The following is a 72,089-nucleotide window of genomic DNA, read 5'->3' as shown; positions in this document are numbered from 1 at the left end:
TCTATTTTTTCCTGAGCAATTTCTGGTTGAGCTAAAACGGATTTTAAATTTGACGCAAACGTAGCAGCCGGTTGGTAAACATGTGGTATATGAAAACCTTGTGTAAAACCCCTAATGAGCATTTCTGCTTCCTGCCTCCTGGGGTACCTGTCTAACCAGGGGCGCATCCTTTGGACGTTCACCGGCGTCCTCTGGCTTACCTGCAGCAGCTGGTCTCGCGGGGTTCTTACCTCTCTTGAAGCAACGCAACGCCGAGTGGGATCCCCCGCATATGGAGCATTCATGCTTGAATTTACATGAAGCGAAAAACCGACAATGCCCTTCATTGAAGAGCCAACATGCCCCTGGTCTGCGACCAGCAACTGCCGCCTGAGGGGGGGCGGCGGAGGAGGCAAGAAAGGAATTCTGGGGCCTTTGCGTCATCATTAATTGTATCCATACATCCGTGGCCTTAGAGGACCACCCTATGTCTGTCCGAATAGCCAAACGGCGCCTGAATTCCTCGTCGTACCTCCACCATGCCGTTCCACCGTGCAACTTATGCGCAGAATAAATTGTATCCAGATACGTAAATAATTCAAAGGCTTTTTCTGGTTTACTTTGACTCGCTATGCTAGCCAACACTGCGAAAGCCTGCAACCAATTTCCAAACGTTTTGCCACTTTGGGCTTTTTATCATCACTTTTATCAAACTTTCTCTCTTTATCTACTGTCAGCTGCTCTGGCGACACTAAAGACCATATATCCACGTATTCACATTTTATAATTTTTTCTCTCACTTCATTGGTTATATGTGTCCCCAGAGGAGCAACTCCACAAAAATACGAGTCTCTGAGCAACATGCCCGTGTTATCCACCGCCTGCACAGGCTGCGGCTCCACCGCCCCAGGTACCTTAACCGGGACCTCTGTCCCGCCCATTTTTTCCAAAACATGTCTCAACATACCAAATAACTCGTCACCATTATTAGCATTTTTATTCCATGCTTGTACGCATGATAACTCACCACTCTGTTGAACCGCTGGCTGAAACTCTGCATTCTGCGTTGTGGGCGGCGGAGAAACAACCGTTGTCGCCTCAACCGGTGCATTCTTCCCATGTCTCCTTTGGTCGAACGATCTGCTTCTCCGCCCACTTTGTCTGCTCGCGCGTGACCTCCTACTGTGTCTATCCACGGACTCCTCAGAGGAAGCCAAGGACGTGCGATATGCTGACCTACTCCTTCGTGCGCCTTGGGATTGATGTCTAGATCCCCTACTGCGCGACCGTTGCCTATGCCTACTCCTTCTATCCCTATAAGTCGTGCGTCTGTGGGAGCCAAACCTTCTCCGTTTTAGCCTCCCCGACCTTTCAGATCCCGACTCGGAGCATGTGTCCGATCCACGGCCCCTTGTCCCACACCTATGGGATCTGCCGGCGGTAACACATCTCTGTAATTGCTCACTGGTCCTATCCTGCGGTGTACCCTGAATGCACTCGAAAAAATCTTCTTCACTATCGTCTGCAATCTGACTAAGCCCTGCATTGCTTGTGGGAACTCCACCCTCCCCCTTGTCCCCTCTCATATCCGCAGTGTCCTTAACAACGTTGGCGGATTTTCTGCCAAACCACCTAGCAAGCCTGCCAGGTGGTTTTGGAGCAGCCTGCTGCTGCACTGCCTCCTGCTCCTTGCCGCTGCTATGCCCCACCACGCCGTCTACGCGCGGGGGTGTGCGTTGCCTCACTACCCCTGCCTGTCTGCTATGATGCCTTGGGGGAAGGGAGGCCTGGCTGCCAGCCAGCACTCGTTCATCGCGAGCCGGCAGTGTCTCTCCTACACTACGTTGCTCGCTCACCTCGCCACGCTGCTGGGCCGGGTGACGAGAAGGCGCCCTCCCCCGCTTTTTAGCTCTAGTGGGGGAAGCACTCAGCCGAGTAGGCGGACGGCACCTCCTTGTGGGCCGCCTGCCGCTGGCTAACGGCTCAGACACCGCGCCATCCATTTGTTCAGACCCACCTCGTAGGAGCGGGGTAAGCCAGGCTGATCCTTCCTTTTCTATTTTCTCTTTCAATAGCGCTAGCAGCGCTTGCTCCGCCATGTTACAGTGTCGACTCCTCTGTTAAGCTTCACGTGCTATAGAGGTTCCTGAACTCTGTCTGGAAAGCGGGAAAGAGGCTAACTACAGGAAGTAACCTCTATTATATAAGCTTAAACCCTCCCCCCCATGTGATCCCCTCGACCACTCATATTAGGAACCCACTCAGTGTGCTTTATGGGATACTTAAAGGAGACCCGACATCCAGTCAGTGGCTCCCACGCTTAGACAGCCTGAGATCCCTAATAACAGTCATAGACTTGATCAAAATGCTTTGCACAGTAGTTTTATGCAGGCAACTTATTGTTAGGATCAGTCTAGTAGACACCAACATCATTATTGTGTTCCATCCACAACTTGTATCTGTCCATTTAGGTACCCTGAGAGCACAATTTGACTTAAAGAGGACCAGGTCCCCTTTAAATACAAGTTCTCCAACGTTATTTCACCCATTGGTCCTTTCTCTCTGATTTTTACCTTTACTATTTTCTGCCTTTTCTTATCGGGAAGGAGGGAGATGTTACTCCTGTTACGCTTTGCTGTTATTATTGGTTATAGTATATAAGAAATGCCAAGATTTGTACAGTTTTGGCATTGAAAGGGCAAATGAATGATCTGGCACAATCTATGGATTTTAATAGACACTAAGCAGAATGTTTATTTAAACTAAAAACTCTGCCCAACTATAGAGAGAACTGTGTGGCTGTTATATGGATCTGACGGCACTCTATCTCATGTCCTGAATTAATTTCTATGATCTCTATGGTCAGTACAGTACAAGAAGATAAGTGTGATCAGGCTAAAGACAGGCTGATCGTCTAACTTCCTATCACAGAATGGCTGCTATGGAACCTGGAGAGTTGAACAATCCACTATCTTTATATAAATATGTATATGGCTCCTTAGCAAAATGTTCTGATAGTTTACCCTATTTGTGAACTGCCTAGACACAGAGAATTACTCTAACATCTAAGGGAAGAGATTTAATCTCAAAATCTGAAAGCATTACATGAAGTAGTATATTACATAAAATTAGTCAACCACAGTGCAATCTGTTATCTCAATCTCCTCCTTTCTTTGATATATTGTGAATTATTATTCTGGTGTATCATAAATTACATTTGTTATAATGATCTAGGGAACCCACAATATAAGCTGGGGTTGTCCAAACCTGACAACCACTTTAACCCGTTAGTGACCGCCCATAGGTGTTTTCACGGCAGCCACTAATAGGCTTTATTCCAAAGCAGTAGACTTTTACGGCATTACATCAGAATAAATAAATAGAGCAGTGAGCCGTTAAATCTCCCTGCTCTCAGCTACCAGAGATAGCTGAGGGTAGGGAGTATCCCTCCTCTAACGGGTGCGATTGATATCAATATCGATCTCACCCATTTAACCCTTAAGATGCGGCGCTCAATAGCGAGCGCGGCATCTGAGTGGTTTTGGAGAGAGGGAGGGAGCTCCCTCTCATCACACCGGCACCCGGCGATAAGATCGCCGGGTGTCGGTGTCTTCTATGGCAGCCGGGGGCCTAATAAAGGCCCTCAGGTCTGCCCCTAGTTATGCCTGCTAGGCCATGCCAGAGGCATGGCCTAGCAGATGCCTGTCCATTTTAAATGGACAGACACTAATACACTGCAATACAAAAGTATTGCAGTGTATTATAAATGTGATCGGAGGATCGCATAGTGAAGTCCCCTAGTGGGACTGGTAAAAAAGTTTAAAAAAAAGTTTAATAAAGGTAAAAAAAAAATATTAAAAAAACACTTTTCCCTCTTACAAAATGCTTTATTATTAAAAAATAACTAAATAAATTAAAAAACATTACACATATTTGGTATCGCCGAGTCCGTAACAGCCCCAACTATAAAGCTGTTACATTATTCAACCCGCACGGTGAACGTCATAAAAAATAAAATTAAAAACAATGCAAAAATTGCTGTTTTCTTTGAATACTGCCTTAAAAAAAAATGTTATAAAAAGTGATCAAAAAGTCGCATCTACTCCAAAATGGTACCAATAAAAAATACAAGACGTCCCGCAAAGAAAAGCCCTCATACAACTGTATCGGTATAAAAATAAAAAAGTTATGGCTCTTCAAATATGGGGACACAAAAACAAATAATTTTGAAAAAAAAAAGCGTTTTTACTGTGTAAAAGTAGTAAAACATACAAAATATATATGATTTAAATCGATATAAGTTTGGTATCGTTGCAATCGCAACAACCCGCTGAATAAAGTTATTGTGTTATTTATACCACACAGTAAACGGCGTAAATTTAGGACCCAAAAAAGTGTGGCAAAATTGCTGTTTTTTTTCTATTCCCCCCAAAAAAAGTTGATTAAAGTTAATCAATAAATTCTATGTACCCAAAAATGGTGCTATTAAAAATTACAACTTGTCCCGGAAAAAACAAGATCTTATACAGCTATGCCGACGCAAAAATAAAAAAGTTATAGCTCTTTGAATGAGACAATGGAAAAACGTAAAAATATAGCTTGGTCATTAACCCCTTCCCGACATATGACATACAGTTACATCATAGCCGGGTAGGGGAAGTATGGAACGGGCTCACGGAGTGACCCTGCTTCATACGGTGCTGGTGTCGGCTGTATGTTACAGCTGACACTTCAGAGTAATGAGCGGCATCGCGCTCGAGCGCGATCCCGCTCGTTTAACTCGATAAATGCCGCGGTCAATGGCGACCGCAGCATTTAAATCGTTAGAAAGAGGGGGGCGATCCCCTCTAACAGCTCATCGCGCCCCCCGCATCGCAATCACGGGGGGGCGATTGTTGCTATGGCTGCCTGGGGGCCTAATGAAGACCCCCAGGTCCGCCATCTTTGTACACCTCCGGCAGGGCTTAATAGATACCTGTCAGAATCACGATATACGGCAATACATTAGTATTGCCGTATATCGTGCAAGCGATCTAACGATCGCTGTTTGAAGTCCGCTAGGGGGACTAATAAAGAAAGTAAAAATGAGTTCAATAAAAAATAAATTTTGTGTAAAAAAAAAATTAAAATATTAAAGGTTCAAAACACTTTTTCCCATTTTCCCCCTAGAGCAAAGTAAAAAATAAAATAAATAAACATAATTGGTATCGCCGCGTCCATAAAAGTCTGAACTATTACAATACGGTGAACGCCGTAAAAAAAAAAAATTGTAACCGCCAAAATGTCTATTTCTCGGTCACCTAATCTCCCACAAAAAATGAAATAAAAAGTGATCAAACCGTCGCATGTACACCAAAATGGTATTATTAAAAACTACAGCTTATCCGGCAAAAAATAAGCCCTCATACCACTTAATCGACGGAAAAATAAAAAACTTATGGCTCTCGGAATTTGGCGACACAAAATAAATTTTCTTTTTTACACTTAGGTTTTTACTTGTAAAAGTAGTAAAATATAGAAAAAACTATATATATATTTGGTATCGCCATAGTCGTATTGACCCACAGAATAAAGTTAACATGTTGTCTTAATTACACAGTGAATTCCGTAAAAACGGCGCGCAAAAAACCATTGGAGGAATCGCTGTTTTTTTTTTCATTTTCACCCCCACAAATATTTTTTTTCCCGTTTCCTAGTACATTATACGGCAAAATAAATGGTGCTACGAAAAACGACAACTCGTCCCGCAAAAATCAAGCCCTCATAGGACTATAATCGACGGAAAAATCAAGACGTTATGGCTTTTTTAAGGTGGGGAGGAAAAAACTAAAATTAAAATCTGACAGTTGTTTACGACGGGAAGGGGTTAAGGCCTAAAATAGGCCAGTCATTAAGGGGTTAAAAGGGTTTTCTTATTATTCCATCTTCAGAGCTGTCAGTCAGACCTGTCAGATAAGTTACATCTGCAGGGGACACAGCTCCCAAACATCAGACTAGTTGACCCCTGTGACGTTTAGTGTGCTTCTTCCAGTTATATTCATTCTTCAGAATAAGTAAAAAAAAAAAAACACATTCTGATTTTGTATTAGTTGCATCTAAGAATATCTGTATCATCTTTCAGATTGTAAAAAAATTGCACCAAAAAACCTTTATGCTATAATAGTTGGCTAGCGTATTTGTAATGTCACGATATATCCCGAATGACTGTTAAAATAATATATAATATATATAAAGGTAAACTTGTTAGAATTCATACTGATGCTGGAAATCATTCTACAGGCAGAACAATCAAAGGGGAAGTGAAAAGGACAAAGAGGGTATTGCTGAGCCAATCTGATCCCACATTGAATTCTCTTGGACACGCTGTTTTAACTCCATCATTGATCTTCACTGATCTCCCTATAGCAAATTAGATTTTTAGGAAATAAATACCTTTTTATTGAATTTTCACTTGCTGGATGAAAGGTTCACTTAAGAACCGATGACAGGAATGATGACAACTACAGATAACAATGTTTCACTGACGACTGATAATTTGTTATCTCCTCCTTGTGGCAAATTACTTTCCACTTTCACAACAAAACCATGTTCCAAAAACCCGTCCCGAGGCCACCAAAGTCTAGAGTCAATAATCCTAATCTAAGGGTTTCTCCAATCTAAACAGGAAGCGATTAACCACAATTAATGATCTCAAGTGATAATGTACAAACACTTTATGTATATAAATGGCCATTGATATAATTTCTGTAATATGCAAATATCACATTTTATTATGATGTCTGGGCCCTTTAATGTAGTGTGTATAAAATCAAATAAAAGAAGACAAGCCTGCAAGATCGAGGCTTAAATTGCCTTTGCAGAGTATCTATGACTTGGCACAATGTTAAGGGATGTCAGGTGCTCATGGAAGCCTGAAACATTGTGCCGGGTCATGCCAATACTCTGCAAATAAACAGGATGGAGCAGCCTCAGTCTCTTTCAAAGGCAAGTTGAACCTTGACGCTTGTGGGCTAGTAGGAAAGAAATATTTGTTGCCTCATATTTAGGATTAGTATACTGAAAAGATTTTAATGCTGCGGTAATTATTTTATCACGTAAACGGATTGCACAATTTCCTTTTTCACTGCAGATATTGCTTCTAAATTAACTGAATGTCTCATATGTAAAGTTACCATCTCTATAGTGCTTATTTTATATATATATATATATATATATATATATATATATATATATATATGCACACCTAATAATAGATATGGCATTTGTGCATTGTTGGTTCCCGACCGCTGGATGTGTTTTTACGACCAGCGGTCAGGGTCCTTAAAACTCGCGCCATAGACTATTTACGGCGCGGGTTGTAGCTTGCTGTCCGAGCGATCGGGCAGCTGAATGTCGGGTGTCTGGTAGTCAGTGACTGCCGGGGACCCTGAGGAGAAGATAGAAGCAGCTTTCGCTGCTTCTGTCTTCTCTGATCTCTTCTACACAGCGCTCCATGAACGCTGTGTATAGGAATAGAGGCAGCGGCATAGTAATAAAAAAATAAAAGTAAAGCAAAGTGCAAAAAATTTTTAGAATAATACACATAAAATACCCACCCCAAAAAAGCGTTCCCCCCGCCAATCATTGTCATAATGCTAGCCCTGACCCAATTACCCTAAAATAGACATGTAATATATTCATATTTATGGTAGACAATGACGATCACAAATAAAAGGTCTATTTTGGGGTAAAACTATGTTATTACCAGAAAAAAATAGCTAAAAAGTTAAAAAAAACTTTTTTACTATTATTTTCAAACTTTAAGTCTAAAAATTCTAAAATAGCAAAAAAGATGTGTATAAAATGATAAAAAAAGAAACCTGCATTGTCTACGGAAAAAGACATCGCAAAAATCACGTCACTAGCCCAACAAATAAAAAAGTTATAGCCATTTAACGAACGAGTGCTAAAAAGGGCTAAACGGTGTCTGGTCCTGAAGAATCAAAATAGCCCGGTCCTGAACTGGTTAAACAATTGTTGGTAATAAGTTTTAGCAAGCAACCTAGATTACCAGCCATTTTTGAGGCTCAATTGTGATTGCCTCTCCCTTGTTGCACATTTGGACCACATTCTCTTTAATAGGTCGCAATACCAGGAATCCCTCTGAGCTATAGGTCCTAATTAGGTGGTGAGGCTGTTTAGGTCCATGATGTATGGGACCTTGTGCGGCAGCACATAGACACGCTTGTATGGTGCCTCCATGAGGTACTGTGTTCTTCTTTAGAAGCAATGTTTCCAGGGAAGAACGCCTCTTTAATATGGCATGCTGTATGGCCTTTTGTTTCCTTCAGGTACAAGTATGGCCCCCATGTATTTCTAAGCTATGTACATCAGGAGCACAGATTTTTTTCTTTCACATGTCACTGTAGGAATTATTAGCTTGGAGTCTGGGCTGTTTACCTCACAGAGAATTGCTTAGACTGGATACATTGTAGCTAACAATTAGCTGTAAGATATAGTCTGTATTTTTTGAAGTCTCTAAATCTAAACAAGAATGTTTCTAGTCTCTAACAGCAAAAATTAGATCCTGAAAATGGCAACAAAAAGTCTTATGAATAAAAACCGTTCTATATTTCCCATAACAACCAATCTGGTTTCATTTTCCTATCATAGGTTTGCTCTAATTGGTAGGCAGGGTTGCTGTATGCAACACTGACGCCTCTTCTTTTTTTATGCATGGGGCCCAACCGTACAACCCCTTTAATTATACTTATTATAGGGGCCAACAGTACAACCCCTTTAATTATACTCATTATGGGGCCCAACCGTACAACCTCTTTAATTATACTCATTATGGGGCCTAACAGTACAGCCCTTTAATTATACTCATTATGGGGCACAACAGTACAACCCCTTTAATTATACTCATTATGGGGCCCAACCGTACAACCTCTTTAATTATACTCATTATGGGGCCTAACAGTACAGCCCTTTAATTATACTCATTATGGGGCACAACAGTACAACCCCTTTAATTATACTCACTATGGGCCCAACAGTTCAACCCCTTTAATTATACTCATTATGGGGCCCAACCGTACAACCTCTTTAATTATACTCATTATGGGGCCTAACAGTACAGCCCTTTAATTGTACTCATTATGGGGCCCAACAGTACAACCCCTTTAATTATACTCACTATGGGCCCAACAGTTCAACCCCTTTAATTATACTCATTATGGGGCCCAACCGTACAACCCCTTTAATTATACGCATTATGGGGCTTAACAGTACAACCCCTTTAATTATACTCATTATGGGGCCCAACAGTACAACCCCTTTAATTATACTCACTATGGGTCCCAACCGTACAAACCCTTTAATTACACTCATTATGTAATGTCGGGGTAGGGAAACAGACAAGTGAACCCTAATCTACCCGCCACTCAGTCCCTGCCTACTTGCAACGACCCGCCCTAGGCGACGGGATACAACTGGGCGACGGTCCCTACACTCAATAGGTGCACGACAGACAAACTGACAATGGTACAAAGAAGCCAGGGAAATGGGGAAGTTGCCCACGGGAACACCGTGAGCAACAAGCGAGGTGAACGAGCCGAGTCAAACCAGGAGATGAGCGAGGTACAAAAACGCAGAGCAGAAGAGTGGTCAGAAAAGCCAAGGTCAATCACAAGCAGAGGATCAGTAGTACAAGAAGCTGCAGCAGGGCCAGGAAACCAACAGAGAAGAATCACAAGCAAAGGAGGAACAGGAAAGGCAGGTATAAATAGACAGAGGGCGGGAGCTAGCTCCGTCTGGCCAGGCTGTGATAGGCTCTCCCACTCCTAAGCCTGCCATCCTGAGTGGTGGAAGATGGAGTCAGTCTCACAGACATAGAAGCAGGTGCAGACTGATTACCTATGGGCGTCGACACAGAAGTTGTGTCTGGCAGATCCTTTACATTATGTGGCCCAGAACTACAACCCCTTTAATTATACTCATTATTCCATGGTTATAATAGTTTTTTTGTTTTAGCTGTTTCACTTTGCAAGGTATGTAATATTTTGGTACATTTGTATTTCAGTTATATATTGTTTTCGGTGGGTGAAATGTGTTTTTGTTGCTTGATAACAATCCTTTTTTTACTCCTTACATAAGTCAGAAGGATTAGGTTTCCCACAACTTAAATCTTATATTTGGATCTACATTTTGACAAGTCAATTATATGATTTAAATAAACAATATGTAGTATGGAGAGTCCTAGATAAATCACAAGTGGCATCAGGGGCAGGCATAGACAAAGGATGCCCCTGCAAAAGCCTAGTGTGAGGATCCTCCAACAGCTAATTTGCCAAGAGCAACTGCTTAACATGAAGAAGACCATCCTTCATGGTTCTGTAGCAAATGCGCACTGCTGTGCCAATTTCTCAGGAGGATTGAAATCATTAAAGGGGTTGTAGAATTTGATAAATCCCAGCAATGAGCAATTGCCGGTGGGAAGCTGCGGGCAGACATAGTTCTCTACTAGTACGGGCTGGTCCACAAAATGAGAGCTACTCCTTGCTAGTGGCTCTCCACTCGAGGGGGTGACCCCCCTCAATGGCATCCATATGAAAAAGCGTTGTCGTGATGAGACAACCCTCATTAATAGTGAGCTACATTAACATCTCACAATCGATCTAGGTGAAGGTAGGAAGTACTGTTATTTTCATTTTAGGATGGGAGTGCTCCCACCCATCTTTCCTACAGGGACCAAAAAAGTGGCATACAGGCAGCAGGTTCAAATGACTGGCAAGTTAGTTCAAATTTTTATTCTATAAGTGGATTTAAAATGGGAAAATCCTAGGTTTAGGACACAAATCACTTCCAAGAGACCTTTTAGATGCTTTCACAGGTAAATAGAGGCAGAAGAGGCAACACGTGCTCACCTGGCTTAAAGCTGACCCCCTGCCCTCAGTCAGCACTTCAGCCCCGAAGCACAAACCTTTCTACAAGCCCTTGTTTATCTTTTAACACTATGATAAAAAGGATTTAGGTATCAGGTAATGAGGACCCGCAGGCGGAGGAGGCAGCCAGCCATTCTTTGCTTGTTTAGTCTTAAAGGAAGATCTTTTTTTTTTTCACTGGCTGAACTCTGTCACTCAACACAGCTCCACTAAGCCTGGGTAGGATTACACCCACCAGCTAACTAAGCCGACTGAAGGGTCTCCCAAACATTATGGCCTTTTAGCTATTCCCGTGCAAGTCCGCTGGCAGCTACTGAAGTAACAGGGAAAAGTATTCGCTTTCACAGCCACACCAGAAATCATTTATTTCTGCTTACTGCTGTAAAATAATCACAGCTATGGTAAGCTTTGTAGACTGGGTTTTAAATTTAAGGCATGTACTGAAATATTCCACTATCATAACACTAAATTGATAGCTTTAATCCATTGACTAGTGTGGTGTTTTATTTTTCCCTAATTGGCTCCAAAATGTAAATCTATGCAACCAAGACGGCATGTAATGCATTTATAGGTCAAGTGAAGACATGTTTGGTCATCATCTAGAATTTGCAGTATACGGTTGAACAAATTCCAACAAAAATCAATAAAAAGAAGATTTAGACTTTTGCTGAATGTCTTTGAAATCTAATGCTAATGGGTCAGAGAGGGCAAGTATAGGCATGGCATGAGTGCAACTTGTTGAAATGAGATCAGGTTTACTCAGCATTTTAGTATACTTCTATATCATGGTATAATTGGTAATTAAGCTTTTCACTAATTAAAAAATAGTATTAAAAAAACTATTTTAAAAAATATGTTTCATACAAATACCCTTCATAGGTTTACTAGAAAGATTAGCTCAATTTTCTAGCGTTCACAGCCAAATTTTTTGTTGCTTCAATTAATTTAAATTAAAAAATGAAGCAATTCTTCACATAGTCTAGATTAAAAATATTCTATTGTTTTGTTTCTACAGCTCCTATGCAGATCTCGGTGTCTCTGCTATAATCAGACTACACTATATTAGTTTGTAGTCTGTTACCATGTAGAAGCATATGTCTTCTAGGAGCTGTAGACATAAAAGGGTAGAACATTTTTAATGAAGACTATTTGCTTAGTTGCTTAATTTTTTATTTTAGATTCATTAGGGCAATGAAAAAATTGGTTTGTAGAATATCACATGCAAATATAAAGATGAAACATGCACGTCATTCAAGCACAATGTACGTTCCTTCCCTTAAAGTACTAGTTATTGGTACTCTTGCTCCAGGACAAAAATTTAGGAATTTCCCAAAATGTCATGGTTGTTGGGAATGAGCTTTGGTCACTAAAAGAGTTGAACTTGATAATGTCTGCAAGGGGCACTGTGTGGCACAATCTATAGGCCGCAGTGTATGGCACTTTCTACAGGGGCACAGTGTGGCAATATCAGCAGGAGGCACTGTGTGAAAAACTATCTACAGGGGGTATTGTGTGTGATACTATCTACAGGGGGTACTATGTGGCACTATCTACAGGAGGCACTGTGTGGCACTATCTACAGTGGGTTCCTGTGTGTGACACTATCTACAGGGGGTACTGTGTCAACAAACGGGAGTGTGTGGCAATATCTACAGGGTGTATTGTTTGATACTATCTACAGGGGGCACTGTATGGCACACTCTACAGTGGGCACTGTGGGACACCATCTACAGGGGGCACTCTGTGGCACTTTCTACAGGGGTCACTGTGTCGCACTCTCTACAGAGGGCACTGTGTGTTACTCTCTCTATATAATATAGAATCTAAAAATTAAAAACAATGGTAAAATTGTAATAAAATAATGTGTATTTAAAGGGGTTTTCCCACAATAAACATTTATGGCATATGATTTTGATATGCCATAAATGTCCGATTGGGAGAATGGCCGTGTTGACTAGGCTGTTTCTGTATTTTCAATAGAGTACAATAGAGTAAGTGAGCACATGTAGTCAACTCTGATGGGAGTGGGGCACCTACTTCATGGATCAGTGGTCGGACCCCCACAGATTAGACACCGTATCAAATGCCATAAATGTATACTGTGAGAAAACTCCTTCAGTTTATGCACAGTGATCCTTAATGTGGCAATGATAACAGTTGCATTCCATTCCACTACCGTTCTGTAGAAATGTAAAAGGGATTTTCCCCAAAATATTTCTTTTAGCACACTTTAATAGGGGCTGCTTTAGTGGATCGTCCATTAGATCTCTTTTTTTTTACCACATAAAAGCAATGTCAAAAATGCTAGTCTGAACAGTGTCTGTGGCAGCACAGGGCAGGGAACAAGCTGACGATTCTAGTAGGCATGTAGCCTTGGGAAAAATACTCTGCTTTTTATTACTATGTTAACCAGTCCTACCTTGATGGTTTCTATTTTAAAATAATGTAATAAAGATCTGCAGCAGCAAAAAACGTAGTCAACCTAGTATTAATTCATTTTTAGTGTGAGACCGGGTGGGTTGTTCTATGAAAATGATATTTTTTTTTTATTTGCTCTTGATAATACTAAAAAGAATCAGCTTTGGCATTGGCAATGATTGATTATGTGTATATATGTTATATTTATAGGAATACGCCAAGTCAGTTTTGTCCCGTTATGGTTGAAAGGAGCAGGTCATTGCAGTATTGGCTTCTAGATCATGTCACTAGTGTGTTCCATTGTTAGAGCAAAGGTAAATACTAATCATTATTTTTATAGAAGAATGCCAAGGCCAGCCCTGTAAATTAGGGGCATCTCAGACCTATGCTTGATTAGCCAAGAATGAACCGCACTTAAGACTTGGAAAAGCTGCCACTAGGCCTAATTACCAGGGCTTCAACCACACAATGATTTTCCACTCTTTTACCCTTAACAGATAAGCACTCAGCTGTTTCAGAGATTTTCTATTCATACATGGTTCAAGGAGCCTGAAACAAAAAGTTTTAGGAAGGATAGTCTGGAAATGAACAACTCTAAAAACACGTATATAGCATTTTCTCAAATATGTACTAGGTAAGAATACCCAATACAAAAGACTACACTTAACTTCCACCTTCTTGTAATAACATTACCCCAATAACAAGGACACAGCAGCCAACTTTATTAATAAACTTTATTCATTTATTTATTAATAAACTTGTCACAAAACACATATATACTTTACACTTATAATAATATATTACATGTCAAAATATCTTCCATGCAATTCAATATGAATAATAACTAGTGAAACTTGTAGCCTTAAAATAGGTAGGAATTAAAGGAATAAACATATTCTCTCCACACTTCATAGTAGTCTCTAATGCTATCTCACATTATCCTTTGCCGTCCACACTGAAATTGCCAAAATTGAGTATTTAGAATAATCGACACTCTCGGGGTTCCGGCCCGCCCAGAGCCCAACTCTAACTGTACCTTCTCAGCTCCAAGTGGTAAAACTGTATCATTTCCACTTTAATGCATTTTAAGCTATTTTGATATTTCCAATATTTACTGCCAAAGACCCTTTACTTGTCAACCCAAAACCCTGACACAAAAAATTAACAAAATACAGGAGAGTGGGTGGAATTTTCTTTCCTCCTGGGTGCCTCGCTGAATGAGGCATTTCTCTTGCTGACACCCACCTTTTAAAATACTTTAAACATTTAACCGAAAGATGACTTACTTACACTACATCTGCACCCCGCTATGTGGCTCTCATTTATTATTAACGTAAGACTCCATTTTAAACCACTTTAAATATTTATTGGAAGGAGTTGTATTATCGATAATTATTTCTGATATCTTAACAGAATTACTCCTTTTATGAGTGGCAGAAATTTGGGCAACAGAGTTAAGGCCCTTTTACACCGGCCGACACTCGGCCAGTGCAGTGAGCACCGATCAACAAGATATCGTTGATCGGCGCTCGTTTGCTCCTGTCACACGAAGCTATGGATGGGGACGTGTTGTCGTTATTCCGATCGCTCGTCCCCATCCATTATTATCATGTCGGCAGCGGGTCTCTCTGTTTACACAGGGAGATGTGCTGCCGACAACGATAATATTTCACTTTTTTTAAAACGATACGACCAGCAGATGATCAAGCGTTTGCTCGTTCATCTGCTGATCGTTCCCCTGTTTATACAGCGCAATTATCAGCAACTAGCGTTATATGAACGCTTGTCTGCCCGATAATCGCCCAGTGTAAAACCCTCTTAAGTCAGGAGCCGGAACTCTGAATTCCCGTCCTTTGATTGCTATCAATACAATACAGAGAGCAGAGAGGCTATCACTATATTTACAGAATTAGGGGCTCATGCACACAGTAGTTTTCCAGCTCTGTGCATAAGCTGCATATTTAGTGCCAAAGACGGGATCAGATCACTTTCTGTGGGATCAAGAAAGCTTTTCACAAGGCAAGTTTTGGGAAAGGCTTTCTTGATCTCACAGGAACGGATCCAGTCCTGTCCTTGGCTCTAAACATACAACTGCTGGACAAAGCTGTAATACAGCCATGTGCACTGAACTTAAAGGACTTATATGAGATTAGAAAAACACAGCTGCATTGTTCCAGAAACAATGTCACTTTTGTCAATGGTTTATGTCTGGTGTTGAAATCTTGAAAATGATGAGAAATTAAAACACAAACTTGCATAACTTTTCATTATACGGTGGTTAAAAGGTTTTTATGTTAAGACATTTATGGTATATCCACACCCCTTCCCATACTGTTTGATAGTTGGCAGTGCCACTTCTGGGACCTCCACCTGTTTGGAGAACGGGGTCCCATAATATCAGTTTTGTAAGCTAATGTGGCTAGCAGAAACCACATGCTGGATGAGACAAAATCGAGAGATGGCTGCGCATATGGATGGTATTGAGGTATTTACGGGTGAGGGAAACAGCCAAGCGGTTTCCTGACATGGATATACCACAAATAGCTAAAGTGGAAGAAACCCTTTAATGGGGTTATCCCGTCAAAAATATTCGTTTTAATAAAATTTTCCATGTAAAATAAAGTGTATTTCCAATGTACATCATGCGCACATAATACTTGTGTCAAAAATTAACTTATATCGGCATAAGTGGTATCGCCTCCAAGGTTTTCTGCTATGGTGGAAATCTTTGTCCACCTTCTTATCTCTCTGCGGTCACTACATAGAGTGCAAGAGGCACAGGAGTCACGTTGGATGCGCTGCTGGCTGCCAACAGTTACTGGAATGCACAGGGTAGAAGAGGGGTGAGTAAATGGGGCTAGGTGGGAGAAAAGAAAATTCAAAACAGTGATTTGGGGGGGCAATAGGTGTAGTAATTTTTTTATGGGTTTTGAGGGATTACTCCTTTAAGGCCCTATTCCCATCACATTAATCCCCTGTGTTTATCGAGTACATTGGGAAACGTGTTCATAGGGCTCCATTATCCTGACGGAGACCAAAAGAGAGTTCTTTTGGTCTGCGTCGATATACCTTTTATTTGAAGGATAGACTAGCGTAGTAAACTAAGCTATTCCATCCTAAGTGATCCCACCATAAAACATATACCACACAGTATATGTTTTTTAAAATGGGAGCCTTTGGTTATGAATGCCACTATATGGCATCCGTCACAGATATATGTTAAATGTATACCTCGGGGAGTTTCCGACATCACTGTCCATATATGGGCAGTGATGTCAGGGGCTTCTCCAAGCCTGAATCCCCTGCCAGAGCAATATTGACACTCTGGCCACGGACTGGCTTTGCAAAGCTCCCGACGTCACCGTCTATATATGGTCAGTGACATCAGGGGATTCTCCAGAGTCAGAATCCCCGGCCAGAGTGTTTTAGATGCTCTGGCCGGGGACTTCGGCTTTGCAAAGCTCCTGACGTCACTGTCTATATATGTATTAATTGGATGGAAGAAATTAATTTCAATGAATGGAGCATTTAGACATAAAACTATTTATATTAATATGGTAAGACAAGCAATTTCAGGACTGTATTGTTACTGCAAATAATGACTTTCTTTCAAAAATATTACCTTTCGACTAACACTAAATGCTTAAAGTAGAAACTTGCTTCACCTATGCAATAAGAACCATATCCCTGAAATAATTAGGAGAAGAGCCTGGCTGAAGCTGACACTGACATAAGCTGTGAAAGTCAGCGCGGCACACACCAATTCTGAGAGCATTGCACACCTGGAGATGTACGGAGGGAATGTCTTTGAATCCCTCCAGGCAAGAATGTCATTCAGTAGCAATCCACAACTTTCCTCTATTTGGCTCTGACACAAACTACCCTTTGTGTTTCTATGAAAGAAAACAATTTCCTCTTGAAAAGGAAGATTTCCAGCAGATTTCCCTGCATGGAACCAAGTTGCTGAATGTTGTAATACTAATGAAAATGTCACCAAAAGGACGAATAGAGTTTAGACAGGTTTGCGCTTAGTGACTATCTCATCCCATGATCCTCAAAAGATAAGTAATATGTATATACCTGTAGTACGGCTGTACTTGTATGCTGATATATGAATGACGGGTTAATGGATTTTATAGCCAACTGAGTATATGTACACATGATATATCTATAGTATATTTATAAACATATCCGGGAGGGAATATTCTGCAAACAGTTTGCAGGAAACCTTCCAGCTCTCCCTCCTTTTTAATAGTCACAATGGCAGTCCATAAAATATCAGTGAAGAAAAAAACATACACTTTTTTATTGTCACCACCTGCTGAACCTTCAAGGGGTTGTCCACTACCTGACAACTGATGACCTATCCACCGGATAGGTCATCAGTATATCATCGGTGCGGATCCAACACCCGGACCCCGCACCGTTCAGCTGCTCCGGTTGCCTGTGGGCACCGGATGTTATTGCACATTATGCGATGTACGGAGCCAGAAGGAGTTGGCTCTGTACATTGCATAGTTGCCATGCTGCAGAACTGCAGCTCAGTTCCTATTCACTTGAATAGGAGCAGAGCTGAAGTACTCCAGCTCGGCCATTATTCCATGGTCAGAGCCAACTGTTTCCGGCATGTATGTCCGGTGACCTGAGGCAGCCGAACCAGCTTAACAGTGCGGATCCCCACATATCATGTACTGATGACTTATCCGGTGGATAGGTCATCAGTTTTCTGGTAGTGGACAACCCTTTTCATTTTTTTTAAAAACAACATGTGGATTAAAAAACTTACTACACTCCTAGATAAATGCCTTATAAGTTGTTTCTAAATTGGGGTCACTTCTCGGGGGTCTATATTATTCTGCAACCTCAGAGCCTCTGCAAACAGTGGCAGATCATCATTAGGGCAGTTCGGGCCCCCTCATGCCCGGTGGCATCGCTAGCACCGGAGGGGGCCCCGCGGGAACGGGGATAGGTAAGTAAAATATATATTAATTTTTTTAGGTGGGGGTAGCGCGGTGTATATATTCAAGAAGGGGGGGGTGCTCCGTGACACTATATACAAGGGGAGGAGTTCTCCATTACATTATACACAAGGGGGAGTGCTGAGTGGCCCTATATACAAGGGGGAGGGTAGCGCTGTGTGGGCCTGTATACAAGGGGGAGGGGAACGCTGTGTGACACTATATGCAAAGGGGGGAGTGCTCTGTGACACTATATACAAGGGGGGAGTTCTCCGTTACACTATATACAAGGGGTGGAGTGCTGTGTGACCCTATATACAAGGGGGGAGGAAAGCACGGTGGCACTGGATACAAAAGGGGGGAACGCTGTGTGCACTATATACAAGGGGGGAGCGCTATGTGGCCCTATATGCAAGAGGGAGCGCTGTGTGACACTATATACAAAGGAGGGAGCCCTGTGTGAACTATATACAAAGGGGGAGGGCTATGTAGCACTATATACAAGAGGGGGGCTGTGTAGCGTTATCCACAGCAGTATGTGTGTGACGCTCTTTACAGGGGGGGCTCTGTGGTGCTATTTACAAGAGGGAGAGGGCTGTGTGGTGCTCTCTACAGGGGGGCTGTATGGCGCTATCTATAGGGAGGATGTGTGATATCTACAGGGGGCTATGGGGTATGTAATATCTACAGGGGCTTTGTGTGGCACTATGTACAGGGGGCTGTGTGTATGTGGTGTTTTACAGTGTATGGTATTATTATATTCAGGCGCGCAGTGTTTGGTGCTATTATATTTAGGGGCACAGTATGTGGCACCATGATAACTTTATGTTCGTTTATACGAGTGTTGGAAAAGTGAGGAGTCGAAGACATCTGAGTGGAAAATTCTGAAAAAATGGGTCATGGCTGGGAGAAGTCGTCATGGGCTCTGGACCGGATGGAGAAGAAAAGAGGAAAAAACTACTAGAATCTGAGATGTCGTCATCTGTGAGTCACTAGATTTATTGAGAATCTGTCACCTCTCCTGACATGTTTATTATAGGAAATCCTTGTATTTCACAAAAAGTCTTTCTGCAGTCCAGGACTGATAGACAATTCCCCTTGTCAGGGGGATGTGTCCCAGCACAGTGTGATACTGTCAGTATGTAGGGACACAGCTCTGTGACAAGGGGAATCGTAACACCCATTTGTTAATGCTTGCCCAAAAAGCTAGTGTTAAAATTAGTTACGGCGCGGCAGGGTGGCGGTGCGAAAGGGGGGGGTCCAAGTTTGGGTAACAGCCCTGGGACTATGGTCTACTAAATCCGCCACTGTCTGCAAACATGAATCTGCGCCTAAAAATCAATCAAACTAGAATTGAAACAATAATGCTGCATGCCACTTAATCCCTTTTGACCCCCTACAGTGCGTACACACAGCAGAATATAGCCACTTATGGGGCATTACCTTACCTGGGAGAATCAGCGTAACAAATTGTGGCCTCAAAGTCTTCATTGGCACAATCTGGGCACAATATATTGGGCACTGAAATTACATATATGTGGAAAAATTAATTGCAGCCTTAAGGGATACAGTTTCCAAAATGGGGTCACTTCTCTAAGGTTTTAACTGTACTGATACCCCAGGGGCTCCGCAAGTGTGACATGAAACCCATGGTGGCACAAGCTGGGCACAATATATTGGGCACTAAATGGCATATATGTGACAAAATTGCAATTTGCCCTCTGCACCAGCCGCTGAGCATTAATTTTTGCAAAACATCTGTGGGGTCAAAATGATCACTACAGCCCTAGATTAATACCTTAACCCCTTAGTGACCACCAATATGCCATTTTATGATGGTCACTTTAAGTTCTCTGCAAACATGGCGTCCAGAAACCCTTTCAGAAAAATCCATATTCCAAAATCTATACTTCTGAGGCCTGTGTTTCAGTCAGGTAGCACACAAGGGCCACATGTGATATATTTTTTAAAAACAACAGAATCACCATTATAAATATTGAGTTGTGTTTCTCTGCTAGCACCTGCTGTGTTACTGTAAAATTGATTCAAATGTAATATTTGCAAATAAAAAAAAAATATTTTTACATTTCACCAAAGCTGTTTATTATTCCTGTGTAACACCTAAAAGTTTGACAGAATTTTCATGCTGCTTTAAAAACTTTGAGGGGTGTCGGTTTTAAATTGGGGTTATTTATAATTGGGTTTCTAATATATAGGCACTTCAAAGACACTTCAGATCTAAATTGTTGCCAAAAAATGTTTACAAAATTTTCTTGGAAATTTAAAAAATTGTTGCTAAACTTATTTCATCCTAAAAGAATAAAAGGAAGTTCAAAAATAATGCATAAATAATTAAGACATACAGTAAATCGTATTTATTTCGTAACTCTTGGTATCCCTGCCTCTTTAGAAGCAGAGAAATTAAAATTATAAAAACTCAAAATCTGACCACATTTTTTTATATGATTCAGATTTTTTTCATAAATAAATATAAAAAATTACCATTTCACTACAATACAAATTGTCACAAAAAACAATCTCAGAATCACTTGGATGAATAAGAGCATTACAAAGTTATTCCCACATAAAGTGACACATGTCAGATTTGAAAAAGGTTTTTTTTGAATTTTCATAACCAAAAACAACCTATACAATAAATATTTTTTTAAGGTTATTAGTGAACAGCATAAGAAAAAGCACAATGGCAGAATTGCTATTTTTCTATTATAATAATAATTAAAATTTAAATGCCAACTTATATGTACCCCAATATACTGTCAAAAAAAGACAGCTCATTACACAATTAAAGGTGTTTTCCCATCAGGGACATTTATGACATAGCCACAGGATGTGTCATAAATGTCAGATAGATGCGGGTCCCACCTCTGGGACCCGCACCTATCACTAGAACGGGGCCCCCTAAACGCCGTTCTACCGCTCTGTGTTGCGGCTGAAGCGTGTGATTTCTGACCATGAAGAAAAAAAAAATATTAATAAATAATTTAGGAAAACGACGTGGGGTGGGGACCCATTTTCATAACAGCCAGATACAATAAAACAGCCGCAGCCTAGCATTACCAGGGTGGGAAGGAACATTGTTTTTGGCCTTCCCAGCCTAATAATACCGGCCTGCGGCCACCCCAGTGCCCTACCATCACTACAGATGGTTGGGTACTGGATCGTACCCGACTCTTCACGATACGGTGGCGGTGGGTACCAGGGCAATAATGGTGGGTTACTGCTAGCCTTTTTACTGGCTAACACCAAGCCCCGCCTTAGTAATGGAAGTCGTCAAACAGACATTTTTTTATTTCATATTTTTTTATTCTAATAAGAAACTCGCCCCCGCAACCCTCGCTAACCATTTATTTTTTTTAAAAAAAAGTAGATCATCGAAGTAGTCCAGCGTATCTACGACATAGTCCAAACGGTCGAGCAGAACCTGCAAAATAAAAAAATAAACTTAGTAGTATAAATAATAAAAATGTTCTCACCTACAGCGACTTCTGTCTTCTCCTTGCACCGCAATAAATGAAAAATAATTCCCTTAGAGCATGTTTACATGCCGCTTAAAAACAAAACTGACGTGTAGACATGTAACATACACTAGCGTTTCTTGTGAAGCTCCTTTTAAAGTACTGGCGTTTTTACATGTTTTTCATGTGTTTTTTAATGCATTTTGTGCTTACTTTTTGAATGTTTTTTTGGCGCGTAATTAGGACACCCATTGACTATGGAAACATTTGGCGTGCGTTATGTGCCAAAGAATTGACAAGACACTTCTTTTTTGCCCGTGATGCGTTTTTAAAAAATGCTTGCGTAAAAAATTGTGTTGTATGTACTAATGGCGCGCTTTCCCATTGATGTAAATGGGAAGCTTAATCAAGTGTTTTTCAGTGCGTAAAATGCTCCAAAAGCAGCAGCAAATACACGCCAGGTGAAACTTTCAACTGAAATGTCATTCACCACAGGGTCTTCCCTCTTGACTTTCATCATTCTTAGCCTTTTTTCCAGCTGTCATTGCAAAACCAATCCCAAAATGGAGCTGGACAATACTTAGCAATTTGAAGACACATTTTCCTGGCTTGTAGCCAAAAATAGGGAGGGGTGAATTCCCCCCCCCCCCCCCACCCACCCCACATTTACATCAGCTGTAGGTCAGGCTGCTTTGCCTGATTCACTTTGCTGTAATTCTGGGAAGTACTCCCTCCGGTGACCAGCATAGGAAAACATGTCAAATTATTATTTCATTTTGAATACTTTCCACCTTGTGGAAGAAAAAAAATACAGCAAAAAAACCTAAAAAATATTATAAAAATAAGTAACTTAATTAAAAAAAAATGTTTTGTTTGCGACACAATCCCTTTAATGTCATCATTCTAGAGATTCTCCACCATTCTTGTCTTAGTCCACAGATAAAACCAGTGATGGCCATTGCAACCAAGCAGCATTGTCACAAGCCACCTAGCAGGGAGCATAGGAAATACTACAACGGCTAACTACGGTCTTTAGTGCTATCTTCATATGGTTGCAAAGCACACGTGGGGAAACCACCCACATAAATGTAAGGGGTGCTTAAGTGCAAATCAAGTCAAACCAACACAGTATAAGAGGTTACAAATTTATTTCCACTCTGCAACCTTTCATGAGTGGTTTTATTTAGAGGCTGGGGTCCTCAACCACCGCAGGAGTCCCACCAGGACCTGGCTGTGCCAATATGACTGAAGACTCTGCAGTTCAATCTACAAAGTGTCACCGTGGGTCATTGAGGTGAAACTCCCTATTAAACGGCTTACCTCAAAAGTCCAAAGTTGTAAGGCTGCACCAGGCTATAATTCTCGCAAGGCCAGTTTGCGCTACTGCGCTTCCACGGGTCCTAGCGGACACTGCACCATTTCTGTTTCCGTACCAGATCACCACTCAAAGTCGATGACTAAAATCGGATTCCATCTTTTATTTCTCTAGGGGCAGAAGTAAATCATTTTGCAGATAACATAGTCCTGTGTACGATACACTTAGTCCCTTTGGCCTAGTTCATTTGATTGGTTAAGGCACACCATCCCTTTAAGTGCCATTCTGGTCAGTAATGTTTTAACAGCTTTAAGCAAACGTTATAAATAGGTTTCATTAGAGGAGAGCACAATTTAACTCAGAATAGTAAACTTCCCTTGCATAGGGGCAGATTTTAAGGGGTACTTGCACCCTCAATACTGTATAGCATATAACTTCATAAGTTTAGCTTTCTCAGTCCTAAGACAGACCGGACTTGTAGCTGTGAATCTCTAGCAGCGCTCTTACTTACAGATGCGTACTCGCTTCCAGTATACTCAGGAAGAAATCACAGTGCCTCTCTGTGGTTGGCAGTAACCTCTCCTCCGACATACCAAGAAGTCTTTGCTGCACTCCCTCCTCTTTTTTTGTATTTATCTCCTCCCTCTCTTTAGGGAGGCACACCAATCAAAGCTGTTTTCAGGATTTGAACCCAGGCAGTAGCTCTTCTCCTTGAGCCATCAAGAATGTTGGACAGCTCTACTGCTGAATCTGTTGTCTAACTTCTCTTGATCCTTGCCTCTGGATATTCCGTGCCTTGATTGCCTAATTAATCTTACCCTTTTAGCATTCTTTATAAGTTTGGAGCTTGCACTTCCTCCTTGTCAGGCTATTGAGCTTCCCACCTCTCTACACACTATTGCGGCTTATATGCGTACTGAACTTAAAATGTTTTCGGACCACGTCTCTGTCCCATGCTACAACCTGTTAGCACTTATCTATGTACTAAAATGGAATTGTTTTCTGACCACGTCTTGGTCTCACTCTACAAACTGTTGCCACCTACCTGTGTACCAAAGCTGGACTGTTCCTTGACTACTTTTGCTATTATCACCTTCCTTTCAGCCACTGAATTCTGAAAATTCTGAAAATTGGCTACAGACCTTAACAAAATAGTCTAGCCCAAATATGGAGTTTGCTAGGAGAAGTCCTTTGGAAACTATAAAGCAACAAAATTTGCAAGACCAAGAAAAAAAGATTACTGAATTGCAAAGTCAACTTCTGGATTTACAGGGCTCAGCCACAGATTTAAGTTTATGCATTCCACTACCTTCAAAGATCAGTGGGGATTGTCACCATTACAAAGGTTTCCTTAACCAATGCCCCATATATTTTCAAATGCAACCTGCTCAATTTACCAGTAAAAAGAAAAAAATATTTTTTATAATCAATCTTCTGATAGATAAAGATCTATCCTTATATAGAAAAGAATAGTGATCTTCTGAATGATTTGGATAACTTTGTCACTGTTCTGAATCAAGTTTTATTATTTTTTTATTTTATTTTATCATTGTGTAAGTTAAAGCTAAATTGCATAATCTGTGGCAGGAAAAACTCCCTGTTGCTAAATACACAGCAGAATTTTGCCAATGGGTAGCTGACACCACATAGAATCTGGAAGCTTAGAAGAGCCAATTTCAGTGAGGGCTTTCAGATGGACTTTCCAGAGTGGAAGCCCAATATAAGTTGAAGGACTTAATTCAAGTGTGCATTTGAATCGATTAGAAACTTACTGAAAAAAAATGAGGAAAGACTGCGGGCATTTGAAAATAATCCTACCTTTTCCTTCGGTCAATCAACACTGAAGACCAACAAAAATACTGAATCTATATCTGAACTATATGCAAATTGATGTTGTTTTAAAAAAAACTCTTACTACTGCAGATAAAGCGAGACGACGTACAGAAAATGTTTGCCTTTATTGCAGGGGTTCAGGGCACTACGCATTTTATTGCCCAAAAAAGTTTTGTAGGACAATTGCTGTCACTGATGGAAAAGAGCAGATGAAACTGAAGACATCTGAGCTGTTGAATTTGATATCAGAGTCCAATTTTATAATGCCAATACACATCTGCGCTAGAATACATGAGATTTATGGTTCTTCTAATCTTGACATTGGCGCTGGTGGAAATTTTATGGACATTGCCTTTGCTCATGATATTAATATTGTATTGTTGACAAAGTCAGCACCAGTAGACATGGTTATTATTATACCACCTGATTATGCCCTGATGTACACCGCGCAGCTTACATATGCCCCCACATTGTAAATTGAAATACCAGTAAAACCCCAAATACTATTACCAAGCAAAATCTGCGCTTTAATAGCCAAATGGCGCTTCTTCCCTTCTAAGTCCTACAGTGTACCCAAGGAGCAGTTTACGTCCACATTGCCATACCTGGGAGTATTCGCTTAACAATTTTTAGGGTGTGTGTCTTTAGTGGCACCAACTGGGCACAACATATTGTGCAATGAAATGGCATATTAGTAGAAAAATTTAAATTTTCACTTTGCGCCATCTGCTGCGCATTAATTTCTGGAAAAAAAGCTGTGGAGTGATAATACTCGCTACACCCCTGGATAAATGCGTTGAGGAGTGTAGTTTGCAAAATTGTTCACTTCTTTAGGGTTTCTTTTGCGATTCGAGCTCAGAGCCCCTGCAATTGTGGGCCAAAGCTGTGTAAATCACCAAATTAGGCCTCAAATGTGCATGGTGCCCTTTCACTCCTGAGCCTTGTTGTATGTCCAGGCAAAAAATTAGGTCCACGTGTAGGGTGTTTCTAAAACCAAGAAGCAAAGCATACTAATTAGAGGGATGTCTTTTCACAGTGTCTCAAGCTGGGCACCACATATTGGGCACTGGCATGACATATCCTTGGAAAACTTGCCATTTTCACGCTGCAACATCCACCGAACACATGCTTAGTACACCCCTAGATAGATGCCTTGTGTGGTGTAGTTTCCAAAATAAGGTCACCTCTCGTGGATTTTTGACTGTACTGGTACCTCAGGGGCTCTGCAAGTGTGACACACCAATCCAGCAAATGCCACTCCTTCTTTTCTAAGCCCTGCCATGTGTTCAAACACCAGTTAAGAGCCACATATCGGTAATTGCCGTATTCGGTAGAGATCGCATAACCACTTGAATTTATCCTATTACCCCTTGTGAAAACCTAAGATTCTGAACAGAAACTGCAAATTATTGAAAAAAAATATTTTTCATTTTCACGGCCCAATTCTAATAAAATCTATGAAACATCTGTGGGGTCATAATGCTCACTATACCTATAGTGAGGGTTGTAGTTTCCAAACTGGAGTCAGTTCTCAGGGGTTTCCACTGTACTGTTTTGACTGTGATAGTGCCTCAAGGGCTCTGAAACTGCGACATGGCGTCCAGAGACCAATCCAGAAATTGCATAACAAATTATGGGGTCTGTTTTTTCCTATTGCCCCCTGTGAAAATGAATTTTTTTAACTAAACTACATATTATTGGAAAAAATATAATTTTCTATTTTCACAGCCCAATTCTAATAAAATCTATGAAAAAACTGTGGGGTCAAAATGCTAAATACACACATACCGTTCACACGCAGAGTCAAAAACGTCTCCAAATACGGAGCTGTTTTCAAGGGAAAACAGCCCCTGATTTTCAGACGTTTTTTAAGCAACTCGCATTTTTCGCTGCATTTTCGTGGCGTTTTCGCAGCGTTTTTTTTACGGCCGTTTTTGGAGCTCTTTTAATTGGAGTCTATGAGAAAATGGCTCCAAAAAACGTCCCAAGAAGTGTCCTGCACTTCTTTTGACGAGGCTGTAATTTTACGCGCCGTCTTTTGACAGCGACGCGTAAAATGACAGGTCGTCGGCACAGTACATCGTAAAGCCCATTGAAAGTAATCGGCAGATGTTTGCCGACGTATTGGAGCCATTTTTGCAGACGGAATTTGAGGCGTAAAACTCCTCCATTACGTCCGAAAATAGGTCGTGTGAACCCAGCCTTAGATGAATGCCTGGTGGTGTAGTTTCCAAAATAGCCACGTCTCAGGTTTTTCACTGTACTGGTACCTCAGGGCTCTGCAAATGCGATGTGGGACCCAGAAACCAAACCAGCAAAATCTGAACTCCAAAAGCAAAATGACGCTCCTTCCCTTCTGAGCCCAGCACAGCAGTGTATGACCAGATTTGGGGATTGCTGTACTCGGAAGGAGTTGCATAACTAATTGTGGGGTGGTTTTTCTCCTTTATTCCTAGTGAAAATTAAACTAGAACTACATATTATTGGAAAAAATTAAATTTTTCACTTTCACAGCTAAATCTAATAAAATCTAGAAACACTTGTGGGGTAAAAATGCTCACTACGCCCATAGATGAATTTTCTGAGGGGGTAGTTTCCAAAATGAAGGGTTTTTTCAGGGCGTTTCTTCTGTTTTGGCATCTTATGGCCTCTGTAAACCTATAATGCTGCCTGGAAAACATCCTAATAAAAAGGAGACTTCAAAATTCACAAGGTGTCCTAGTCAAGTAGCACACTAGGACCACATATGTGATATTTCTAAAAGGGGCAGAATCAGGGTAATAAAGATTGAGTTGGGTTTCTCCACTTTGCCTTAAAGGGGTTTTCCCACAAGGGACATTTATGACATATATTGCTGACCAAAAAACAGCAATTCTGGAGTTGTATTCACTGTGTGTTTATAAATGACATATTTACTTTGTTCTGTGGGTTGATACGATTACGGTGATACCAAATGTATATTTTATTTTTATGTTTTACGATGTTTGCCAATAAAATCACTTTTTAAAAAATATATATATTTTGTTTGTGTTTCCATATTCTAAGAGCCATAACTTTTTTATTTTTCCATAACGAAAGCTATGTGAGGACTAATTTTTTGCGGAACGAACTTGCGGAATTGTAATTTTTATTCATACTATTTTTTTATCCTTTTTATTCCATTTTTGTGAGGTGTAGTTTTTTATTTATTTTTTTACGGCGTTCACAGCACAGGATAAATAACATAATATTTTTATATTGCAGGTCATTACAGACGCGCTGATACTAGTTATGTATGGCTTTTTACTGTATAGTTTTTGCTTTTCTCTTGGGATAAGAATAAATGTTTCTTCTGCTTTTCATCCCCAATCAAACAGAGAACTCATGAAACTCTTGTACAGTACCTTCGATGCTACATTAGTTATCTTCAGGATGACTGGTTGGATTACTTCCCCACAGCTTGCATATAATTATTCCGAGCATAGTTCAATATCACACAGTCCTTTCTATGCTAAAATAGACCTTCACCCAGCCTTCATTACTGGTTTACTAATTTCTACTTCTCTTTCAGCAGTGACAACATTACAAAAGGTTCAAGAAAAGATTGTTGAGAATTTTCATGATTTTCGATAACAAAACAGACTGCTAATAAACACCGGAATGCTCCTGCTTTTCATGTATGGGAGGAAGTATGGCTTTCCACAAAAACTGAAACTCTGAAAATATCTTCTCCAAAATAGGACCAGAAATATATTGGGCCATTTCAAATTTCTGCTCAAATTAATGAAGTCAGCTTTAGTTTAAAACTTGTCCTGTCTTTCATTGCTCCCTTCTTTAATTTATTTAATGAAAATCCTTTTCCGAGCCGCAATTTGCTTCTTCCACCACTAATGAATGTGTAGGGTGAAGATGAATATATTGTTGACAAGATCTTGAACCCTAGAATCTATTGGAATAAGCTTTAGTATTTATTTCAATGGAAATGTTATGGTTCTGAGGAGAATTCTTGGGAACCAGAAGAAAATGTTCAATCTCATAGGCTTGCAAAATAATTTAATCAGATACATCCTAACAAACCAGCCCCTAGGATGTCCAGAAGACATCCTGGAAGAAGGAGAGTACTATCAGGATTTGAACCCAGCAAGTCCTGTGTCTTAGGCAGTAACTGCTCTTACTGAGCCATCATGGATGTTGGACAGCTCCACAGCTGAATCTGCTGTCAAGCATTTATTGATTCTTGCTTCTTGATATTCCTTACCTTGATTGCTAATTAGTCTCGCCCTTATAGCTTCCTATATAAGCCTGAACCTTGCACTTCCTCCATGCCAGACTATTGAGCTTTCCACCTTTAGTCTGGGCTCTTGCTGCCTTTCTACAAACAATTGCCGCTTATATGTGTACCAAACTTGGATTGTTTCCTGAACACGTCTCTACCTCGTTTTACAAACTGTTGCTGCATATCTGTGTACCGAACCTAAACTGTTACTTTACATGTCTTGCTATTATCACACTCCTGCCTGATTGTCTCAGCCATTAGACTCCAAATCTGATTCAGACCTTGACAGCTGATGGTATAGATGTCCTCCCGTCGGGCTCCAGCGTGAGCTTGATTTAGTCCAGCTCTACAGGTCACTGAGAAACTGGTCTCCTAGAAACCAACTAATGCTGCTGAATCTAAACAACCAGATCAAGGGATCCTCCGGAATGTGGCCTGCACAACACAGCAGTGCAGATACAGACTAGGGCAACACTGTACCACAGAAGGCAGACAGGCAACAAAATACACACAGGGTAATGACATTGCCTCCCTCTTATTTATAAGAAGGAAAAAGTTGCAATTGTATGGATTTCACACAAGATGGTTCATGTTTGTGATAAAAATCTCTTATCTTCGCTATTAAACCCTATATACACCCAATTAATATACTGCAACTAAGGGGGGATTCACACGAATGTGTATTCGTCCGTGCGGGCCGCGTGGTTTTCACGCGCCACGCACAGACCAATACAAGTCTATGGGGCAGTACAGACAGTCCGTGCTTTTTGCGCAGCATTTGTCAGCTGCGCAAAAAGCGCGACATGTTCAATATCTCCGCGTATTTCGCGCATCACGCACCCATCGAAGTCAATGGGTGCGTGAAAACCACGCAGGTCGCACGCGAACCGACTGAAACAGCGCACCAGCTGTCAAAAGAATGAATGTAAACAGAAAAGCACCACGTGCTTTTCTGTTTCCAAACATCCAAACGGAGTGTCTTTGAGATGAGCGAACCCGGACAACCAAACCGAACTTCACCGGGTTTGGCCGAACTCGTTTTGGCCGAACCCGGCAAAAAAATTTCCGGTACGCGACGTCAGGAGATAGTCACTGTCCAGGGTGCTGAAAGAGTTAAACTGTTTCAGCACCATGGACAGTGACTTCCGATCCCAATATACATGAACCTGTAAAAAAAAAACGAAGTTCTGACTTACCGATAACTCCCGGCTTCTTCCTCCAGTCTGACCTCCCGGGATGACAATTCAGTCCAAGTGACAGCTCCAGCAAATCACAGGCCAAGCACAGGCTGCAGCAGTCACATGGACTGCCGCGTCATCCAGGGAGGTGGGGCCCGATGTCAAGAGAGGCGCGTCACCAAGGACGCGTCACCAAGGCAACGGCCGGGAGGGAAGTTCTCGGTAAGTACGAACTTTTTCTTTTTTTTTAACAGGTTGCTGTATATTGTGTTCGACATTCACTGTCGAGGGTGCTGAAAGAGTTACTGCCGATCAGTTAGCTCTTTCAGCACCTTGGACAGTGACGGGCGTCGACTAGCCTCATCTCTATGATGGCGGCTGCGCGAAAATCACGCAGCCGCGCATCATACACGGATGACACACGCAGCTGTCAAGTGGTTTTTGCGCGCGCAAAACGCTGCGTTGTTTGCGCGCGCAAAAACGCAACGTTCGTCTGAATCTGCCCTAATAGTGAGGTATATAGGAGTAACAAAATACTTAAAGAATTTAATTCTTAATATTATTTTTTATTTTTATTATGCTACCACTGTTTAAGTCCACTGTCGCATCTGTTTAAACACCTACCTGATGACTGCTATGTGAGTCAGCCAGCTAATCATGGTCCCCACTGCAGCCATATGACCACCAGAGTGACATTACTATAGCGGGTCATAACTGACCGGCCAACTCACGTGACAAATTGTCTCTACGGACCACACATCATTATGCTGGGCAATGAGGGAACAATTTCTAAAGCTAAAGTATATACAAAAAAAATAGAGTTTAGCATTTTGGCCAATTTCTCTACGAGAGGGTGTCCGAAGTACTTTCAGAATTATGTACATAGTGATCTGGTGAATGTAATTTAAATTCAGCAGCCTGTGACCATTGCAATAATTCTATTTATTCTACCTGCAGTCAGTCACTAAAAGGCTTTACTACATTCCTCATCTTATTTGTCACATTTTGTCCTATTTTTGATTGGCAAATTTTTTTAAATTGCAGTAACTGCTTAGGGTTCTAAAGACCATGAGTAGAATGCAATTTCCAAATGGTTTTGTTGAACAAAGTCTTTCTAATGGCAAATGCATAAGTTTGCATAACTGTTATCCCCGCAACAAGTGGGATTAAGTTGAAATACACGTTTTTTCATCAGCTGGCTCCAACAGAGCCTTTGAAATAAAGTTGTTATTTAACACCACCTCTGCTGAACATCTGATTCTCGCTGTGCTCCTACATGCGGAACTTTGGTCTCTCTGTCGACAATTTCAGTGAAGTGACTGTTATATTTCTGTTTTGTGTAAAAACATGATCATTTTGGCATTAAGAGGATTACATTCATTTGAGCCTCGCCAGGGCTCACCGGGATGTGTAACAAGGAAGTCTTGTTACAATGTATTTTGTGTTTCTTCAAATAGCTCTTTCTCTTGACATCAGTATGCCGACATGTATGCTAAGTCCGCTGTGTTTCTGAACCTTTATAGTGGGATACCCTAATAAGCCATTCATCCTACCCTTGATTTCTTAATAGAGCACTGGGTGAACATTAGTGTTTGGTTCAAGGGTGTTTAAAGGGAAGAGGGCACACACATCAGAAACCAGCAACTTAAATAAAAAGCACCCCTTCTTTGAATGCTGTTGGGAGGACGTATTCATTAGAGGTTTCATTTGTTTGTGTAGAAAGCTCCACAGATGTTGACATTTTTTTCATCACTAGGTTAAGATGTCTTCTAAAGGCCTTTATTCCTAGTCTGTTATTTCTTTATTATCCTAGAGCTTTTTATTCCGAAGGGGTTGAGTCAGCTGTATGAAGAGAGCAGCAGTAGAGATCCCATTATTATACTGGTCCTTTTTTATCTCGGAAAGCAGACTGTGGAACTCCATCTCTTTGTGGCAAGCAGCAGGTAGCTGTTGCTGGCAGGGTCACTGCACTGACCAGCTTCAGCCTCCATTGTGCTTTATCCACCGCAGACGGCATGTGCATCCACTTGTGTGAAAGGTCACGCTCACGCTGAGGACCCTACCTGAGCTTTTGTTTCTATCTGCTGCCAAACTCATATACAAATCATTTGTGCACTGAATAAAAGAATGGTGTTAGTGCCAAAGGCACTGAGAGGTGGTAGCAAAATAATCTGTCAATTCATTTTTTTCCAATTGATTTTTTGCCGGAGTTACTTCCCTTTAATTCTTAAAGTGATTTTGTCTGCACATTATCCATTTAGAAAACAGCATAAATGTAAGATTATACCTCTACTTATCAGCCATTGCCTGAGAGATATACAAACAGAAGCAGGACTGTTTCCTAGTAAGAAAAACGTAGGTAGTATCACGTTTAGAGAAAAAACATGTAGCATTTTTTTTTTTTTTGCAATCTGACTCAATGGAGAAAAAACACTACTAAAAAAAACAGCAGGGTTAATAAATACTGGTATTAAAAAATATGCAGCAGGGGCTAAAAACACACAAATCATGGTGGTCACATTGTATTAACACATATTCATTATTCCCCATTACACATATCATATTTGGCTGGTGCATAATTTCTATGTTAAAGACAAATTACACACAAACATCCTGTGAAGATTTGGCTTAAGTTGGTCTAGTACAGAATGTAAGTCTTTATTTAAGTTCATTGTGTATTTGTGTTGGCTATCTTCAAAATGAGTATAATTTTAGAACTTGGCCTAAAATAAGGAACCCCTTGGTTTTTTTTTAGAGTGAAAATAAAGGTAATGACATAAAAATACTTTCATGGGGGTTTCCATAACTTGCACTGATGATTGTAAACAAGTAAAAACAACTAAGTTATAATTAATAACTATATAAATGTAAGCCATATCAGTGCTATACATCATCAGGATGTCCAGTTGGCAACCGTGGCAAAAAGGAATTATTGATATGGTTCCACCCACTAGGATAATCTCCTTATTTTGGGGAATTTGTGATGAAATTGATGACATCTTCTGTTTTAAGAAGACACTATAATTGTACTGGTTATCCATCAAGTTAACATAGCTTTTGTCACTGTCTGAAATGTTCTACCTCTAGTAACAAAACCTTCATAGAAAGAAACTAGCCTAAACTTTCTTCTAGCATTGCTACCTTGAAAGTGACATTCTTTCAGCTTTGTTTAAAGGTCGAAAATCAAGGCAATGAAATAATCTTCATACCACCCATTTAGTAGGATGGGATTTAAACCTTGAAAAATGAAATATATTGTTTAGAAGGTTTGACCTCACACATGGTCAATGTGTGATACATAGTGGAGATTCATTAAACATCTAAAGTTATTAAATAAGCATGGAATATTGTCTCCTTGGTAGGCATCAATGATATAATATTGGCATTTGTTTTATGTGGTCACTTGATAGGATTGTATTAAATGCCAGAGTCCTTTGTCCACAGCAACTGGGGAGGCTGTCAGTTCCGGAGCAACAGTATGAACCCAAGACAGATAGCTACATTGTCTTCTTACAGTTCATGATTTATCTTGAGACAAATAATTGACTCCTTATTCAAAGAGCTGTCTTGCAATTCCCAGGCTTACGCAGTGTATGGAAGCAGCATGGTGCAGGACTGCAAGTGATCTCTCAGCATGAGAGAGATGGGAGGTTGGAGTGAGATTACAGGTACCCTTTATGCAGCATCGCAGGAAAGCTCCAACGTCCTGCTGCTAGAAATTTGTCTGCAAATTTTCCTCAATGAGGAGTGACTGGACCACTGAGAGATGGGTTGATATGATAACTTGATTAGGGTATGCAGCACACACACAGCCAACAGGATCATTGACCTCTCTTTATGAGGCTATTTCCTTTACGTGGTAAATTAAATCTGGTTTTCATTTTAATACTAGTTAGATGGACCCATATCAGATGTATAAGCATAATAGGCCAGCAGTCAATAATTCCATTCAAATAAGAGCTATACAACAATTAATTTTATACGTTTACTTTAATCACATTCTAGAGTCACTAGAAAGTACATGTATAGTATAAATTATTATTATTATTATTATTATTATTATTAATAATAATATTATTATATTATTACTACGCTTACACTAGACTAGCATCTTTTGGGTATGTTTATTTATTTTCTTATTTTTTTCATGTTTAAAACGAATTGGAAAAGTGATGCCCTACAGGATATCAGTTTGTCGTTCAGTTTTATAGATCTGGTTGCATTTACAGCACGTGCTGGGCTTTATGGATACAGTAAAAATTGCTCCCAATGGAATAGATGCAAACTGATACATTTTGTTACTATTTTAAAATCCATAGAAATAAATTGGACACCTGAAATGTTCATTTGCTTTACAAAAAATGAGATCTATCATCTGTCATCACTGTCAGATCATAACATGCAGGGTCTTGTGCACACACATTTGATTTCAGTTTTCTTTTAGTTGTATCTGTTTGCATGAAAGGTGGATGACAACCAATATGGTTACCATTACAGCTCCATAGGTGTTATGACAATCGGAAAGCTTGATGACGAAACTTGTAGGGTTCATATTGTGACCATATTTGTTACCAACCAGCTGTCCTAGAAACAAACATAACTAATACGCAACCAAATAGAATTTTGAACAACTTGACAGAAGAGAATAACTCAAAGACTAAGGACGGTTTCCCACAAGCATAAAACGAGTGTATCCCGGCCTAACAGCGGGTCTATATAATTTCTTGCAGACAGCCTTCCTAAAATGCACTGCGGCTATCGCTTCCTCACTCACAACCAATCATGAGAGGTATAGGTGGATCACTTTACTAACTGGCTTGGCGTTAAAGAGCTTGAAAGTGGATGGATACACTCCTAAAAGACATCTGAAAGTAAAACACGAGTTTTCAGGGCAGTTGGGGCACTTGTGTTTCGAGACAAATTTATTTGGACAACATCAATTCAGTTGGACGATTCGATCGAATTTTGGGAAATTTGCTCATCTCTAGTTATAAATAATATTTCCTATACAAACATAAAAAAATATCCAGCACTCAGAGGCCCCTTTAAAACTTTATCTTCTTTATTAAACATGGTGCATAAAAACTTGAGTGTTTCAAGCTGAAAAGCTCTTGTCATCATATGTTTCAGGTCGAGGGTTTCATAATAACACTATTTTGGTGATTCTTCAGGTAGCTACTTTTGCCCTTTAAAAACATTCTTATCCAGATTAAGAACCAGAATGGTACATATTCAGGCTAGGCTCTATGGGTCAGAATACATAGTGCCCTCATTAACTATTAGACTAACCATTGAGCTTTACAGCCCAGAAAATCGTAACTGAAAAGATGTGCATAGAAAGTGGCGGAAGGCGTTCCCTTTTACCCACACAAACTCCAACGTATTGTCTCTTTTTTTTGTGACTGGGTACTAGTTTTCAAAGGGGCCAATTCCAAATAGAGACTTTCATGAACTGTTGGGGACAATGAATTTAATGTAGCGCCATTACACAATCTAAGTCCAAAGCTTCTAAAAGTGACTTCTAACTAATTATCATAAATAGCAGAAACAAATCTTTCATTCCCAAAGCAGGTTCCATCTGTCCTCAATGTCTCTCTAGCAAAAGATCCAAAAGAAGGATCCTCCCCTTGCACAATATAAGAAGTTTATATAGTGTGCACTTCTATAAGAAACACAAACAGGGCGAGGATTAACATAACTGACTTGCACATTAAACAAACACTTCTTCTGACTCACTGGGCCAGTATTATATAGTTTGATGTCTTAATGAAGCAATTCATCCATTCTACAGAAGGGCAGCCTTGTCCCGTTAAAGTCCCATTTTGCTATATACATAATCATAAAAATTGTTTTATTTTTTATTTGCTGAATTATTTGATACCGTGAATTATCCCTTTTTACCATGAAATACACTATCAAATTTTGCAAAATAAATATTTGTCCCAAAACATGCATGATGTTTTTTGCAGTGATCTTTTGATGTCCTCTTTTTAATTTTCAATCATCACAATGACGAAGTCCCTGATGTATGTTTTTATTGGGAAAGCAAGAAAGGATACATACTGTATATGTGACCTGTATTCAGCTATAACTTGTTTGATTACCCACAGATCCGTGTTGCTCACAGCACCTATAGAAATCTATGGACCCATATTGTACCTTTGTATGGCTTTTTTTTCCATATGAATCCGTAAGACAAAAATGTCCTGATGTGACATCCCCTTCAACACCACTTTTAAATTCAATTGAGGTTGCTGTTAAGTCCAATGATTCCCACTACCTACCTATATGTCACACAGATCTGGGGTCCTTTAAAGATGCACTCCATCAAAAAAACGATATATATATTTATTATTATTTTTTTTTTTTTAATGTAGAGACCCTTGTGTATGCCTTGTTATACCTGTTTTAGTTGATGGGCCATTTATGGGTTGTCTGCCATCTTGGTTCCTTCTTCCAATCTGATATGGCTCTCCTAATACAGCCTACATTTCCCTTTATGCCTCCCTCTTTGCACAGGAGCAGAGTCTCATCACACTCTGAGTCCTATCTAAGTGCAACAAGTGACAGATCACTGACGTACAACATCTGTCCCCTAATTCACCCTGCAGATCTCAGTGTATCCTATGTAATGCAGCATCAGCCTGCCTCCTCTGTCTCCTGCTTGTGATAGAGTTCTCCCTGTCAGATCTTACAAGCAGGAGGCAGGGGAGAGCAGTGAGAAGCTGCATCTCAGAGGAATGCACTGGAGACTGCACACGGCACACGCACGGATAGTATGAGTCGGGGGAATTAGTGTGAGTCAGGGGCGTTTTGCATTGTAGGGACTCACCTCTATATCACTCCACTCCTGAACCCTAGATAGGGCAGAAATTATCTTTTTAGCAGCATTCTATTTCATGGTGGGATCATTGAAGGCAGAATTTGATGGGGAGGAGAGGTGTCTGGGAGCCTGCAGGAGGATATGACAGATGATGATGTAATCCTGTAGTTCACAAAAAGTCATCCACACAGGGGAGACTGACGTCCAGTTTACACAGCTCTGAACATGTGGTCAGACAGTTCCCCATAATGAAAGGGTTCATAATGCAACTGAGCTGGGATTAGGCAAATTCAATATATTAAGAATATTTTTAGTTACTAAGTTTGATTGGGGGAATTTATCACATTTTCTACACCATTTCTCTGGTGTAGAAAAGGTGCAAATGCATCAAAAGTCGCAATTTGCACAAAAAAAGTGTCTTTTGAAGCATATATGCTGCTCGCTCTGTTTTTTATTTTTTTTCCGTTTTTTGAGTGGAGTTTTGCTTTACATGCTATTGTATTACTTAAAGTAAAGATCTATCTTGAATATCTTTTTTTTTTTTTTTTTCATAGATTAAAAATGATTTGCTGATCAACGGTCAGAGATCTGCATTTTTAATACAGAGCTCCAAATCCCCTGCATAGATGTTGGTTTTAAAGATAACATGTTGGCTACCTCTATGGGGTGTATCAAGGTAGAGGACCATGCTGAGCCCCTACCTTGACATCCCCTCCCTAATCAGACTACCCCTCCCATTGAATAGTTAAATCCCAAAAATTTAATTTAAAAAAAAGTTATATTCGCCTCTCTTCTTCTCTTCTCCCCTCCAGCTCCCTCATCACTTAAGTGCAACTTGTACAACGTAATGACGCCGGGCACTGATGATGTTGAAGTCCTGCATCACATAATAGGCCCTGACACAGTCCAGCGTCAGTACCGTGCACTTGTGGCGCTGGAGTGATGAAGGATTCGTAGGAGGGAAGAGGAGCACTGAGGTGAGTATGCGGGACCTTATTACTTTACTTTTTTGGCAATGTGGGAGGAATTGCGGATGCATGGGCACGGTCATTGTGCCACAATTGTGGCACTTGTCCTAACTGGAAGATGCGATACATTTATTAAGAGGCTTTATATTAATGTCATTTAATAAATGTAGTTTTGAACAATTTTGTCCATGTAGCTACAGAACTGGTATGATTCTGGATTGTCTTCTGAGATGTACTGTTCTGAAAAATATATGCAGCAAGGATTGAGTATGGACGGTATGGGTGCCAATCCCGGATGGCACTGAAGGAATGCAATATTCAATATATTGTGTTTGGTTTTAAATAGCTAATGTACTATCCCATACTTCCCCCTTCCTCAAAGAAAATAAATGTCATTTTCAATCATTAGGCTCTCAGTTATCGAACTTTAACAATCATCAAGTTTAGAGGGAATAGATGACGCTAAACAGTTAACACTAATGGATTTGGTTACTTTATTTCATAGTACTTTATGAATAAGTAGAGCCGGAAGATACATTTTCTATTTGATCTTAAATGGCAGGAAAAGTGAACAGCAGGAATCCCAAAATGATAGGATTCCCAAGTGAGTAAACTAGAGTCCAACGAGAAAGATATTAGTCATTAGGAACTCACTGCTTTATCAGTGTCCATTAAAGCCTGTGCTCCTGACAGAAGTGGCCCAGAAACTTATTGTAACAGCCAAGAGCAGGACTGGAAGTAATTGAGACACTGCACAAACATAGCTCATTAGGACTTCAAGGCTAATGCTGATAATTGACAGCCTAGTGAGTTTGCTCCTTCCTCTGGCCACCCACACGTGCAGCACCTGTTTGATCCTTATGGAGTCATTATGACACTGTGTACGATAAACTTACATGATTCACAGCATAATTCACAGTTAAATGATCTATAAACAGCCACATATCATAACAGAATACCCCAGAAACTACTCTGGGCACCTCCACTATAATCATCTGTCTGGATAAAAATAAATAGTAATAATTATCATTTTTTTTTTTTACTAGCAGACACTTCAATTGTTGACCGTTATAACAGTTACCACAACTGGCTTTGGCACTGCCAATTTGAGTCTGGAATCCAGGAACTACCAGATTTATAATACACTATATGGCCAAAAGTATGTGGACATCTGATTGCACCTATATGAGCTTGTTGGACTTCTTATTTCAAAACCATGGGCGTTAATACAGAATTGGGTACCCCTTTTCAGCAATAAGAGCCTCCACTCTTCCTGGAAAACTTTCAACAAGATTCCGAAGTAAGTTTGTGCGAATTTGTGCCCACGCAATGGCAGTTCCAAATAATCCCAAAGGTGTTCAGTGGGGTTAAGGTCAGGACTCTGTGCAGGCATTCAAAACTCATCAAACCATGTCTTGCTTTGTGTATATGCTGGAACAGGAGGGGCCTTCCCCAAACTGTTCCCACAAAGTTGAAGCATAGAGTTGTCTAAAATGTCTTTGTATGCTGTAGCAATAAAAGGGTTGTCCCATCAGGACACCCCTGTCCCTATGCTGTATTAGGAAATATGGATGTTATTAGAGTTATGTCCCCTGCTTTGGACCCCCCTCTATGTACCAGAACAGAAGGCCGCTCTGGCAAAACCGGCACGAACTACCATTACATGTAATGTTACATTTTAAATCCACGGCTGGCCGCAAATTCACCAACTATAATCGACACAGGAATGAGAAGCCGCTTCTTTTTGAAAAACCTTTCGCTGGAAGTAAGAGGCCTAGCTCAAACCCTGAATAAATCCCAGACCGTTATCCATTCTCCATTAAACGTTTCATTAGGCACTATGCATTTCAGTAGGTAGTGTTCTCCTGGCATCCACCAAACCCAGAATCTTCCATCAGATTTGCAGTTGCTCTAGGACTTTAGGTTGTTTACTGTTAACCAGGTGGTCCCTCTATGCCTTTGTGTGGTTTACATACTGGGAGAAAAAGTGTCCCGAACCGTGATGAACCACAGTCAGCCGATTGGGCTCAAATTACGGCTCCTGACTGTCAGCTGTAAGGGTATGTTCACACGACAGCGTCCGTAACGGCTGAAATTACGGGGATGTGCAGGTGCTTGAACGCCGCGTCCATTACGGACGTAACTGGTGCTGCTTTTCATTGGAGTCAATGAATAACGGCTCCAGTTACGCCCCAAGAAGTGACAGGTCACTTCTTTGACGCGGGCGTCTATTTACGCGCCGTCATTTGACAGCGGCGCGTAAATATACGCCTCGTGTGAACAGACAAACGTCAGCCCATTGCTTTCAATGGACAGATGTTTGTCAACGCTATTGAGGGGCATTTTTCGGACGTAATTCGGGGGAAAAAACGCCAGAATTACGTCCGTAATTAGTGTGTGTGAACATACCCTGGCACCCCCATACTGTGCTCTTCAGCCGTGAGCGCACAGAGAATGAACAGCACCAACCTGCAGCCTGTTCTTTCCCCACGCGCCTCTACTCAGCTGGTCAGACAGAAGTCAATATGCAATAAGTGATAGTGTAATCTCTCCCTCAATTGTGCTTTCCCTACTCTACTGCCGGTTTCATCCCCGTCGGCTGACTGTGGTTCATTACTGCTCGGGAGACTTTTTCTCCCGGTTCAGTACAACTAAAGCTCTACACCCACACAAGTGGTGTTGTCTGTCAGTTATCTTTGCAGGTCCGCACCTAATAGCGTTCTGCGATGCTTTAATGTGCGCTTCATCTCATACTGACTAGACTTGAGAGGTCATAGGCCATTGTTATGAAGAGAGTGTGATGCACTCCTTGTGTCCTGTGCTGCTATCACCTACCACACAATATATGTGTGTAACAGGCCATAATAGACCGCACTTGGATACTAGGAGATCATCACTATCTCCTTGGCTCTCTCAAAGAAAGTGCATTTATTGAGCATTTACTCTCAGCTAGTGGATGGTGCATAACTGCTACTATGTCTTCTATACAATGCACGCAGAGAAGAGGAGAATCCTGCTCTCCTATCTCTATCTATCATATATATATATATATATATATATATATATATATATATATATATATATATATATATATATATATATATATATGTATATATATATATATATATATATATATATATATATATATATATATACATATTAGGTAGAAAAAAGCAGCACTTCTAGAAATAAAGTGGCGGATGCTATGCTACCCTGACCATAATCCATACAGTCCTGTAGGTACATCAAAGACGAAATGATCGCAGCACTCCAAAAGACAGTTCTCAAGAAAGGTCCTGCGAGCGGGACTGAAACGTAGCTGTCTTTTGACATGGAACAATACACATTTTTTACTTGCAGCTATCTTTTGGAGTGCTGCGATCATTTAGTCTTTGGTATATATATATATATATATATATATATATATATATATATATATATACACTACCGTTCAAAAGTTTGGGGTCACCCAGACAATTTTGTGTTTTCCATGAAAACTCACACTTATATTTATCAAATGAGTTGCAAAATGACTAGAAAATATAGTCAAGACATTGACAAGGTTAGAAATAATGATTTTTATTTGAAATAATAATTTTCTCCTTCAAACTTTGCTTTCGTCAAAGAATGCTCCATTTGCAGCAATTACAGCATTACAGACCTTTGGCATTCTAGCTGTTAATTTGCTGAGGTAATCGGGAGAAATTTCACCCCATGCTTCCAGAAGCCCCTCCCACAAGTTGGATTGGCTTGATGGGCACTTCTTGCGTATCATACGGTCAAGCTGCTCCCACAACAGCTCTATGGGTTTGAGATCTGGTGACTGCGCTGGCCACTCCATTACAGATAGAATACCAGCTGCCTGCTTCTTCCCTAAATAGTTCTTGCATAATTTGGAGGTGTGCTTTGGGTCATTGTCCTGTTGTAGGATGAAATTGGCTCCAATCAAGCGCTGTCCACAGGGTATGGCATGGCGTTGCAAGATGGAGTGATAGCCTTCCTTATTCAAAATCCCTTTTACCTTGTACAAATCTCCCACTTTACCAGCACCAAAGCAACCCCAGACCATCACATTACCTCCACCATGCTTGACAGATGGCGTCAGGCACTCTTCCAGCATCTTTTCAGTTGTTCTGCGTCTCACAAATGTTCTTCTGTGTGATCCAAACACCTCAAACTTCGATTCGTCTGTCCATAACACTTTTTTCCAATCTTCCTGGCTTTTTGTTTGCCACTCTTTCCTGAAGGCCAGCATCCCGGAGTCGCCTCTTCACTGTAGACGTTGACACTGGCGTTTTGCGGGTACTATTTAATGAAGCTGCCAGTTGAGGACCTGTGAGGCATCTATTTCTCAAACTAGAGACTCTAATGTACTTGTCTTGTTGCTCAGTTGTGCAGCGGGGCCTCCCACTTCTCTTTCTACTCTGGTTAGAGCCTGTTTGTGCTGTCCTCTGAAGGGAGTAGTACACACCGTTATAGGAAATCTTCAGTTTCTTGGCAATTTCTCGCATGGAATAGCCTTCATTTCTAAGAACAAGAATAGACTGTCGAGTTTCACATGAAATCGAGCCCACAAATGTAATGCTCCATATTCTCAACTAGCTCAAAGGAAGGTCAGTTTTATAGCTCTTCTAAACAGCAAAACTGTTTACAGTGGTGCTAACATAATTGCACAAGGGTTTTCAAGTGTTTTCTAATCATCCATTAGCCTTCTAACACAGTTAGCAAACACAATGTACCATTAGAACACTGGAGTGATGGTTGCTGGAAATGGGCCTCTATACACCTATGTAGATATTGCATTAAAAACCAGACGTTTGCAGCTAGAATAGTAATTTAGCACATTAACAATGACTAGAGTGTATTTCTGATTAATTTAATGTTATCTTCATTGAAAAAGACTGTGCTTTTCTTTCAAAAATAAGGAAATTTCTAAGTGACCCTAAACTTTTGAACAGTAGTGTATATCATACTAATATATAAAGAGCAAGGCTGCAGCGGTCACATGGTGTAACCACTACTGCCAATCAGTGGCAGGTTGAAGCATCTCTATCTATCTATCTATCTATCTAATTAATGAGGACAGACCACCACGAGACTCTTTAGCAGTAAAAAAAAAAGTTGATGTAGATTTATTCAGACAGGTACATAAAAAAAAAGTGCATACAGAGCTGCAACGTTCCGATAGGCACACCCACCTTTGTCAAGCATGCAAGTGATTGTACATAGTGGCTTTATATACCCCACCCCCTACATCCAGCACTCACAACACATGTGCGGATGAATCACCATTAGAATCTTATCAACCCCAGTAAACATCCCATCGACTGGTGTATGCTTCTCCCAAGCTCCACATGTATTCATTTCTATCACATATATAATAGACAATGTGAATATTGGGCATCCACAAACCTCACCGCAACCGCTCAGATTACCGATCCATGGGCGCTAAGGATATTTAAAAAATTGCATATTTTCTATTTTGCAACTAAACAATACCATTGCGTCTGTCCGGATTACAGAAGCCAGAGAGGCTTCAATACCTCAATAACATAGCGGCTATCAGTCCTAGTGCACCTGATAACTGCGCATTCGCAATAGCGACCGATTCCACTAAAGACTCTTGGAGCTGGAAGTAATAGCTCCCTGGTTCAATTACCTCAAGTGTGCATGTGCGAGCGTACATCCGCCGCTCGGTACAGCGCACCAGGCATCCACCACTCCACCAATACAAAATACATGACGATGGTATAGTAGTAACATCACAAACAATCCAAACAAGGTCCAGTGCAATAATAGATAACAAAACAAATATATTATGTATACAGTCATAACAGAGTAAATGTGAACAGCGGTCTATGCAGACAGTAACAAGGACATAAAATTCATAGAGACAATTTTACTGTGAATATATCCAATCTCATTTTCGGATCCATTTCAGTGGTTTTGGTAGGTTTGTGTGCGTCCTAATAGATAAGTTGCTGTAAAAAACAAAACACAAACAATGGGTGTTATATAAGTGAACAATTTAAAACAATCAAAAAATCTAAATATGCACAAAGTACATTTCAGGCTACAAATTACCTTTACGTAAACGGTTTAAAACTGAAATAAAGGTTGAGTCCCCTAGGGCTTAACGTGTCCAGTTCATAAATCCATTTAAATTCCCTCTGTTTCAATAATTTGTCTCTGTCACCGCTCCTCCATACGGGCGGTATATGATCAATAATTCTAAAATGCAGTTGACTGACATTATGTTCACAAACAATAAAATATTTAGGGACTGTCAATCCTGCTTTCCCTAATCTAATAGAGGATTTGTGATCGTTCAACCGGACCCGGCATTCATTAATGGTCTCACCTACAAATAATAGCCCACAAGGGCATTGTATAACATAAATAACATAACTGGATCTACATGTATATCTGTTCTTAATCATGTCATTTTTATTCGTATGGAGATGGATAAAGCTGTCTCCTTTGATAATGCTGTTACAATGACTGCACTCAAGGCAAGGGAAATTCCCATTTTTGGGTTTACTTAAAAATGTCTGTGACAATATTTTTGTACCACCAATGTCTGACCTTACTCATAGGTCTTTTAAATTCCTACCCCGTGTGTACGCCATCACAGGGATGGTTTTTATCCTCATACTTTTGGTAAGAAGGTTCAAATTACCATGTAAAATGTTATTGATTCGGCCACTAAGTCTATTATAAGAGGAGACAAAGGGAATACGTTCATTCTTCTCCTTAATAGTTGGGGTTAATAAAGTATCTCTGTCTATATTGGTTAATTCACTCCTATGTCTATCAAGTAATCCAGCTGGATAACCTCGATCCCTGAATTTCCTATGCATTTCGGATGCTCTTAAATTTAATCTAGTGGGATCAGACACTATCCTTTTGACCCTGAGCATTTGACTCCACGGTAAGGACTCTATCATGGGTCTAGGGCAGGGGTGGGCAAACTTTTTGACTCGCGGGCCACAATGGGTTCTAAAATTTGACAGAGGGGCCGGGCCAGGAGCATTTGGAGGGAGTGTTTGGGCCGGATATACTAAAGCATTAAATGTAGTGTGTGCAAACCTCATAGCACAGTAAGAACACTACAACCCAATTTATTAACTGTCTTTCAAATGTGAAAAATAGCCCTTATCAGTTAATAAATTTGTCTCAAGGAATATGCAAGATATGGCATTTACATACTATTTCGCAGATACTGGGAGGAGGAAATGTAAATAGATTAAAATAACATACGCACTGTGATTTATCAAGAAAAAAGTTCTGTTGACTCTGTAAATTAGCTGCCAACCTCTGAGCAGTAGCCGCCCGTTCTTGTGTTGACTGCTTGCTAGCATAGTTTGCATGCTTCGTGGCAAAGTGACGGCTGATATTGTACTCTTTGAAAACCGAAGGGCTTAATGGTGATGTGAAACGAAGTGAAAATTAAAGTGAAATAAAGAGAAATACGTGCCACATTAACCCCTTAATGACCGGGCCATTTTGCACGTTAATGACCAAGGATTATTTTTTGTTTTTTCATGGTCGCATTCCAAGAGTCGTAACTTTTTTTTTATTACGTCGACATAGCCGTATAAGGGCTTGTTTTTTGCGGGACGAGTTGTATTTTGTAATTGCACCATTTTTAGATGCTTACAATATATTGATTAACTTTTATTAACTTTATTTTAGGAGAGAATTGAAAATAAGCAGCTATTCCAGCATTAATTTTCACGTTATAAATTTACGCCATTTACTATGCAGCGTGAATAACATGTTACCTTTATTCTATGGGTCGGCACGATTACGAGGATACCAAATATGTAAAGGTTTTATATGTTTTCCTATGTTTGCACAATAAAAACCCTTTTAGAAAAAAATTACTTGTTTTTGCATCGCCGCGTTCCAAGAGCCGTCATTTTTTTATTTTTCCGTCGATGTGACCGTATGTGGGCTTGATTTTTGCGGGCCAATGCGTAGTTTTCATTAGTACTATTTTGGGGTACATAGGACTTATAGATTAACTTTTATTTTATTTTTTATGGGGGGAATGGGAGAAAAGAGAGAATTTTGCCGTTGTTTTTTGCGGGTTTTTTGGACGCCGTACATCCGGCGGTTTCATTAATGTGTTCATTTTATTGGTCAAGTTGTTATGATCGCGGGGATACCATATATGTGTATGTGTTATTTGTTTTGACACTTTTACTGAATAAAACCACTTTTTGGGCAAAAAAAGTAGTTTTATTTGATTTTGACTGTAATTATTTTATTTTTTTTCAACAAACTTTATTTAACTGATTGACATTTTTTTTTTAAGTCCCACCAGGGGACTTCACTATGCGATGTGCCGATCGCATATATAATGCTTTGGTATACTTAGTATACCAAAGCATTATTGCCTGTCAGTGTAAAACTGACAGGCAACCTGTTAGGTCATGCCTCTGGCATCGCCTAACAGGCAGATGCTGAAGACAGACCTGGGGGTCTTTGTTAGACCCCCGGCTGTCATGGAAACCCGACGGCGACCCGCGATTTGTTTGCGGGGGCGCCGATCGGGTGACAGAGGGAGCTCCCTCCCTCTGTCAAACACATTAGATGCCGCTGTCACTATTGACAGCGGCATTTAATGGGTTAAACTGCCGGAATCGAAGCGCGCTTCGATTCCGGCAGTTGCAGCAGGAGCCAGGCTGTGTATAACAGCCGTGCTCCTGCCGCTGATCGCGTGGGTACAGTCTCAGTACCCGCGCCATCACAGGACGGATATATCCGTCCTCCTGCGCGAACTAGCAGCTGCTGAGGACGGATATATCCGTCCTTCGGCGCTAACAACGGTCAATGTGTTTTGAGTGCGCCATCTATTGGGAAAACGTGGGCATTGCAGGGAAAGGGGAAAAAAAAGGAGGTTTTTACTATGATTTGGACAAGTTCGGCGGGCCGGATTAAAAAGCCTAACGGGCCGTATGTGGCCCGCGGGCCGTAGTTTGCCCATGTCTGTTCTAGGGGGTAGCCGCTATGTTATTGAGGAATTGAAGCCCCTCTGGCTTCTGTATTCCAGACAGGCGCAATGGTATTGTTTAAAGGCAAAATAGAAAATATGTAATTTTTTAAATATCCTTAGCGGCCATGGATCGGTACACTTAGCGGTTGCAATGAGGTTTGCGGATGCCCAATATTCACTATTGTCGATTACTTATGTGATAGAAATTAATAAATGTGGAGGTTGGGAGAAGCATACACCAATGGATGAGATGTTTACTGGGGTTGCTAAGATACTAATGGTGATTCATCCACACATGTGTTATGAGTGCTGAATGTAGGATGTGGGGTATATAAAGCCACTATGTACAATCACTTGCATGCTTGACAAAGGTGGGTTTGCCTACCGAGACGTTGCAGCTCTGTATGCAATTTTTTTTTATGTACCTGTCTGAATAAATTGACAGCAACTTTTTTACACTGCTAAAGAGTCTACATGGTGCTGTGTCCTCTATGACGATATTGATGCTGGATTAGTTATCCCATTGACAGCGTGCACACTGGAGCTCACCTGAGTGCTGGTTTTTCTTCTTTTAATAACCATCTATCTCTTTATCTATCTATCTATCTATCTATCTATCTATCTATCTATCTATCTATCTATCTATCTATCTATCTATCTATCTAGCACACAAGAAAATGGCGACAGCGCACTGCGAACACTAATGCCACCTAAGCCACTAAATATAAATAAATATGCATTACTGCTAAATCTACTTACAATAGGGAGGTTCGTAGCGCACATTTTGATCAAATTGTGTGAGCCCACCTGCCACGACAAGACGACCTCTATGAGGTGGGAACCAATGCCGCACATACACCCAGGACTAGGACTAAACCTACATATTCTTGGGGGTGGTAGGAACCAGCATTAAACTAATTAACATTACCCAGGGCCGAATGGGAGGAGTGCAAGATCAAAACAAGGAGGCAGTCACTAACCCCACATATATGAATCACATAAACAACACAAAAGTTTGAACAGCACATTCCAACAAAATGAAACAAAACGTGTATACAGGTGCAAGAACGCCTGTGACTGCAAACTTATACAGCACACGAGAAGATGGTGACAGCACACTGCGAACACTAATGCCACCTGTCACGGACACTGGGTTTGTGGACCCACTAGGCCGCTCTGCCGTAGCGGGGAGGCAGCTGACCAGGTCACAGTCTATGCGAAGGTAAAATGGCAGACAGTAATGCTTGGGTACCTGAATTAGTCCGGGCGGTGGCTGTGGCTTCAGCACGGGTGGAGGCAGGTGCGGCAAGTGGCGCCAGACGTGGCGGGCAGTATCCGATGAGCGGTAGACACTTGACGTGGCAGATGGCACTTGACGTGGCAGATGGCACTTGACGTGGCAGAAGACACTTGACGTGGCAGATGGCACTTGACGTGGCAGATGGCACTTGACGTGGCAGAAGACACTTGACGTGGCAGATGGCACTTGACGTGGCAGAAGACACTTGAACGCGGGTAGGCACAGGAACAATACGGAATACAGGAACGGTAACAGGGCACGGGTAACAGCTGGAATGGGAGACACTAAGGGACCATTTGCGAGACAGACTGGGAAAGACTAACAACGCTCAGGCAAGGATTAGAAGGCCAGGGGCCTTCTTATAGACCAGGCAATCGTGGCAGTTGATAGTGATGACGATTTCCTAATTGCGCGCGCTGGCCCTTTAAGGCCGGGCGCGAGCATGCGCGCGCACCCTACGGGACCCAGCCGGACGGAGCGAAAGTGAGCGCTGGCATCTCCTAGGAGGGAGACGGAGGCCAGCGCTCACAGATCCATGGCTGTGGGCGTCAGGAGGTGAGTAAGCCCGACGGCCCGCGGCCATGGGCGCTACAGTATCCCCCCTCTTACGCCCCCTCTTCTTGGGGCCAGAGTGAGAGAGGAACTTTTTAATAAGAGTAGGGGCACTGAGGTTCTCTTCTGGCTCCCAGGACCTCTCCTCAGGACCAAACCCTCTCCAGTCCACCAAATAGAAAGTCCTTCCTCCTACCCTCTTGCGGTCCAGGATCTCCTTTACTTCGAATACATCAGAAGGACCGCTGGGAGCAACTGTGGAACTAGAGGTCTTGCTGTAGCGGTTCAGGACCACTGGTTTCAAGAGGGACACATGGAAGGAGTTAGGGATTCTGAGGGTAGGAGGCAGCCGCAGCTTATAGGAAACAGGGTTAATTTGTTGCAGGATCTCGAAAGGACCAAGGAACCTGGGAGCAAACTTGTATGAAGGCACCCTCAAGCGAATGTTCCGAGAGGACAGCAAGACTTTAGTCCCCGGAAGATACTGAGGCGGCTCTCTTCTCTTGGTATCTGCCTTACGCTTCATGCGATCTACCGCAAGCAAAATAGAGGACCGGGTCTGTTGCCAGATTTGCAGGAAGTCCCCATATGCAGAGTCAGCAGTGGGTACCTGAGATGAAGTCGACACTGGAAGAGGAACTCTGGGATGTTGACTGTACACGATGTGAAACGGAGTGGAGGTGGTGGACTCACTTGTGTGGTTATTATATGAAAACTCCGCCCATGGAAGTAGCTGTACCCAGTTATCGTGCTGTGAAAAGATGAAGTGGCGGAGGTAATTTTCCATGATCTGGTTGATCCTCTCAACTTGCCCATTGGACTGGGGGTGATAAGCAGAGGAAAAGTCCAAACTCACATCCAGGAGTTTACAGAGGGCTCTCCAAAACTTGGAGGTAAACTGAACCCCCCGGTCGGACACAATGTGAAGAGGCAAGCCATGCAAGCGGAAGATGTGCTGAATGAAGGAACTTGCCAGTTGAGGAGCAGAGAATCGGTCCACCACCACCCAGATGGTGTTGCATCCTGCTGAGAGAGGAAGGTCCGTGATGAAGTCCATAGCGATGTGCTGCCAGGGGGCACTGGGTACAGGCAGGGGTTGAAGCAGGCCGGCAGGCTTGCTGTGAGTCACTTTGTTAGAGGCACACACCGTGCAAGCAGAGACAAAGTCCAGAACATCCTTAGGTAGCGTGGGCCACCAGAAGTGACGAGCGATCAGGTCTTGGGTTTTACGGACACCGGCGTGCCCAGCTAGTTTAGAACTGTGTCCCCAGCGGAGAATTATTTTTCTGTCAGCCAACCGAACAAAAGTTCTCCCCGGAGGGATATTTCTAAGCTGCAGAGGATTGGCGGTGACAACGCAGGATGGGTCTATGATCGTCTGAAGGGACTCCACCGTGTCTTCCGTCTCAAATGATCTGGACAGGGCATCGGCCCTCACGTTCTTGTCAGCGGGCCGGTAGTGGAGCAGAAATTGGAAACGGGTGAAGAACAGTGACCACCTGGCTTGACGAGGATTCAGTCTTTGAGCGGACTGAAGGTAAGTGAGATTCTTGTGGTCGGTGAAGATCAGGATGGGGTGAGCAGCGCCCTCCAGAAGATGTCTCCACTCCTCCAGAGCCAATTTGATAGCCAGTAGCTCCCGATCTCCAATGGAATAATTGCGCTCAGCAGAGGGAAACAGTCTTGAGTATTAGCCACATACTACTGCCTTTCCTTTGGAGCTCCTCTGGAACAGAAGTGCGCCTGCACCAACAGAGGAAGCGTCCACTTCCAGTGAGAACTGCTGAGATACGTCAGGGTGATGGAGGATCGAAGCTGAAGTGAAGGCTTTCTTGAGGCTAATGAATGCGGACTCTGCCTCTGGAGTCCATACCTTGGCGTTCACACCCTTCTTGGTAAGGGTAGAGATGGGGGCCGTCAGAGAAGAAAAGTTCGGAATAAACTGGCGGTAGAAATCGGCGAAACCCAGGAACCGCTGTATGGCCCTTAGGCCTTGAGGACGTGGCCATTCCAGGACAGACTTTAACTTCTCAGGGTCCATCTTAAGGCCTTGATCCGAGATGACATAGCCCAGGAAGGGCAAAGACCTCTTTTCAAAGGTGCATTTCTCTAACTTGGCATACAAGCGATTCTCTCTTAGTCGCAGAAGAACTTGACGAACATGCCTCCGATGGGTCATCAGATCTGGGGATAAAATTAGAATATCATCGAGATAAACTACAACACACGTATAGAGGAGATCTCGGAGGATGTCATTAACAAACTCCTGAAATACTGCGGGAGCGTTACACAGTCCGAAGGGCATCACTAGGTATTCGTAGTGCCCATCGCTGGTGTTAAACGCCGTCTTCCATTCGTCACCCCGGCGAATCCGGATTAGATTATAGGCCCCCCGCAGATCTAGCTTGGAAAATTTTTTGGCTCCTCGTATGCGATCAAACAGCTCGGAAATGAGTGGCAACGGGTATTTGTTCTTGACCGTGATCTGATTGAGACCACAGTAGTCAATGCAGGGTCGGAGAGATCCATCTCTCTTTTTAACGAAGAAGAATCCTGCCCATGGCCGGGGAGGAAGATTTTCGAATAAAACCCCTCTCCAAGTTCTCCTTGATATAGGCTGACATCGATAACGTCTCTGGCAAGGAGAGAGGATATACTTGTCCACTGGGAAGAGAAGCATTGGGAACCAGTTCAATGGGACAGTCATAATTCCGATGTGGAGGCAACGTCTCAGCCTCTCGTTTGCAGAAGACATCCGCAAAACTGGCATACTGAGAAGGAAGATCGGAGAGTGACTGAGGCAGAGGGGGCACAACAGGACGGACTTGTGACAGGCAATGGCTATGGCATCTGGAACCCCATTGAAGAACTTCTCCAGAACTCCAGTCGAGTGTCGGGGCGTGTAGACGGAGCCATGGCAGACCCAGCAGGATAGGATTGATAGCCTTGGGTAGTACCAGGAAGGAGATCTGTTCTGAGTGAAGAGCTCCGACCCGTAATGTCAACGGCTCAGTGATGAGCATGATTGGATCAGGCAACGGTAGACCATTCACAGAGGCAACTGCCAGGGGTCTCTCCAGACGGACTGTGGGTAGTTGAAACCGATCCACTAGATCTTGGTGGATAAAATTAGCAGCCGCTCCAGAGTCAAGATAGGCGGAGGAAGGATGTGATGCCTGTCCGGTGACGATGGCCACAGGAATCGATAATTTGGAAGAGGTTTTAACGTTTGGAGACGTTCCACCTAGAGTTGCCTCTCCGACCAACCCTAGTTACTGGAGTTTCCCGGTTTCTGTGGGCATTGGCGCACAAAATGACCCTTGAGGCCGCAATACATACAAAGTCCAGAGGAGCGTCTGCGCTGCTTCTCCTGTTCAGATAACCGGACTCTGTCTACCTGCATGGGTTCCTCACTAGGAGTGGACAATAGTGGTCTCTGGGCAGAGGGTGCTGGTCTGTGGGTCCGGCTCTCCTGACGAACCTCTAGAGAGCGCTCCCGGATTCTCATATCAACCCGGGTGGCTAACAGGATGAGGGCATCCAAGGTAGAAGGAAGGTCGCGGGCTGCCAGTTCGTCCTTGATGTGAGAGGACAGTCCCTGCCAGAAGGTCGCCACCAGTGCCTCATTGTTCCATGCCAGCTCAGCTGCTAGGGTACGGAAGGAGATTGCATACTCCCCTACTGTGGAGCCTTCTTGCTTGAGGGTCAGCAGAGTGGCTGCGGCAGAGGATGTTCGACCTGGCTCCTCGAACACGGCACAAAAGCACTGCAGGAACAAGGCTAGGTCCGAGGATACAGGTCCTTGTTGCTCCAAGATTGGGTTCGCCCATGCGAGGGCCTTGCCAGCAAGGAGGGAGATAATGAACGCTACTTTGGCCTCCTCGGAGGGGAAGAGATGAGGCCGTAGCCTAAAATGCACCGTGCATTGATTGAGAAATCCTCTGCATGCTCTGGGGTCACCGTTGTAGCGAGGAGGAAGAGGCAGAGGAACTGAGGATCCGGAACAAACAGGGGGAGCAACAGGCAGTGGCACGGCAACAGCTTCAGGAGGAAGAGCCGGGGGTGGAACCGCGAGTAAATCGAGGCGGACCAGAATAGAATTCACTGCATCAAGGAGTTGATCCTGACGTGTGCGTAGGTCCTTCATCTCTGTCTGAATCTTCTGTACTGTGGTCTTGGGCTGGCCAGCGGGTTCCATGGCCTGAGCGTGCTGTCACGGACACAGGGTTTGTGGACCCACTAGGCCGCTCCGCCGTAGCGGGGAGGCAGCTGACAAGGTCACAGTCTATGCGAAGGTAAAATGGCAGACAGTAATGCTTGGGTACCTGAATTAGTCCGGGTGGTGGCTGTGGCTTCAGCACGGGTGGAGGCAGGTGCGGCAAGTGGCGCCAGACGTGGCGGGCAGTATCCGATGAGCGCTAGACACTTGACGTGGCAGATGGCACTTGACGTGGCAGATGGCACTTGACGTGGCAGAAGACACTTGACGTGGCAGATGGCACTTGACGTGGCAGATGGCACTTGATGTGGCAGAAGACACTTGAACGCGGGTAGGCACAGGAACAATACGGAATACAGGAACGGTAACAGGGCACGGGTAACAGCTGGAACGGGAGACACTAAGGGACTATTTGCGAGACAGACTGGGAAAGACTAACAACGCTCAGTCAAGGATTAGAAGGCCAGGGGCACATTTTGATCAAATTGTGTGAGCCCACCTGCCACGACAAGGCGACCTCTATGAGGTGGGAACCAACGCCGCACATACACCCAGAACTGGGACTAAACCTACATATTCTTGGGGATGGTAGGAACCAGAATTAAACGAATTAACATTACCCAGAGCCGCATGGGAGGAGTGCAAGATCAAAACAAGGAGGCAGTCACTAACCCCACATATATGAATCACATAAACAACACAAAAGTTTGAACAGCACATTCCAACAAAATGAAACAAAACGTGTATACAGGTGCAAGAATGCCTGTGACTGCAAACGTATACAGCACACGAGAAGATGGCGACAGCACACTGCGAACACTAATGCCACCTAAGACACGAAATATAAATAAATATGCATTACTGCTAAATCTTCTTACAATAGGGAGGTTCTTAGCGCACATTTTGATCAAATTGTGTGAGCCCACCTGCCACTACAGGGCGACCTCTATGAGGTGGGAACCTACGCTGCACATACACCCAGAACTAGGACTAAACCTACATATATTCTTGGGGATAGTAGGAACCAGCATTAAACGAATTAACATTACCCAGGGCAGAATGGGAGGAGTGCAAGATCAAAACATGGAGGCAGTCACTAACCCCACATATATGAATCACATAAACAACACAAAAGTTTGAACAGCACATTCCAACAAAATGAAACAAAATGTGTATACAGGTGCAAGAACGCCTGTGACTGCAAACTTATACTGCACACAAGAAAATGGCGACAGCACGTTGCGAACACTAATGCCACCTAAGCCACTAAATATAAATAAATATGCATTACTTCTAAATCTACTTACAATAGGGAGGTTCTTAGGGCACATTTTGATCTAATTGTGTGAGCCCACCTGCCACGACAAGGCAACCTCTATGAGGTGGGAACCTACGCTGCACATACACCCAGAACTGGGACTAAACCTACATATTCTTGGGGATGGTAGGAACCAGCCTTAAATTAATTCAAATCACACAGGGCAGAATGGGAGGAGTGCAAGATCAAAACATGGAGGCAGTCACTAACCCCACATATATGAATCACATAAACAACACAAAAGTTTGGACAGCACATTCCAACAAAATGAAACAAAATGTGTATACAGGTGCAAGAACGCCTGTGACTGCAAACTTATACTGCACACAAGAAAATGGCGACAGCACACTGCGAACACTAATGCCACCTAAGCCACTAAATATAAATAAATATGCATTACTGCTAAATCTACTTACAATAGGGAGGTTCTTAGCGCACATTTTGATCAAATTGTGTGAGCCCACCTGCCACGACAAGGCGACCTCTATGAGGTGGGAACCAACGCCGCACATACACACAGAACTGGGACTAAACCTACATATTCTTGGGGATGGTAGGAACCAGAATTAAATGAATTAACATTACCCAGAGCCGCATGGGAGGAGTGCAAGATCAAAACAAGGAGGCAGTCACTAACCCCACATATATGAATCACATAAACAACACAAAAGTTTGAACAGCACATTCCAACAAAATGAAACAAAACGTGTATACAGGTGCAAGAATGCCTGTGACTGCAAACGTATACAGCACACGAGAAGATGGCGACAGCACACTGCGAACACTAATGCCACCTAAGAAACGAAATATAAATAAATATGCATTACTGCTAAATCTTCTGTGTGAGCCCACCTGCCACGACAAGGCGACCTCTATGAGGTGGGAACCTACGCTGCACATACACCCAGAACTGGGACTAAACCTACATATTCTTGGGGATGAAAGGAACCAGCAACTATCTATCTATCTATCTATCTATCTATCTATCTATCTATCTATCTATCTATCTGTCTCATACTTCATATCTATCTGTCATATATATATATATATATATATATATGTATATATATATATATATATATATATATATATATATATATATATATATATATATGATAGAAAGATAGATCGATCTGCTTCAACCTGCCACTGATATATAGAAACTGCAGCAGTATGGAGGAGATTATACAGCAGTAATACCTGCAGTCCTTACCAGCAGCTGCAGCACGTCTGTGTGTGTCTTTGTCTCTCATACCTTCCAACCGTCCCAGATTCAGCGGGACAGTCCTGGATTCCGGGCGGAGTCCCGCTGACGTGGGCGGCCGGTGGTATGTCCCGGTGTCAACTGTATCTGCCTCCTCAGGACGCAGATACAGTGAACCAAATCCTGAAGCAGGGAACCGTCAGCTCCCTGCTTTAGCATTAGTGCAGAGTGGAGGAGTAGAGGGAGCTCCTCCTCTTGTCGAGGACTCCCCTGGCACAGCGCTACTTTAAGTGTTGTGCCCAGGGAAGCCCTTGACGTCACTGTCCATAAATGGACAGTGACGTCAGTGGCTCCTCCAGGAGCGGAATCCCCTGCCAGGGCACACTCTGGCCGGTGATTCCGCTTCTTGGGGTAACCCCTGACATTACTGTCCATACATGGACCATGACATCAGGGGCTACATATGGAGCGGAATCCCCTGCCAGTGCATTGTCGAAACTCTGGCCGGGATTAAGCTCCTAGAGTGAGCCCCATTGGTGCTATCTACAGAAGGGGGTAGCGCTGTCTTCAAGAGGGCTGTGGCACTATCTATGTTGGCACTGTGACACTATCTACGTGGGCACTGTGGCACTATCTACGTGGGCACTGGCACTTTATATGTGGGCACTGGCACTAAGGGCAGCTAAGGCGGCATTATACTGTATGGGGCAGCTATGGGGCATTATACTGTATGGGGCAGCTAAAGAGGCGTTATAATGTATTGGAGCAGCTATGGGGGTATGATACTGTGTGGGGGAAGCTATAGGGGCATTATACTGCATGGGACAGCTGTGGGGGCAATATACTCTATGGTGGCAGCTAAGGGGGCATTATACTGTATGGGGGCAGCTATGGGGGAATTATACTGCATGGGGAAGCTGTAGGGGCATTATGCACTATGGGGCAACTGTGGGGGCATTATAATGTATGGGGGCAGCTATGGGGCATTATACTCTATGGGGGAAGCTATGGGGGCATTATATTGTATGGTGGCAGCTATGGGGGCATTATGCTGTACAGGGCAGCTATGGGAGCATTATACTGTATGGGAACATCTGTGTGGGCATTCTACTGTATGGGGGAAGCTATGGAGGCATTATACTGTATGGGGCAACTATGGGGGCATTATGCTGTATGGGGAGGCCATGGGGCATTATGCTGTATGGTGGAATTTGTTTTGGCATTATACTGCATGGGGGCATCTGTATGGACATTATACTGTATAGTGGCATCTGTGTGGGTATAATGCATGGGGTCATCTGTGTGGGCATTATATTGTATAGGGGCATCTGTGTTGGATTTATATTGTATGGGAGCATATATGGGAGCATTATACTATATAGTGGCAGCTATGGGGGCATTATACTGTATGGTGGCAGCTAGAGGGCATTATACTGTGTGGGGGCAGCTATTTGGCATGATACTGTGTGGGAGCCACTATGGGATCATGATACTGTGTGGGCTGAACTGGTTGTGCATCGGCGGGGATTGGGCGGGATTAAAGGAGTGGCTTAAAAAAATAATTGCTGCGCGTCGCATCGCTTGTCCCTCTCTGCGATACTTGAAGGTTGGGAGGTATGGTCTCTTACTCTGCTCCCACCTCCTGCTCCCCTTCTGCTCTCCATAGACTTCTATGGGCAGCGTGTCTGTGTCTCTTTTTCTCTATCTTACTCTGCTCCCCCTCTCATAGACTTCTATGGGCAGCGTGTCCTTGTTTCTTTTTGTCTGCTCCTTCTCCCTCCTTCTGCTCTTCCATCCCCTCTCCATAGATTTCTATGGGCAACGTGTCTTTGTCTTTCTCTCACTCTTCATTTACTTTTATGGGCATAGTGTCTGTGTCTCATTCTCTCTGTTCCTGCTCCATCCTATTGCTTCCCCTCCCCAAAGACTTCTATGCTCAGAATGTCTGTCTCTCTCTCAACTCTGCTCCCCCCTCACTATAGACTTCTATGGGCATCAGTTCTCTATCTCTCACTCTCTCTCTGCTCTCTCCTCCTGCTCTACCCTACCTTCTCCATATCTCCATAGACTTGGGCAATGTCTAAGCCTCTTACTCTACCTGCTCCTGACTCCTGATCCTCCCTTCCCTGTCATATGGGGCCTTGCATATAACTCTATCATGTATAGAAGATCCAAACATAGGAGCAGCACTGTGTCAATAGCCAGAAACGGTTGGTGCTAGCTTCAAAATATCAAGGAGTGACGAGCTCCTCATGCATATATCCAAGAAAAAGAGACTGGAAGCAGCACTAAGCAAAAAAATGTGAATTTATTCACCCAACACAGCAACGTTTCACTTCCTCCATGGAAGCATTTTCAAGCTTGAAAATGCTTCCATGGAGGAAGTGAAACGTTGCTGTGTTGGGTGAATAAATTCACATTTTTTTGCTTAGTGCTGCTTCCAGTCTCTTTTTCTTGGATAACTCTATCATGTGTGATACTGTCTGCTGAGCCATGTATTTAAATCTATCACGTGTGATACTGTCTGCTGGGGCCCTGTATCAAAGCATATCATGTGTGATACTGTCTACTGAGCTATGTATCTCATCCTATCATATATGATACAGTCTGCTGGAGCCCTGTATCTAAGCATATCATGTGTAATACTGTCTGCTGAGCCATGTATCTAATCATATCCTTTGTATCTCATCCTATCATGTGTGATATGGTCAGCTGGAGCTCTGTTTCTAAGCCAATATGTGTGATACTGTCTGCTCGAGCCCTGTATCTAAGCATATTATGTGTCATACTGTATGCTAAGCCTATCCAATCCTATTATGTGTGATACATTTTGCTGAGCTGCTGCATTTAATCCTATCATGTGTTATACTATTTGTGGGGGCCCATCCTATATTTAAGCCTATCATGTGTGATACTGTTTTCTGGGGCTCTGTATCTAAGCATATGATTTATTTATGAAATTCATAAATCAAACAGATTGCGGGGCAACCTGGTGGCTGGTTTTCCCTAGGTTTGGGATCTTACATTGCAGTTTAGATCAATCTTATAGAAGGTCTAATAAAGGAAAATGGTTCAAAAGCTCCATATATATATATATATATATATATATCGAACTAAAATCGGCCTAATCAAAGTTCTAGAAACCATTTTAGAACATAAAAAAAAAAAATTTTTTACTAGATGAGAAGTAACATTCAACTGTCAAAATTAGAATGCATAATATATTGGCTACCAAAGGTATATATAGTCTAAAAGTGGTAATACCTACTAGACAATAGTGGCAGGGCATATGCAACAGTGCACAGGCATATCTGTCTCACCCAAAGCAAAGACAAGAAGGACACGGTCACCACCAAAAAGAAATGTCCTATTGTACATAAACTTCGTCCCTGATGGAAATAAAGAAATAAAAATGTAAATAGTGGTAGCTCACCTACGTATAAATAGAGGGAAAGTGCCCCCAGCTGTATCACCTCGACGCGCGTGACCTTGGAATGTCTGACAATTTCTGTCCCTACTATAATTAAAGAAACAACTCGACCCACAAAACCAACCCACCTTACTATTACAATCCCTGCACTTCGTTACTCTGTCTGTGGTAGTTACAGCAGAGAAAGCGTGATCTCGCGAGATCTCGCTGTAAATGACAGGTTACAACGAGATCACGCTTCCTCTGCTGTAACTACCATAGAAACAGTAACGAAGTGCAGAGATTGTGAATAGACATCCTGTGGAATGTCTATTCACTGTCTAAGCACTTCAGTATTGTTAATGTGTTAGTATAAGACAGCCCATAAGGATCTAGCAGGATCCCTATGCGCTGACTAAATGAATGGAGAGGAGTGCATGACGCTGATTGGTCAGCGTCATACACTCCTCTGTACAACGCCCACTTGGTCTAAAGTAAAAATACGCCCACTTGGGCATTAAGCAACTCATTAGCATAAATCTAAAATCGCTAATAAAGTGGTAAAAATAGATAGTTTTTTTTTAAATAAAAAGCACTGCTGTCACCTACATTATAGCGCCGATCTCCTTATGTAGGAGATAGGGCACTTATAATTTGGTGACAGAGCCTCTTTAAGTCTTACCCTAATTGTTTTGTTTGGCTTGCTAAAAAGAAAGTGGTTAAGGACCTGTTCATATCAGCGTTAGCTCTCCAGAACCCCTCAACGGAAAGGCAAACGGAAACCTTAGCTTCCATTTGCATCACCATTGATATCACCCAACGAAAACCTCAGACGGAACCCCTCAACGGAAAGCCAACGCTGATGTGAACAGGCCCTTAGTAGTTCATTAAAATACCTAGGATAATGGTTGTTTAAATCATGTGTAAAGGAAATAGTTCTAGTATTTTCAATTTAGAAGAATTATTCAATTAAATCTAAGGGTACAAATAATGACATAAAATGTACATATAAAATTTAATGGTGCGTGTTAGAGAACTGGTATGACAACTTGTACTTGTTGTCTTTACATTAATGGCAGATATCCTCGTAAGCCAAACCAAAAATTTTTAAATTGAAAGAGAAACAGAAAACTTTTGTCATTTTATATAAACTAGTGAGAAACCAATCAACTCCTACCTTATACTTCAACAATATATGACATTTCTAGTCAGTGAAATTTTAACCCCTTAGCGCACCAGGACGCACCGGTACGTCCTGCATTGAAGTGCTTTAAGCCACAGGGACGTACCGGTGCGTCCTGGCTAAAAACTGTCACCCTGTCAAAGGACAAGGTGACAGAACTGTGCCGTCAACTGTTTATGACAGTTGATCGGCACAGTAAGACGGCAGGGGACCATTCACAGCGGTCTCCTGCCGGCGATCGCTGTGATTGGTCAGTCAAGGCAGACTGACCAATCACAGCTCTATAACGTGTGTATGTGATGACGCTGGCTCAGAAGCTGAGCCAGCGTTATCACCGCCGGGAATCAGCTGTCCGACGCCCCTCTGCAACGGCTAGGACCGGAGCTAGGCTCCGATCCATCCGATTAACCCCTTTGATGCATCGATAAACGTGATCGATGCATCGAAGTGGCTTGTAGCCTGTCGGCAACCACGATGGCTGCCACGGGCGCGGGTGTCAGCTGTTTGTCACAGCTGACATCGTGCCCTAACGGCCAGGACCGGAGCAAGGCTCCGATCTGGCCGATTAACCCCTTAGATGCAGCTATCGCTGCATCTAAGTGATTAGATCGTACCCTATGGTTGCTAATGACAACCATCGGCACCCGCGGGTGTTCCGATGGTTGCTATGGCAACCATAGCCTAACAATCGCTTCCTAGTACGGAAGCCTATTAAGCCCCGCCGGGAGGCGAAGCCTAATAGGCTTGCTGTCAGTGAGTAGCTGACAGCTCTAATACACTGCACTATGTAGGTAGTGCAGTGTATTAGAATAGCGATCAGGGCTTCATGCCTTCAAGTTCCCTAGTGGGACAAAAGAAAAAGTTAAAACAAGTTAATAAAAATGTTGTCAAAAAGTTAAAAAAAAATACGTTTCATGTTAAAAAACACCATAACAGCCGTTTTTCCTATAATAAGTCTTTTATTATAGGAAAAATTAAAAAACATAAAAAAAAAGTACACATATGTGGTATCCCCGCATCCGTAACGACCCAAACTATAAAAATATCATGCTATTTTACCCGTACGGTGAACACTGTAAAAAAAATTAAATAAAAAACTATTCCAGAATCGCTGTTTGTTAGTCACTACCCCTTGCAAAACAGAATAAAAAAGGGATCTAAAAGTTGTATGTACCCCAAAATTATACCATTAAAAAACGCAGGCCGTCCCGCAAAAAACAAGCTCTCCCACCGCTTTTTTGATGGAAAAATAAAAAAGTTATGGCTCTCAGAATATGGTGACACCAAAAATAAATTATTTGAAACAAAAGTGATTTTATCGTGCAGACGCTGCAAAACATAAGAAAAACTATATATATATGGTATCGCCGTAATCGTACCGACCCGCAGAATAACGTAAAATTGGCATTCATAGCGCATGGCGAACGCCGTAAAAAAATAAATAATAAAAATCATCAGAATTGCAGGTTTTTGGTCACCTGGCTTGCCAAAAAAATGAAATACAAAGTGATCAAAAAATCGCATGTACCCCAAAATGGTGCCAATGAAATCTACAGATTGTCCTGCAACAAATAAGCCCTCACACAGTGGGAGAAAAAATAAAGACGTTTTGGCTCTCAGAATATGGCGATGCAAAATGTGCATAGTGTCCAAAAGCGGATAAGATCGTGCGCCATTTATCAGTGCGACACCGGCCACATATCTGTGGATAATTATTTATTTACCCCATTATTATACTCTCTTATTATACCCCTGATGTTCTCCGCACAGATTACATATGCCCCCACATCATAACTGAAATACCAGCAAAACCCCAAACAAAACAACTAGCGAGCAAAATCCATACTCCAAAAGCCAAATGGTGCGCCCTGCAGCGTGCCCAAGCAGCAGTGTACGTCCACATATATGGTGCCGCCATACCCGGGAGAACCCGCTTAACAGTTTGAGGTATTTGCCTTCAGTGGCACGAACTGGGCACAAAATATTGTGCACTAAAATGGCACATACCTGTGGAAATTTGCAATTTTCACTTTGCACCATCCACTGAGCATTCATTTCTAATATAAAAAAAAACAACCTGTGTGGTCAAAATGCTCACTACACCCGTTAATAAAATGCCTTCAGGGGTGCAGTTTCCAAAATGGGGGTCACTACTTGGGGGTTTGCTTTACTATTTGACCCCAGAGCCCTGCCGTTGTGGGCTAATGCTGCGAAAATCACCAAAATAGGTCTCACATGCGCCTTTCACTCCTAAGCCCTGTCATATGTCCAGGCAAATGATAAATGCCTTGAGGGGTGTAGTTTACCAAATGGGGTCACTTCTAAGGGTTTTACACTCTACTCTGGTACCTAAGAGCGCTCTGCAAATGCGACATGGCGCCCCTACACCAGTCCAGCAAAATCTGTGCTCTAAAAGCCCTGAGCCCTGTGGTGTATCCAAGCAGCAGTTTATGACCACATATGGGGTATTGCCGTACTCGGGAGAAATTGCTTTACAATTATTGGGGCGCTTTTTCTCCTTTATTCCTTGGGAAAATGAAAACAATTCAACATTTTAGTGGAAAGAATGTCGATTTTCATTTTCACTGCATAATCCCAATAATTCAGCAAAAAAACTGTGGGGTCAAAATGCTCACTATACCGCTAGATAAATTCCATGAGGGGTATAGTTTCCCAAATGGGGTCACTTTTGCCGGGTTTGCACTATTTTGGCCCCTCAGTGGCTTTGCAAATGTGACATGGGGCCGCAAACCATTCCAGCAAAACTTGAGCTCCAAAAGTCAAATGGCGCTCCGTCCTTTCTAACTTCCGCCATGTGTCCAAACAGCAGTTTATTACCACATATGGGGTATTGCTGTGCTCAGAAGAGTTTGCTTTACAAATATTGGGGTGTTTTTTCTCCTTTATCTGTTGTAAAAATGAAAAAATCTGAGCTAAAACTACATTTTATTAGAAAAATTTAGATTTTTAATTTCACTGCATAATTCCCATAGATTCAGCAAAAACCGTGTAGGGTCAAAATGCTAACTATACCCCTAGAAAAATTTCTTGAGGGGTGTAGTTTCCAAAATGGGGTCACTTTTGGGGAGTTTCCACTGTTATGGTCCCTCCAGGGCTTTGCAAACACGACATGGCACCGAAAACCATTCCAGCAAAATCTGCGCTCCAAAATCCAAATGGCCCTCGTTCCCTTCTGAGCCCTGCCGTGGGTCCAAACAGCAGTTTATTACCACATATGGGGTATTGCCGTAATCGGGAGACATTGCTTCACAAATGTTGGGGTGCTTTTTCTCCTTTATTCCTTGTAAAATCTAAAACATCGTATTTTCATTTTCACAGACCAGTTCCAATAAATTTAGCAAAAAACCTGTGGGCTAAAAATGCTAACTATACCTCTTGAAAAATTCCTTGAGGGGTGTAGTTTCCAAGATGGGGTCACTTTTGGGGGGTTTCCACTGTTTTGGCACCACAAGACCTCTTCAAACCTGACATGGTGCCTAAAATATATTCTAATAAAATAGAGGCCCCAAAATCCACTAGGTGCTCCTTTGCTTCTGAGGCCGGTGTTTCGGTCCTTTACCGCACTAGGACCACATGTGGGATATTTCTAAAAATTGCAGAATCTGGGCAATAAATATTGAGTTGCATTTCTCTGGTAAAACCTTCTATGGTACAGAAAAAACTGTATTACAAATGAATTTCGTAAAAAAAAAATTAAATTTGTAAATTTCACCTCTACTTTGCTTTATTCGTTGTGAAATGCCTAAAGGGTTAAAATAATTTCTGAATGCTGTTTTGAATACTTTGAGGTGTGCAGTTTTTAAAATGGGGTGTTTTATAGGGGGTTTCTAATATATAAGGCCCTCAAAGCCACTTCAGAACTGAACTGGTCCCTGAAAAAATAGCCTTTTGAAATTTTCTTGAAAATGCGAGAAATTGCTGTTAAAGTTCTAAGCCTTGTAACGTCCTAGAAAAATAAAAACACGTTCAAAAAACGATGCAAACATAAAGTAGACATATAGGAACTATTTTGTGTGGTATTACTATCCGTTTTACAAGCACATACATTACAATTTAGAAAAATGCAGATTTTTGCAAATTTTCTCTAAATTTTGGTGTTTTTTACAAATAAATATTGAATTTATCGACAAAATTTTTTCTGTATCATAAAGTACAACATGTCACGAGAAAACAGTCTCAGAATCGCTTGGATAGGCAAAAGCATTCTGGAGTTATTACCACATAAATTAACACATATCAGATGTGCAAAAATCGGCTGTGTGCACAAGGCCAAAATAGGCTTAGACCTTAAGGGGTTAATATAGAGTATATTGGTTCCAAGAAAAATAATATATGCCTCCTTGGATACAGTGTACATTTTAAGGACAGATGACTCTGACAGCTTCCCAAAACTTTGTATAATAGGTTAGTATAGTTATTGTTTTGTATTAAATTTTTTTTTTTTCCTTTTTCATAACGATTCATACGTTCTTTCAAAATGAAATCCCCCTATTTTATATGCACACAGTTTAGTAATCCTGTGGGTGCCTCTATGTACCTGTATGCAGGTGTTCCACTCTCCGAGACTGACCACAATAGAAGATGTGTAGCGCACAGTGTGGTTTGGATGTTTGGATCTTGCAGCAGCAAGTCTGATGGAGGCAGGATGCAGGTGTTGTGAAAACACATTGTCACGTTGTCTACCATCCATTATTAGCGGACATCTATCTGAGACATTACCCATTGCTCTTAGTTAGTGATCTGCAGCTCGGTTAATTTGAACTCAACCACATCTATGAAACAAAATCCTACTTACATCCTTTCTCTATTGTTAAAGTCAGATTGTTTGTATCTGCATTTTATCTGTTCTGCCAGGTGTACAAAATACAGCAAAATTTTTACTTCTATCTCAAAGTCCATTGTTTGCAATGTCCAAAGTCTGATCACAGGGGAGTTTATAAACCCACGTAGAAATATTGTATGCTTACAGCATAAGTTTACCTTTATATGGTTCTTATATCAGAATTGTTGATAGAAAACAGGATAGTGAGAAAAGCAGACTTAAACCCTTCACGACTGCCATACGGATATATACGTTCTAACTGCCGATGCCTCGTTCAGTTAGCACGTGTATAAACATTGACAGTGCTGCACTCTCAGGTCAGCCGGGGCTCTGAGAGTCCCGGAATACACCCCCATTGTAGATAGTGCCACCCACAACCCCCTGTAGGTAGCGCAAAACCCTCTGTAGATAGCGCCACCTAATCTCCCTCCAGCATCGGAATCCCCGGCCAGCGCTCCTAGGGGGAGCCCCTGCTGTCTCTCCATTCCCGCTGTAGATAGTGCCATCCCCCCTGCAGATAGCAACCCCCCGCTGTAGATAGCATCCGAACCCCCCCCCCCCCCCACTGTAGATAGCTCCACCTGAATGAATTCTCTGGTGTCAGATCGCACTGGCTGGGGATTCCGCTTCCAAAGAGAGTCCCTGACGTCACTGTCGATTTGGACAGTGATGTTAGTGGCTCTCTCTAGGAGCGGAATCCCCGGCCGACACTCTGGCTGGGGATTCCGCTACTAGAGAAGCCCCTGGTGTCACTATCCATATATGGACAATGATGTCAGCGGCTCTCTCTAGGAGCGGATTTCCCAGTCAGATCGCTCTGTGCCGGTGATTCCGCTACTGGAGAAGCCCGTGGTGTCACTATCCATATATATGGACATTGACGTCAGCGGCTCTCTCTAGGAGTGGAATCCCGGGTGTCAGATTGCTCTGTGCCGGGGATTCCACTACTGGAAAAGCCCCTAGTGTCACTATCCATATATAGACAGTGACGTCAGAGGCTACTCCTGGAGCTGAATCTTCAGCATTCCGCTTTTAGAGTTGACTCTTGACATCACTGTCCATATATGGACAGAGACATCAGGGGCTTCCTGTAGAAGTGGAAACTTTGGCCAGATCCTACTCCTACAGGGAGCTACAGTGGTGTTATTTACAGGAAGGGGATGCCAATTACAGGGGGGTGCCGCTATCTGCAGGGGATGTTGCTAAATACAGGGGGGATGTTGCTATCTACAGGTTGGTAGCGCTATGTACAGGGGGAGTGGCGCTATTTACAGGGGTGGCACCATATACAGGGGTGTGGTGCTATCTACAAGGTGTGCCATATACAGGGGGTGTGGCACTATCTACATGGGCACTGTGGCATTATATTGGCACTACCTACAGGGGACACTGTGGCACTATCTACATGGGCACTATGTGTGGCACTATGTGGGCATTATTTACAGGGAGAACTGTGGCACTATGTGGGCACTATGGCACTATGTTCAGTGGGCACTATCTATGTGGGCACTGCCACTATCTATGTAGGCAATGTGGCACTATCTGCAGTGGTATTGTGTCACTATCTACATGGGCACTGTGGTGTTTTCAGGGGGTTGGGACAAAAAAACCCTAATGATTAAAATTCATCCATTTTTTTTAACGCCCATGAAAAACGGATGGCAAAACGTCCCGATCCTCGGACGGAATGTAAGGTATAGAAAAAGAAAATTTGCAGCACTCCAATATGAAAAAAATGGTGGTTTATTCACTCCAAATACAGCAGCAAAGTTTCAATCCTACAATAGGATCTTTATCAAGCCATATATATATGTATGAAGATAGGTAGATAGATAGATAGATAGATAGATAGATAGATAGATAGATAGATAGATAGATAGATAGATAGATAGATAGATAGATGGATGGATGGATGGATGGATGGATGGATGGATGGATGGATGGATGGATGGATGGATGGATGGATGGATGGATAGATAGATAGATAGATAGATAGATAGATAGATAGATAGATAGATAGATAGATAGATAGATAGATAGATAGATAGATGATAGATAGATGATAGATAGATAGATAGATAGATAGATAGATAGATAGATAGATAGATAGATAGATAGATAGATAGATAGATAGATAGATAGATAGATATTTCCAAACGAATAGGCAGCACAACACAGGTTCCAATTCAGCGAAAAAAGGTTTATTCACCCATATGTCAGTGCAACGTTTCAGCCCACATGGACCTTTCCCAAGCATAACAAACAATGTGTGTAGCAGGTTTAAATACACGATTACATGTGATTACATGATTCTGATAGTTAAGTAAAATATTAACCCCTTCCCCCTTTGGCCACTTTTGACCTTCCTGACATGGCCTCATTTTTCAAATCTGACATGTTTCACTTTATGACCATAAGCCATGACTAAGGACCTAGCGAAGGTCTGAAACGCGTAGGCTACCGCCTATCCTCCTTTTCTCTCTGTACTTTGGACTATACCTACCCGTCACTAACTGTTGTTCGTAGCTTCTCTGCTGCGATTTTAACCAAGACAAAATAAAACTTGGGAATAGATTCCCGTTTTAACAGAAATTGCACTCTCAGCGCTGGATCCAACTCCCCTGTTCCTGTTATGTTTCACTTTATGTTGTAATAACTCCGGAATAATTTTACCTATCCAAGCGATTCTGAGATTGTTTTCTCGTGACACATTGAAATTTATGTTACTGGCAAAACTTGCCCGATACATTCAGTATTTAATTGTGAAAAACACCAAAATTTTGCGAAAAAATTTAAAAAATTAGCATTTTTCGCAATTTAAATGTATCTGCTTGTAAGACAGGCAGTTATACCACACCAAATTGTTGCTAACTAACATCACCCATATGTCTACTTTAGTTTGGCATCGTTTTTTGAACATCATTTTATTTTTCTAGGACGTTACAAGGCTTTGAACTTTAGCAGCAATTTCTCACATTTTCAAGAAAATTTCAAAATGCTATTTTTACAGGGGCCAGTTCAGTTGTGAAATGGCTTTGAGGTCCTTAGATATTAGAAACCCCCAATAAGTCACCCCATTTTAAAAACTGCACCCCTCAAAGTATTCAAAACAGCATTTAGAAAGTTTATTAACCCTTTAGACATTGCGCAGGAATTAAGGCAAAGTAGAGGTGAAATTTACAAAGTTCATTATTTTTTTCCAGAAATTCATTTTGAATCCATTTCTTTTGTACCACAGAAGGTTTTACCAGAGAAATGCAACTCAATATTTATTGCCCAGGTTCTGCAGTTTTAGGAAATATCCCACATGTGGCTCTAGTGTGCTGCTGGACTGAAGCACCGGCCTCAGAAGCAAAAGTAGCACCTAGTGGATTTTTGGCCTCCTTTTTATTAGCATATATTTTAGGCACCATGTCAGGTTTGAACAGGTCTTGTGGAACTAAAACAGTGGAAACCGCCCAAAAATGACCCCATTTGGAAACTACACCCCTCGAGGAATTTATTTAGGGGTGTAGTAAGCATTTTGACCCCACAGGTTTTTTGCAAAAATTTTTGGAAGTAGGCTGTGAAAATGAAAATCTACATTTTTTCAAATAAAATGTAGGTTTAGCTAATTTTTTTTCATTTCCACAATAACCAAAGGAGAAAAAGCACTATAAAATTTGTAAAGAAATTTCTCCCAAGTAAAACAGTACCCCACATGTGGTAATAAACGGCTGTTTGGACACACGGCAGGGAAAGAGCGCCATTTGGCTTTTGGAACTCAAATTTAGAAGGAATGGTTTGCGGAGGCCATGTTGCATTTGCAAAGCCCCTGAGGGGACAAAACAGTGGAAACCCCCAACAACTGACCCCATTTTGGAAACTACACCCCATGAGGAAATTATGTAGGGGTACAGTGAGCAGTTTGACCCCACAGGTGTTTTACAGAACTTATTGGAAGTAGGCCGTAAAAATGAAAATTTTAATTTTTTCAAAGAAAATGTAGGTTTAGGTATATTTTTTTTTCATTTCCAAAAGGACTGAAGGAGAAAAAGCACCGTAACATTTGTAAAGCAATTTCTCCCGAGTAACACAATACCCCACATGTGGTTATAAACGTCTGTTTGGACACACGGTAGGGATCAGAATGAAAGGAGCACCATTTGGATTTTGGAATGGTTTCTGGGCGCAATGTCACATTTGCTGAGCCCCTGTAGTACTAGTACAGTGGAAACACCCCAAAAGTGACTCCATTTGGGAAACTGCACCCCCTGAGGAATCATCTAGGGGTATAGTGAAAATTTTGATCCCAAAGGTTTTTTGCTGAATTAATTAGAATTAAGCCATGAAAATGAAAAATAATTTTTTTTTTCCAACAAGATGTAGTTTTAGATCAACATTTTTCATTTTTACAAGGAATAGAGAAGAAAAAAGCACCCCAACATTTGTAAAGAAATTTCTCCCGAGTATGGTAACACCCCATATGTGGTTATAATCAGCTGTTTACATATATGGGAGCATTCAGAAGAAAAGGAGCGGTATTTATCTTTTGGAGCGTAGATTTTGCTGGAATGATTTGCGGACGCCATGTTGCATTTGCAAAACCACTGATGCACCAAACAAAAGTGACCTCGTTTTAGAAACTACACCCCTAAAGGCATTTATCAAGGGGTGTAGTGAGAATTTAGACCCCACAGGTGTTTTTCAGAAATGAATACGCAGTGGATGGTGCAAAGTGAAAATTGCAATTTTTCCACTGATCTGCCCATTCACCGCACAATATGTTGTGCCCCTAGAGAATCTTACCCCATAAATTGTTAAGCGGGTTCTCCCGGGTATGGTAATGCCTTACTTGTGGCCATAAATTGCTGTTTGGGCACACTGTAGGGCTAAGAAGGGAAAGACTTGGTAATAGTTCTGTTTGGGGTTTTGCTGGTATTTCAGTTTAGAATGTGGGAGTATATGTAATCTGTGCGGAGTACATCAGGGCATAATAAGAGGGTATAATAATGGGGTAAATAATACAATTATCCATAGATGTGTGTTACTATGTGAAGCGATACTTTATGCGCAGGCCGGTGTAGCACTTATAAACAGTTTTCTTTCTTATCCCCCTTTTGTAACGCTCTGTACCTTTTGGGGACTTTTTCTCCTTCGTAGTTTGGGAAATATTGCTGGGAAAGTGTTGCGCTGGTATAATACGGGCGCCCTCGCTTCCAGCGGATGTGCTATGTCCCTTCCCTTTCCTAGTTCCTAAATACTAGCACCCTGAAACTGAAGGAATGTTCCCCTCCAGCCTGCGCATTGAGGTGTTATTTCATCACCGCATTACTAGTGCCATAACTTTTTTGTTTTTCAGTTGATTGAGCGGTGTGCGGGTTTGTTTTTTGCGAGATGGGCTGTAGATTTTATTGGTACCATTTTAGAACACATACTATTAGTACTATTTTGGAGTAAATGTGAGTTTTTGATCACTTTTTATAGCATTTTTTGGGAGGAGATGTGACCTAAAAACAAAGATTCTGGCGTTGTTTATCATGTTTTTTTTTACGGTGTTCACCGTGCGGGATAAATTACATAATACTTTTGTCGTTTGGGTCGTTACGGACGCGGCGATACCAATTATGTATAGTTTTTTTTAATTTTTACGTTTTTTTCCATAATAAAAGACTCGCTATGGGAAAAAAGTAAGTTTAGCTGTATTTTTATTTGAAACGTGTGTGTTTTTATTGTTTTACCACATTTTTATTAACTTTTTTTTACTTTTTTGACTTGTCCCACTAGGGGACTTGAGGGCCTGATGCCGCAATCGCTACTCTAATACACTGCACTACATACGTAGTGCAGTGTATTAGCGCTGTCAGTTATTCACTGACAGCAAGCCTACGAGGACACGCCGCAGGCGGGTCCTCATCGGCTCCCATACAAGGAGCGTCCGATTGCCACAGCAACCCAGCAATTACGTCACTGGGTTGCCGGTCGGGTTAAAACCAACAGATGCTGCGCAATATTGAGCGCAGCATCTGAGGGGTTAATCTGCCGGATCGGAGAATGGCTCCGGTCCTGGCAGTTATAGGAGGGTGCCAGCTGTATAATACAGCTGTCATCCCGCGGTGATGGTGCCGGCTTTGCTTCTGAGCCCGCACCATCACCGCGACGTAACTGTACTGCGCTTTGCCGGAACACCTTCCCGGCAGCGCCGTATATATACGGCGGATGTTGGGAAGGGGTTAATATTAAGATGGAATTAATTGAATATTCCAAAGTTTGAAAGATAACCACAAAACAATGGTTAAATAAAGTGTTAAGTGCAGTTGAAAAAATTGTTAAAAACATATACAGTGCCAGTGATAATACAATTCTTATTCATGATTAGTTTATTACATTATAACAATATACATGTGTTTCATATTAAGAACCTACCCCTCAGAGTTCCCAGCTGGACACAGTGTCTCATATTAACATGCCATCTCTGGGTCTAGTCGGAACAACTAGGCATGTCTATGCACATGTTGCAATGACTATGTCGTAACCAAGGTAACCATGACTCACAAGTGCAGTGAATAAATTATTTTCTGTGATGCAGTCTGAGGCAGTTATGCCATGTTAGTGCATGGCATGCCAGCCTCAATCACTCACTATATTTCTTTTATTATTAACAATGTGCCTATATGGAAAAAATGATTCATAGACCTAAAGAGCAGAATTGTCTTGGATTACTCTTAACAAGTTACAATGTTTGGGTGGAAAAAATTCCTATTTCCACTAAAGTCCTCCTCGTGACCCACTGAGTCCTCCTATAGGGGAACTCAAACTCCTCAATGACTTGACACCGCCACTAGCCAAGTTTGCTGATAGCACCATCAGTTTGTGCATGCCAGCCCAATGAAGAGAGATCTGTGGAGTGCTGGTTCAAGTACCACACCCATTACCACTAAATTTCTTTATAT

General features: G+C 42.0%; 1 long non-coding RNA gene across 1 annotated transcript; it reads right to left on the bottom strand.

Annotated features, from left to right (window-relative positions):
- Positions 1–43,961: 43,961 nt before the first annotated feature.
- LOC142760894 (uncharacterized) lies at positions 43,962–71,659 on the bottom strand. The gene is made up of 3 exons (XR_012883445.1): positions 71,563–71,659; positions 58,991–59,111; positions 43,962–44,109 (listed from the first exon to the last, which is right to left on the bottom strand). It is a non-coding gene; the product is annotated as an uncharacterized LOC142760894 (long non-coding RNA).
- Positions 71,660–72,089: the final 430 nt, after the last annotated feature.

Source organism: Rhinoderma darwinii, chromosome 4 (genome assembly GCF_050947455.1).
Source record: "Rhinoderma darwinii isolate aRhiDar2 chromosome 4, aRhiDar2.hap1, whole genome shotgun sequence".
Taxonomy (NCBI): domain Eukaryota; kingdom Metazoa; phylum Chordata; class Amphibia; order Anura; family Rhinodermatidae; genus Rhinoderma; species Rhinoderma darwinii.
This window is presented reverse-complemented; position numbering and strand designations above follow the sequence as displayed.